Consider the following 72,089-nt stretch of genomic DNA (forward strand, 5'->3'; position numbering starts at 1 on the left):
GGAGACCACCACAGAAAATCACAACCAATCAAAATGCAGAGTTGTGGAGGCCAGTTATATCTACAAAACACAACTAAGACTCAGGGACATTGCAGAAGTGGAGGTGAAAACATTGTAAGAGCCAGAGGATTAGGGGAGTTTGCTGTGAGGCTGTGTTTTCTAGAAACATTGGAAGGTACCCCTTTAAAGCTTTACTAAGAAAACTGCCTAAATGTGAACTGAACAAGGATGACACCAAGAGACATCCCAAAGTGGATGAGGAAATGACCATGAAGCCTCAACCTTACACAAGTAACTATAGGTAACCTAGGAAAGCTGGAGTAGAAAGTGGGTTTTTTATTTTTGTTGTTAGTTTAATTTATGTGCACCCTGTTCTTTCCCTTATCAGGGATTCTGCTGGTCTCAGCAAACACTGGCCTTCCATGGGAAGAATGGCTTATTTAGTTGAAATTTTGCATTTAGAACAGCTAAATGGTTGTTTGCTGTATAAAGAAGGCACTGTGACTAGGAGGTCTAATACCATCACAACATGAAAATATTCATTTTATAATGGGATATATCAATAAAAGTAAGGTTTATTTTAAAAATAGGATGGTGTCCTGGAAACTAGTTAGAAGGTGAAGGTCATCCCAGCAGGAAATGATGATAATGACTGGATACAGACAGTAACAGTAAAGGTAGTAAGAACCAAGTTTATCAAAAATAGATTTTGAAGAGAAACTGTAAGCTGCGTACAAAGAATATAAAAACACAAGATAAGTCCTAGGCACATTCAGGAGTTCTGGACAATGCATATAGGTGTTATACAAAGGAGTCGGTGAGAAAATGGAGAAAGCCAGTGAAGTTAATAAAAGTGGCATCTTTCAAATTAGAAGAGACAACAGGAAATACCAGTGAAAATATGCCAGAAAAATATCAAAATACAAAATAACTTATTAATACAAAATGACATGACTGCCTAGATGCAAGCTGAACAAAGATGGCACCAATGAAACTGGATGGAGAAAAGCCCAATAGCCTCAACCCTACACAAAGAACTACAGGCAACTAAGTAAAGCTGGGAGCAGGAGAGTTGGTCCTCCCCAGGAAACAGAGCATCAATTAATCATTAGGCACCGTCCAGTGCCTAATGATCAACCCTGAAAACATACCTACATGTAACATTATATGGTTTGTGAAGGTTTACATTCAGGCATATGTATATACATACACATACATATGCATGCAATAACAACTAGTGAAAAAAGAGGCCGTGAATTCAAAAAAGAGCAGTGAGCAGGTATGTAGAAAGGTCTGAAGAGAGGAAGGTACAAAAAGAAAGAAAAAGAAGAAAATAGGCTGAAACAGGAGAGTCCCAACAACCAAACAGGTTAGGTATTCTGACCTATGCAGAAGCAAAGAACAAGGTAAGGAGAAAGTGACCCTATTTCAAATAAGATGAGGACCAAAACCTGTGGTCTCCTACTGCATCTTGCAGTCATTCCATGGCATGTGTGTACTTGTACTCACATACCCCCCACAGAACCTGCTCAGAGTCCAACTGTAACAGTCGAGTAACAAACATGGACAACACACATTCCTTTGCTGTTACACAAAGAATAAATGCTTCAAATTCGATGGCCAACAGTCCTTCATAAATGTAACTGACTAGAAGGGAAAAAATAGTTGAGAAGAATATTCACACAATAGTCACATTTCCTAAAATACCAACCAAAGTCTCTAGAAATCAACACTGCTCAATTCTACTCTAAAGAGCTAGTAGTATGGGTAGGATCAGATTGCTGGCAAACCATATATTGTTAAATCCTAGCTAGGTTGTGAAAATCCTTGAGATATCTATGTGAATGTTTACAAACCAAAGAAGATAAAGGAAGACATATGAGAGTAGCTTGTCTCTATGTGGGTAGAGACAAGCTGTGGATGTCAGACAGTCATCTTCAGAACTCTCTCCTGTATATGTGGAGGTATAATGGCAGGAAAAATTCTAAATCTGATGAAATTATAAACTTAGAAATCCATGTAAGAAATTCAAGAAACCAAACCTCAAGAAACATTAAAAAATAATGCTGAATATTAAACATATGTGACAAAGGATATAAAAGTTAAAATCAGACAGAGGTATAAAAAGACTCTATATAGAGAAGCAAAAAGGTGAAGATGACAATGTTTTTCTCAGAAGCAATACACAAAAAGGATCACAGTGTAGTAAAACCTTTAGTGTGAAAAAACAACACTTTAATGTGCCAACTAAAAATATCTCTCCAAATTAAAAATGGAAGACTTAAGCCATGAAAAATGGAAACACCTACCATTAGAAAATTAATATTATAAGCAATGCTAAAGTACTTGAAGTGAAAGGAAAATAGTACCCGAAGAAAATCTGAATATAACCACAAATATAAAACATAAATAATGCTAGTCACATTAAGGTGATATATGCACACATGTGTGAACATATACATAAAATCTACAGTTACAGCAATTATCATTAAAATTGTTTAAATCTCCTTAAAATATGGTAGAACATTTAGAAATAATTAAAACAAAATATGCTTATAAGGCAGGACAAAATGCAAGCTGGAAGGAGAAATGGAAGTTATATTATACATGAAGTGAAATATATTTCAGGTAGATTCTAACTAATTATTGCTAATCAGCCAAGAAAGTAGCTAAAACATTATCGAAAAAATGCTTCATTAATCTAAATGAATGCAAACGAAAACCGAAACAAATGGAAAACAAAAGGATCAATTTAATGGGAAATATACTGCTTACTTTCAGAATCGGCCACTTGCTTATTGATGTTAATCACACCAAGTAAGAATAGTCTAAATGTCTAATAGTCTAAGCCAAGTAAAAGGGAGTGTGTCAAGGTTGGATAAAGAAAAGACATAATCTGCTACTACTTACAAAATGTTCACCTCACATATAAGCAATAATAAATAACTTAATCTTTAAAATGATGAAAATAGGAACACGTTAATATCATTAAGCCAATAAAAACTGAAGTGCTTAATAGCTTACAAGCAATGTTTAAAATTGGATCAGAAGTGCTGCCATCACAATAGTCACTTAGTATGTCAATAATCAAGGGGACAGTTTTGAAAGTAGGCAGTTGTCAAGGCTGACCAAGTTCTAACAACTTACTGAAAGCAAATTAAATTTTAAAAGGTATCAATATATTCTTGCATGTGTTCTCTGTATGGCCAATTACAAGTTACTTAAATTCAAGCAGGTCACAAATTTTCTGATAATTTAATCAGCAGGATCTTCCCGGCCAGCTCTGCCTCCCACTGATGCCATGTGGTCACATTATTCATTATATTTCAGCTAAGTGGCTCTTTGCATGCAAACAGACTTAAGGCAGCAAAACAGCAGTGTAGAATTTAAATACCAAAAAATTAAATGCCAGAGGATCCAGGGGAGAGAGAAAGCAGTATTTTCTAATTTTGAAATAAAATTTCTAGCAGCATTCTATAATTGCCTTTGATTTACTAAATAATGCAGCCTTTTGGCATTAATATAATAAATATTTGTATTTGCTGTCTGAATAATTGAAATGTGATAGGACATTAACATTTAATCATGGAAACAAAGTATGCTTATAGAAGTGTATTGGTCTTTTGAGATGTTCAAAGTAATTCTTTGTTGAATGTTTGAAGGAAAAGTTAGTGTTCAACTGTCATGGATTTTATCAACTTCCAGGTCATATCAATTCGTCTCAGTCTTTTGTAACAGGCTGGAACTAATGTGTAACACTGATGGAGGGCAAATTAAGGTTTCCCATGATGTGTCTTAAAGGAAATCTTGATGGTTGTTAACTCAATTATTTATCATTACATTTTAATTTTGAGTATGCAGGGCAGGGTCAAAGATGTAGGTGGATTTTTATGCTGGTGAAACTATTCATTTCATGTGTGAGATAAAGTTGTGACCCCTGAAGATAATGTATTTCTAGAACCATATCTTAAAAATCAAGATCATTTCTCATAAATAAAACTTTTAAGTGTCCGCACACAATCTTTCTATGGGCAGTTACTTTATCTGCCCCTTTGCCATAATGCTTGCCTTCATTTTAAGACTAAATGTACCATCCTGCTTCAGTCCATTCTTCTAATTATCTTATTTTTAGCATCAAGATGTGTGTGTGTGCGTGTGCGTGTGCCCGAATACGCAGAGGTGACAACTTGAGCAGTTCTCTCCTTCCCTTGTGTGGGTTTCTTCAGGAATCAAATACAGGACATCACACTTGCTCTGTAAGTGCTCTTTACCTGCTGAGCCACTTCATTGTCCACTCCTGCTTATTAATACCCAAACTTGGACTCCTTTAAATGATTGTTAAAACAAGGACACACAGACACACACACACACACATACACAGACACACACACACATGCACAATTATATCGTATTAGGAAGTTTAATAATCAAAGTAAGTCTTGCTCTGAGATGTGATTTCTTTTTTTGGTGTTAGGAAATTAGGAAATGAATAGCAGTTTGAACGCAAGTCCCTAAGCACAAAGTTTAAGAAATAAACCCCCACTCATTTCTTTGTTCAGGATCCCCTTGCTTCTGATACACACAAGGTACAGTGCACAGGGAAATCTTAACTGATCACATGAACTCCATGTCTTTTAAAAAGCAATCCTACTGTTTAATGGCTCATGTTCAATCAAGCACTTTGTTTACAGTGTGGGACACAAAGAGCTCAGATAATGGAGGAGACAGGAACAAAGAAGACAGAATGTGAAATGGTAGCAAAAGCCTAGGATCCAAGATAAGCTCGTATCTTCAAATCACTGCTCAGCTATGCCACTATTTTCTGGTAACTTCAAGTATGTCATTTTCTCTATAACTTTCATTTGTACTGTATAAACAATGAAGATGTTATATAAATGGCAGCTAAAGACCTTTCTCTTTCTAGCCCAAGGATTCAATAATTCTAGGAATGCCTTGATTTCTGACACTGACTCTTTATCTCTACAGAAGAATAAGACTTCATAACCTCTTTTAGTAATAGGGTTTAGTTCACACTTCAAAGTGTACACTCAGATTTTATATTATTTGATTCTAAAAAATATTATTCAGAGATAGCAGAGTGAGTATCTTTGTTCTGAGTGAACAGGTGAAAAAAATTGAGGTTCAGAGACTGACACTGATTAATTAATGCTTTGATGTCTCAATGCTCACTGAAAATAAGTCCTTAGTGTTCCCTTTAGAACTTTTATATTGGGTAACATAATAATTTACAATTTACAGTAATGATGCTGAGGCAGAAAAATTTACTTACTTGCCTGTTTTCTTAATTAGGATTTCTATTACTGTGATGAAACATCCTGACAAAAAGTAAATTAGGGAAGAAAGGGCTTATTTGGCTTACACTTCTGTATCACTGTTCATCAATGAATGAAGTCAGTGCAGTAACTCAAATAAGCAGGAACCTGGGAGCAGGAGCTGATCCAGAGGCCATGGAGGAGTGCTGCTTATTGGCTTGCTCCTCATGGGTTGCTCAGCCTGCTTTCTTATGGGACCATAATGGGTTGGGCCCTCCTCCATCAATCGGTAATTAAGAAAATAAGTTACAGGTTTGCCTACAACATGATTTTATGGAGGCATTTTTAAATTGAGGTTACCTCATCTCAGATGACTTAAGCTTTTGTCAAGTTGACTTAAAACCATTCAGGACACTTGTTATAATGAAAATGACAATATGCACAAGTTTTTTTTCCTTTTTTAATTAGATATTTTATTTACACTTTAGATGCTATCCCCTTTCCCCATTCCCCCCCTCTTAGAAAATCCCTATCCCATGCCCCCTTTTCCTTTTTGCATTTATACACTTTTTAAAAAATGTTAATCATAGGCTTTATAAGTTTGGTATTGCTCAATCAGAGGTGTAACCCACTACCCAACCTAGATATATCAACTATCTTTGACTGGTGGAGATACATGAACATCTGCCTCCCTGTCTCCCCCCTCTTTCTCTCTTTCATCACCTAGCTTCTCCTCTCCTTCTTCTCCTCTTCTTACTCCTTCTCTTCCTCTCAGTACTCCTCCCACCTTAGCTCCTCCTACATATCACCCTTCCTGTTAAAATGAAACTTTTCTCTCAAAATACAATTAGAGCATAATTATGCCGATTTGTACCAGTGAGGTACAAGATAGTCCTAATACCCAGTCCATCATTTTGTTGACTAACCAGCACCTCTGTCGTTTATCCTAAAACATTTAGTTCTGAACCAGGCTTTAGGATGAATGTCAGTTGACGACCATCCACTCAAATCTTTTCCCTCAAGGTAAACAGGATTGGCTATGAGGCTATAAGTTTTCAACCCTGTCAGAGATCCAGAATGACTGAGTTAACTATAATTGTGGGAAGCACAAAGCATAGCTTCTAAAACTTAGCCGATTTATAGAGACCTCTGAACACCTGGACAGTCCCTCTACTTCAAAATATTAGAGCATCTGTTATTCTGCCTTCTGGCCCAGGATCATCTGACAGACCTTAGTGCTGCAGAATTATTAAGGGCTGATTACTCTGTCTAGGCAGATATAATCAGTCGACTATTCTGCAAGTGTGTCCTTTTCTGGACAGTAATTTGTCTGTAGAAGGAAAGAGGCAATTCTTGCCTAGTGGCTGTCTCACCACAACTGGAGTAACTCCAAAGATGCTCAACTTCTTCTTAGAATTCAATATAGGAAGCTGTCAGGAGCAGACAGGTCTCTAATCAAAATGAACATTAATACAGAAATGTTTGTCATGTCAATTCTGTGGATTTCTGATGTTTTGAAAACAAACTATCCATGTAAAGTAATCTGGACTGTTGCCTGTTAACTCCACTCAGCTATTTCTAAATAAAACATAGAAAACACCCTAACAATAAACTCCAAGCCATGAATTTGCTATAGTCCCTTAACTCACAGGCTGACCATCTCAAATCAGTTTAAAAAGTTAAAGAAGGACTGGGTTTAAGCCTTGTATTCCTAAATGTGTTATACAGGCACAATGCCTATGAGAGTAACAATATTCATCTCATTCTTATATCAATAAGAAGCTCATACCAATGAAAACCTTAAAATTTGTAATCAAAGTAAATTGGTGCCGTTTAAGAATTTATATCTTCATCTTGATACTAATTATACAGATTTCTACTGATAGGTTATGGCTATGCAATAAACCCTAGCTAATCCTCTCTATTCCCACAAAACCACTACTTTTCCCTAGAAAGACAGCCCAACATTTACCACCTTAGTCCCTAAGCCTAGGGAATAGGGGCGCTGACTCTTCATTAGCTTTTTCAAGCTGATTATGGGCGTTGAGATATTAGAAGAGGAGTTTGGGGAAGAGAAAATTGATAAGCCTCTGATGCCGTGTCTTCACTGCCTCCAGATGGAATTCCCGGACCTCAGAGGTTTGAGCAGGTCTGCCCAGCTTGCTTGTTGAGTAGATACACCAAGGCTGATCATTCTGCAATATACAATTCTCAAAACAAATTTTAGTATCAAGACAGTTTTTTTTTTTTAAAGAGGGCTGACATTTTATTAAGGATGTTGGTTCTAACCGCTTTTCTTTTTTTCCCTCTTTTATTGGATATAATATTTACATTTCAAATTTTATCCCCTTACCACATTCCCCCCACCACCCAGGAACCCCGTATCCCATCCCCCCTCCTCCTGCTTTTATGTGGGTGTTTACCCACCTACCCCCACATCCCCCTCCCCACCCTCAGATTCCACCCCCCACTCAGTGCTCAGCCTTCAAGGTACCAATGACCTCGTCTCCTACCTATGCCCAACAAGGCCATCCTCCCCTACATATACAGCTGGAGTCATGTGTCTCTCCATGTGATGCACAAGGTTTTAAAGTACTGCATATAAAAATATGTTATATATTACAAAGTTTAATGCAGTACTGCCTTTGGGAATAGAAAGTAAGGATACAAAAATCATATTAAGCTAAAAAACATATACATACTTGGGCAGGCAGTTACCTGGTAATATTGTAAACATAAATTATAAACTTCATTGTCTTCTGATATCTCCATCTCTACTAGTTTCCTAAAACCAATGAAGCTGGACTCATTGCTGTTGAGAGCCTAGAAAGCGGCTATCAGCTTTGTAGCCATCTCCAGCCATATACCCTGACATGAGACTTGTTTTTCAACAGCCTATGACAGCTGAAGCACACTCTGATATCCCACATATCTTGTTTTGCTCTTTAGTGCCCCCAGCTGCAAGGTGCAGGTGGTATCCACGCCTGCAAGGCACGTGGTTTCCATGCACCTACAAGGTACGTGGCAAAAGTTTATAAATACCCCAGATTTCCCTTCAATAAAGGAGACTTGATCAGAACCACTGTCTTGTCTCCATTCTTTGCATCTTTTCCCCTTTATCCCCTCTATCTTTCTCTTTCTCTCTCTCTCTCTCTCTCTCTCTCTCTCTCTCTCTCTCTCTCTCTCTCTCTCTCTCTCTCTCTCTCTCTCTCTCCCCTGACCCGCAGACTGAAGCTGCAGAGTGGTCCGGGACATTTTGGCCCCCAAAGCGTGGAGCCGCCAAGCGTGGAGGGGAAAGGGCCTCAACATTTTGGCCGTCCAAAGTGGGGCAGCTCAAGCCACAACACATTGCCATAGGCTCTACTCTCTGAAATGGAAGAGGTAGAAAAGTAGTTTCCAGAGCTGAGGTTTCTAATCCCGAACAGGTTAAGGGTAAACATTTAATAGGTGTTATCCTAGAGAATTCTATTTAATTGGTGTTTTTTTATTCAGGATTTTGTTTTAAATTATAAGTTATAAATAGCATCATTTCTTCTTCCTCCAAACACTCACATATACCTACCCCTCCTTGCTCTCTTTCAAATTCATGGCTTCTTTTTCCACTAATTGTTGTTAGCCTACACAAAGAACCATAGGCAACTAAGGAATGCTGAGAACAGAAAAATAGGCTTCCTTAGGTAAGAGTAACAACAAGTGGTCAGTCCTGAAAAGATTCACACAAGTATGTACACACACACACACACACACACACACACACACACACACACACACACACGACAGGGATTTTAATCTTCCCAAATGAAATATGTAGCCAAGGTTCAGAACAAATGTTCTCAGTCCTGACTGGCCCTGAAATCACTGGTGGGCTTCTAAGAGATTAGGAACGTGTCCAACTTCCAGAAAATTTAATAGGAATTGGTGTTGTGTAGAACCTAGACTTTTGTGACATAAATACATTTAAATTTAAAACTAATTATTCTTTTGTTTGTTTGAGATGAAGTCTTGCTATGTAGCCTTAGTTACATAGCAAGAACTATGTAACTCACTATCTAGACTACACTAGCCTTGAACTCATAGAGATACATCTGCCTCTGCCTCTGCCTCTGCAATGCTGGGATTAATGGCCTCAAGTAATGTTATTGTTCATTCATGATGGAAAATTATGAATATGCTTAGTCAAGATGTCCTTTGCACTTTACCACATATTCTAAGTAACAGTGGGAATTTATAAAATCCTATAGTTCCTTCCTATTAAAAAGGAAAATAGAGCTAGGGATGTATGTAGCTCAGTGGTAGGGAACTTGTCTAGCAGATCTAGGACATTGAATTCAACTCTCACCACTGTAAAGGCATTCAGTAAACTAAGTCTTACTAAGTAAGGCATTGATTCTCAAAGCTTAGAATGTACTAATGTAGCAAAATATTCTATAGGATTTTTTAAAAGACTGTCTCTCTCCACTCCTACACTAGGTCTTTAATGAAGTTGTTTATTTTTTCTTTTCTCTGTCTAGTAAAGGTAGGCCAATGCCTATAGGCAGAAAATACACTGCCACAACTATAAGGTGTCCTCTCTCTCCTCCTTTCCCCTCCCCTCCCCTCCCCTCCTCTCTCCTCTCCTCTCCCCTTCCCCTCCTCTCCCCTCCCCCCTCTCGCTCCTCCCCCTCCCCTTCCCCCTCTCTTCCCCCTCCCCCTCTCTCCCCCCTCCCCCCTCCTCTCCCGTCTTCTCCCCCTCCCTCCCCTCCCCTCCCCTCTCATCTTTTCCTCTTTTCTTCAGCTTCCTGAGCAATGGGATTACAAGTATTTATAACTACTACACTTGGCTTAATAATAATATGCTTTCATGACAAGTTGCTTGTGTAAAACTGATATTGCCATTTGGAGCAGTATACTCGTAGAGATACTACAATACATTAGCTTTATGTTTCAGGTTCCCCTTTGAAACCTATCAAAAGCTGATCTAAATGTGATTTAGTTACACAGTACAGCCAACTTCAAATAATCATTCTAGAACTGTTTATTGAACACTGAAATATCCATCATTCACATTCTCTCCAGTTTGGCAAAGATGCTACTGACATGTCAAATTCAGGTGTACACTAAGTCCTGTCAAATACATTAAGACAGTTGAGATCTAATTCTCTCCCAATAAAACCATAGACATTAAGTTATTTTCTAGTGTGAGTGATAAAGATATAACAAATAAACTAAGGGTAGGTAGATTGCACTTAACCTTAACAGATGTTGAAGTAATCACATCTATGAGAGCTAAGACAGACTCTATGTACCATAGAGACTGACAAAATTTATCGGTAGCAGATTCTTCCCATGTCTTTCCAAACAAAGTCCACACAATGTACTCCCTTTATAATACTTAGCCTTAGTCTTCCAATTCCACCCCAATTCTATTTCTGGGAGGTTGACTTTATCCATGTTAATCTCTACTCCAGTCAAAATTTACATGGGCTTGTTTTATTTCAGATATTTTGCTAGAACGAGGCATTTGAGTTACTGAATTTAGATAAGGTCATACTGAAGGAATTGGTGATACTATTAATAGTGTAAGTATTTCAAGGAATTTTTATGAAAAGTACCTCTAAGGAAGGAACACTGAATAGTGGGAAATCAGAAATACAGCCAATTGTTGAGGAGTGGTCTGTTGCTATGTATTGTAATGCTAAATTCTGTATCCCAAGGTCAAGTAAATCCTCACATATAAGGTTGTGCAAACCTTGCTCCTTAATTTAAAACTATTGGTTGAATAAAGATGTCTACAGCCTATAGCTGGGCAAAAGAGTGGTAGGCGGGGCTTCAGTTTCCAAGCTGGTGGTCTGAGGCAGAGACCACAAGGCAGAGAGGAGGAGGAAGAAGGCACCATGGGGTAGATAGATCATGAATGCATAGCCATGAAGATCCACCTGTTGGAGTACGAGTGGCCTAGGCAGAACATGGCAAGTGGTATTTCAGGATTATTGACAGGAAAGTAGACAAAATAGTACAGACGGTTGATATCTGCCCAGCTCTAGTGCTACAAAGCTTATTATAAAGGTTTTGAATCTTTTATTTGGGAACTAAATGATCTAAGGTGGAGTAGAAACCCCCAAATATTTTCCAAAACAGTAGATGACAAATAATTTTGTTTTGAATGCACATGACAATGCAGTTAACCATTCCTCATCTGCTCTCCTTTTTTGGAACCAGGTAAGATAAGCTAGTTTGTAGGTGGCATGTGAGCAATGAATGCCATAAGCAACAGAAAAAGTAGTGAAACTCCTGGAGTTCAGCTCCACAGGTGAGCTGGGCCTGATCTTGTAGAGATCATTTAGTATCTTCAATTGCAGTTATCTAGAAAATGAGAATATCTTGCTCTGCCTCTCTTCAGTCTCAAAAAACCAAACTGTCATAGCATATAGCAAGTACACTCTCAATTAGTATTAGAAGAATGAGTTTTGAATAACCAAATAATAATTATTATTATGAAAAACTAGACTGCAAAATCCTGTCAAAAATAGTATGAGTTAATATAACTTCAAAAATATTTATTCATGCATGTCCGAATGCACATGTTCATGCACCATATGTGCAAAGAAACCCATAGACATTAAAACAAGGAGGTTGGATGCCCTGGGACTAGAGTTACAGACAGTTGTGAGCCTCCATGTGGGCGTTGGGAACTGAACCCAGGTCCTTTGCAAGAGAAGCCAGTACTCTTAACTCTGAGCCATCTCTCTAGGTCCTATTAGACATTTTAAATGGGACTCTTTTTCAGTTTCTCTTGAAATCATTAGCAACAAATATTATTAATCCATAGGAAGCTGGTGAGCTTGCTTCTCTTAGTCTATCATTTCATTTTGCCTTCTCCCAATAATACAGATGCTCCTTCCTGAAAATTTCCTAAAACCCACATCTTTTCTTAAGAGTTAACTTTTCCATCTCTCATTCCTTCTTCTCCATGTGGCATTTGTGAATAATCAATTAACCAGGTAAAATAACATAGTCCATAATGTTACCTAAAATGGTTCACAGGCAACCAGATGGCTTTAAGCATTAAGACACATGAAGAAATGGAGAATTATCATCAGCCTTTTATCCAAGAGGGGAAAGTGCAACAAGATGTTTTAAGCATCTGTGTATATATGTTCAACCAAATGATACCATCACATGCTTAGGTTACTGGTTTAGGAATAAAGTCTAAGAGGTACATTTTCATTACAATGATAAAAGGATGAGCAAATGAAAGGTAAAATAAACTGCTCATCAATGTAGTTTTTAATTTTAAAAAGTGTGTGCTTGCAATGGAATGTGAAGGTCAGAGGACAAGTTGCAGGAGCTGGATCTCTACATCCACCCTGGGTCATAGGAACTGAACTCAGGTTGCCAGGCTTGGTGGCAAGTGCCTATACCTACTCAACTATCTTACTTGCCTCATCAATGTTTTAAAAATATTTTTTGAGATGTGGACTCATGCATCTTGGGCTGGCCTGGAACTCATAGCCTCTGTCTCCCGAATGCTGGGAATAAAGGTATGTGTGACCATGTCCAATATATTTTTATTTTAAAATTATGTGTGTGTGTGTGTGCATCTACACATGAGTCCAGGTACCCTGTGGTGACCAGGGAAGGTCACTGAATCCCCTGGAGGCAGATTTTCAGGACCTTGTGAGGTGACTGATGTGCTGCTGGGACATGGATGTAACATAAAAGGATGAACAGTAGTTAGCTGTGGAGCTAAGTGGTAGTAACAAGTCTAACAATTTTTATTCAGGTTAAAGGAACAGAAAATATTTAATTCACACCAACAGAGAACACATTCTTTATGCCATAAATACTTTAGTACATCAAATTTCTTCTATGGGGACCTAGGGTGTCCCAATATAAACTTTGGATTAACTTTGCAGAATTTTTTTTACTTATGTAATAAACTGTCCATTAAGACGTCTTAAAAAATCAATGAATAGTCATCATTAAATTACTAGCTAAAACTGTAATAATTTAAACTTAACAGTTGATGAAAACGGAGTAAATATTTACTGTGCTTACATAATGTGGTAGCTTAAATGAAAAATGCCTCCCATAGGCTCACAGATTTGAAACTTTGGTCACTAGTTGGGAAGGTTATGATACAGGTCATTGTACAACTCTGCTGGAGGAATTATTTTGCCAGCAACAGGCACTGAAAGTGTATTTATTGTCTTGCCACACTTGAAGTTGGCTCTCTCTGCTTTATATTACCATGGACAGCATGATCTCTTGGCTTCTTGCCCCTGCTATCATGCCTCCCTGCCATGGTGGATTCTTTCTTATCCCCCTGGAACTGTAGGCCAAAATAAACTCTTTCATTTATAAATTGCTTCTGGTCATGGTGCTTAATCAGAGCAACAGAAAAGTAACTAATATAGATGCTGGTACTAGAGAATGAGCTGTTGTATCAGGTAGCAAAGCTGGAGGGGTTAAGCCATCCAGGCCCTTTGACAGTAGTCCCAGACATCCGAAACAGAGCTACAGGATTTGCTTATTTTTATGCCCTGTGAGCTTTCAGTCTTTCTGTAGTACAGTGCTTCCTCACTCTATCCCCATTCTTCTCTTTTAAAATGATAATGTATAATCTGTGCTATTGTTGGTTGGAAGTATATTGTTTACTTTTAGATATTATCAGTGGCTACAGTTAAGAGATTGCCTTGAGCCTCACAAGAGATGCTGGACTTTTGAAATTTCAAACAGTATTGAGACTGAGAAAGATGATGGGCATCATCTTTAAAATAATGGGCATCATCACTTTTTAAAGTTAGACTAGATACATTTTGCACTATGATATAGCTGTGAGTCTATGGAAGTCAGGGAGAGGAATGTGGTTGTCTGAACCAGAAATATTTTCCATATGCTCAAGCATTTGAATAACTGTTTCCCAGTTGGTGGTGCCTTTTGGAGAAGGTATATGCAACTTTACTAAACAAAGTATGTGACTGGGGTGGGCTTTGAGAGCTTTTAGGCCTGTCACACTTTCAGCCTGTTCTTTTTGCTTTGTGTATGCCATTGAACATGTAACAGCTCAGCTTCCTGCTCTTGCTGCCACGCCTTCCCACCATGATGGATCACTAATCCCCCTGAAACCATAACCCAAAATACCTTCTTTCTTCCATAAGCCACTTTTGGACATAGTGTTTAGCATAAACAGAAAAAATAACTAATGTGCATAACAACACACCCCTCTAAAATCATAGAAAATGAGCAAGGTGTTATGGTATATACCTAGAGACCAAGGCTGAAGGCTCACTGAGTTTCAGGCTATTCTGGGCTATATATTTATGCCCTATCTCTAAAATAAACAAGCAAAAAACAACAAAACAAAACAGAGGCTAGACACATGGCTCAGGAGTTAAGAGCACTGACTGGTCTTTTAGAAGAGATGGGTTTGAATCCCAGCATCCACATTTTGGCTCACAACTCTGTGACTCTAGTTCCAGGAGAATCAAACATCCACTTCTGGCCTCTGTGGGCACCAGACACTCAAGTAAGTACACAGTCAAACATGCAGGCAAAACAACCATACATACAAAATAAAAATTATTTTCAAAACTCCCATAGAAATTGATACAGTCTATTTTTTGATACTTAAAATAAGATGTCCTGGATTATGTTCTGGTAAACATATTAAATGAACATGCTTTCCCTGTTTTTATTTTTACAAAATCAAATTTCATCACAGACAATAATTGAAAGTTACTTTCAATAAGTAAAAACAAAGCCTTTATTCTATACATTATTCTGACAAAATTACTTTACTTAGCAGTACTTTGGTGATAGATGTTTGCTCTAATATTTGAGGAAGATGTATAATATACAGAAAACTAATGCTAGCTTTGCCACAGACTTCTACAAAAATATGTCCCTCACACTTTTACACATAATATATAGAACTATAAAATCTGCCAATATGGAAATTCCTTGGAATTTCTCAATGCACTGTGAAATACACAAGGCAAAAGAAAGCATCACATATGTTGTCTGAACATTTTGTCATGTATGATGTTTTTGTAACTAGAATACAACTTATCTATATATACACACAAAAATGATGTTTCAGAAATACGTGGAGGAAGCAGAAGCACCAGTTATTTAAGTTACACTTGATCACGAAGACGAGCAAGCCTCTGTGACAGTTCATCCTAGAGGAAGACAAATTTACAAATTATCAAAGGCTGTAACAAATATTTTAAGCATAAAATTTTAATCCTCTTCTATTTTAATACAATTTAAAGTCTCATAAAATTTATATAAATGTTAGGCATTTAGTTTTTTAAATATCTCAAAAGAAGTGGAACTTAGAGAGTATGAAGGTTAGCAAAACAATATAAAAAATTTAATGTGCATGAAAACTGAAAATGCCCACCATTACATAGCTAACAGCTTCTCATATTTTCTTCATTTATAATGATGTGTCATAGTAGAAAAATACTGTTCATAAAAAAGGTGAATGTTTTCTTGTATGCAAATATATATGTTGCATATAAATATACATTTCCTAAATTTTAATTTAAATATAAAGCAAGTATATGAATTAAAATAAAATTTGACCTCTACCTGTTCTGTAGAAGCAACGCTTGCACCAACAGACCCTGTTTGACCCTGTGGTAGCTCCATATTGAGATCAAGGCTAAATAAAGATAAAATTAAAAATAATCAGAGTAAATAAATGTTAACATAGATATTTTATAATAATCATATAGGCACTGCAGACTTGAACACTATAAACTTTTATTACTTTAAGTAAAAATAAAACCATGTTTACATGTAAATAGAACTTGAATGTCTTCAAAATGATTTTGGATACATGACTGATGACCTTTAAGTATTTTCCTTGAGTCTACATTTTCCTTGAGCCAGATAAAAGTAACTTTAGGATCTAAATCTAGTTTAGTGTTCAGTTCCTGAATTCTCTTAATAGAACCAAGAATTTCCCTTTTTTGATTAAAATTGTTTTAGATTTTTCATTTTATTTATTTTTTATTTAGTTTCATTATTTTTAAATCCAAAGTATAATTTTTCATTTACTGGAAATAGAATCTTCTTTCATAAACTATGTCTTGATTATAGTTTTCCCTCCCTCTACTCTGCCTAGTTCTTCCCTACCTCTTCTCCCTTCTGTATCCACTCCCTTTTTCTTTCTCATTAGAAAATAATAGGCTTCTAAGACATAACAAGTAAATATAACAAAATAAAGCATACTAAAATGAAGCATGAATCATCACATGGAGGCTGGACAAGGCAACCCAACAGAAGGAAAAGAGGCACAAGGATCAGAGACTCATTTGTTTATACACTCAAAGGTCCCATATAATACTAAGCTGTATAACATACATGCTGAGGACCTGGTGCAAACTGTGTAGGCCCTATGCTTGCTGTTTCAGTTTTTGTGAGCTCACATGAGTCTGGCTCAGTTGATTCAGAGGGCCTTGAAGAACCAAGAAATTCATCCAACTATACAATGTTTTTTTTTTTTTTAAAACTTAATGCAATCGTCTCAAGTTCATATCACTCTAGTGAACGAGATAGTATATGCTTAGATCTAGGGCTGTTGTTCATTGACCTCTAAGGACCATGACCTTAATCCCTGTTGCACTATTCTTTTAGGATATAAACTAGTTTTTCTGTTTGTCTCTAAAATAGTGTATTTTAGCATGAACATTCTATAAGTAAAACAGTAATTTTAAATGGCATTAAGGGATGCTATTGGCAGATTGTTTTTTAGAAAGACAAACATACAGTATACTAAAATTTCATTATGAAAATTGTTAACTCAAACAACTGGATAACTAAAAGTCCTTAATGCTGGAAATTAATGTTTCTGTATCAGTGGTTCTATCTGCTTCTCTTGCTCCAGTTACTGAATTAATTTCTCAATACTGGTTTCATTTTCCCAAGAAATAGCTAGCAATATATAGAGACATATAGTTGACATAACTGAGAGAAATGGTGCTGCATCCTTACCCTGGACCATCTCCAAGTATTCCTTAATATCACACTCTGAATGAATCTATCTCCAGAGACTTGATGGAGATGGTGCCATTATGGTTTGAAAATTCACATTTGTGTGTGTGTGTTTGTGTGTGTGTGTGTGTATGAGAGAGAGAGAGAGAGACTAGAAAATGGGTAACTGTTAAAAGACCTTGAAACAGTATCTCCACAAAAAGTCAAAACTCCAAATTGAACTAATGGGTTTAAAGACAAAGTTTTGAATCCATAGCAAATTTTTAGAAGTGCTTATGCTTCTTCAGTCCAGGGCTTCACATATACTATGCAGAACTTCTGTGCACTGCCCTAACCTCATTTCATCAACATTTAGGACCTCTAAATTTCAAATAGAGATTATTTAGAAGGACTTGAATAGCAACACCTTACCCAGCTTCATCTGCCATTTCCTGAAGCAGCATATCCACTTGGTTCTAAAATAAGAAAACATGAATTTATAGTTTTGTAGTATTGGATTCTGGATGGTTTTTGGTTTTGGTTTGGCTTGGGAAAGTGAACTTCAATTTTAGGGGACAGAGAGATGGCTCAGCCTTTCAGTTCCTAGTAACCACATCCAGAGGCTCATAACTGCCTTTAACTCTAAAACCTGGAGGATATAATTCCTCTGTCCTTCACAGGAATATGTTGTCACTAGTACACAGTTCTCTCACCCCCACATAATCAAAAGTAAAATAATAAATCTTTTGTAAAATAAAACAAACAACACACACACACACACACACACACACACACACACTCTTCTTGCCCTGAAAAACTTAAAACAAACCTTTAAAAATATTTTTGCCACAAGAGGGCGCTATACCATTTCAGAGCACAACTTACTGAATGTTAAGTTTTATTTTATTTTATTTTTATGGGAAATAAATATTTACTCAGAAAAATATTAGCAACTGATTTTACATTATAAGCCACAGGAACTAGAAAAACTACAAAGAGAAGATAAAAAAATGAAGAAAAGCAGTTTATTGTCTTTCACTTTAACTTGGTAACACTTAATTGACCCAGGCCCTGTCTTGGCCTGTTTTCCCAAGAACCTTTTCTAGTTTAGAGTTCACTCACAATTCTGGGTTAAAACCACTTTTTTCCTGAGGGTCAGAGGTACAAGGTTGAGGATGAGCTTCTCTATGGTTCCTAGTGGCTGAAGCAGAGGTACAAATGCAAACTTCTGGTAAGTTTCTTTACTGAGGGGAACCATTTCTCAATGGTGACAGTGGAAGGGGCCAGCCCTAGAACATTTAAAATGTGGTACTCCAATGGCTGAGGCAGGCAGCCTAGAGTGTGCTCCTCAGTCCCTTTCTTCCCTAGCTCCCAAGTACTATGAAGTGGTAGGACAAGCTGTTTCTGCTTTTTCAGGAACATTAAGATTTAAAACCTAATACTGAAGTTGTCTGAACAATGCTGGCAGTCAGAATCACATCTCTTGAGTAAAGATAGCAAGGGAGTCATCTAACTTATAAAGTTCCATCATAATCCAGCTTAGTTGTATGTGATAGATTTAAATTAGCTTAGATTTATTATTCTATAAAATAACTCAAATCTGACATGATATTGACTTTTGAAAAAATATTAACAGACAAAATGTACTTACATTATGTATCTATGGCACAGAACTCTATACAGGTTTGACTATAGGCTTAGATAATTGCAAACCATAAGTATTCAGAGAAGAAATTGTGCCCATAATTTACAGACTTTACTTTGCTAACATTTCTACAATTCAGAAAGTGAACTACAACACTTACATTGTGCTAGGCATTACTTGTAATTAAGAGACAATTAATATTGTATGAGATGTATATGTGTTATATGCAAACACTAGAACTATAAATAGGGAAATAGAGCATCATTGGGTATTGATGCTTATTAGGGATCTTGGAACCAATCTCATATGGATTTTTGGCTGCTTTATTATTATTGCTTTCTTGGCACAGGGCTTCACTATGTAACTTAGTGTGGTCTGGAATTCCTGAAACTTGAGGTTCACTGGTTTCAAGCTTCCAAGTCCTAGGTTTACAGGTGTGTGGAGTGGTGGGATGTGAGAAGCAGCTGGGTGCTTTGTCGAGCACAAGCTTGGATCCCCAGAATCTTATTGGATGGCAGGAGTTCAGCTCTGCTCCCAGGCCCTGGTTCTTTTCATTTAGCTTCAGCCCTCCAACAACCACTCCCACAGAGAGGTCTATGGCCAACAGTCATGAGGAACAGGCCTCAGGCCCTAGAGAGATTTACATACTAATGAGGTACCTGAAGGCCAGAGGGTGGAGCCAATTCAGCATTCTTCCCCAGCCCCCCCCCTCCCTATTTAACTCAGGTCTGCCCTGGGTTTGGGGGGGGGGGGGCGTGTGCATCCAGATCCATCCACCATCCACCATGACATTAAAGCTTGTTAAAACCCATGGACTTTCTCGTGTCATTGGGACTGTGCAGTGAAGAACCATGGAGCCACAGTAGCCATGCCTAACTTCCCCTTGGAGGAACCCTTAGCAATTCCCAGTCAATTACTTACAGCCAGGTGTGAGGAACATTCAGAGTTCCCAGCAACAATTACCCACAGCTGGCACGACCAATGTGTGACAGGACTCGATCACCCATGCAACCAAACAAGTACAGTAACCTTTCTCCTGTGGGGTGCTGCCAGGGCCTCTTTATTCTCCCCTTCCCCTCATTTCTCTTGGCTGTGGGCTAGCCAGTCATGCTCCCACATGCCCCCCCCCCCCCCCCCCCCCCCCCCCCCGCCTCCGTCCTTCCGAAGCCTCTTGGCAGTCTAAAAGCCTGAGGGCTTGAGACCAGTCGGTACCTGGCCACCTCCAGGGCCCAGGGATCCCCAATCCAAGAACTCTGCACCCCTGTGGAACCAGACTGAGACTTCCCCACACTGGGCCAGGCCCTGCTGCACTGAGAGGTGTGAACTCAGTCAAAACTCCCGGACTCCAGTCTCTTTGGAGCTGTGGGAATCACAACGGCCCAACAATATTCAAGAAGCCATGCCTATGCCCACATGCTAGCTAATCATCCTCACTGAGTCAACCAAGCTAGCTGACCCTGCCAAGTGACGGTCACCCTGTGGGGTGCCGCCAGAGCTTTCCCTCTCACCCCTCTTGGCTGCAGGCAGGTCCAGCCTGCATGCCCCCAGTCTTAACTCTTCTGCTTTCAGTGGTGCCTGGGAGCCCAAGAGTCTGAGACCAGTTGATCCCCGAAAGCCTTCTTGCCTGGGAGTCCCCATCCAAGAGTTCTGCACCCCATGGAACTTCAGACTGAATGAGAACATCCCCTGCATGGGGTCTGTAGCGCCCGCTGGTATAGATCGGATCCACCTCAGTCAAAGATCCCACACTTCTGTTTCTGCCATGCTGAGCCACAATTCCAGTTGACTGAGTTGTGGCAGACTTGCAAACCCACAACACAACAGAGACTCATGCCTGCCCACACTGGAGCCTACATCCTTCCCTACAGGTGGTAGAGGACACAGGCAGAGCCAGCTCCAATAGTGCCCCCCTGATGGTACCCACAAAAAAGCCTCTCCATGAAACTCCAGGATAGTGAGTAACCCCCAGCCTAGTTCACAAGACTAGGCAGGCTTCTTTTTGTCTCCCCTCTCTCTACATGTTCCTTGCTAGCTTCTTTTCTCTTAACTCTTAGCTATCACTAGCTCCGGCCTAGTTCAAAAGACTAGGTTCCTCTCTCTCTCTCTATGTGTGTGTTCCCGGTCAGCTTCTCTGCTTTAATTCCTCTCTCTTCCTCTTTCTCCCTGTCTCTCCCTCTCCTCCACGTGCTCTCCAGGTCAAGGACAAGATGGCAGCGACTCCCTAGCCTCCACTTTGCCCATCCCCCAGCTCCACAGAGAGGGATCCTTCACAGCTAACAACTGTCTTTCAGGCCACAGCACCTGCTGCGACCCTCCTTCTAAGACTTTCCCTTAGGTGAGAGATTTCCCTTTTGTTATGAGCTCTCAGGAGTTGACTTCAGTCTTTGTGCACTCCCTGCTAGTGTAGGTTTCTTTCTCTCTTTCACTCTCCCCAGGTGTTCTCCAACTCAACAAGATGATTTCCTAATCTCCACTCTCTGCCCCTCCCCCATGGGTTAGTCACTGCTAACTTCTCAAGATTGATGCCTCCAAACTCTAGTCCTCAGCACCCTGCCAGGCAGCTTCTTCCCCTGCTCCCCCTGTCATATGCAGCAGGCTACAGCTATTTGGCTTAGCCAGCTTGCCTGAAGCAACAGGGGCAAAACCCTGCTTGTACCCAGCCCTGTGTTCCTTAGACAGTTTCTTTTGCTTGGTTAAAAACTCCCGGTTGAGCCTAGAGAAACTGCTAGTTTCTCCCAAGAGCTGCAAGGCTCAAACCCAGCTCCCACTTGTCTCCTTTGACTCAGTCTTTTACACAGAATCTCACTGCTTCTGACTCTCCTAACAAGCCCCTATGTTTCTTGCTTTGAGCTTTTTCCAAGTTTGGCCTTTCTTTTCCTTCTCTACATTTAGGATTTACTGGCTAAGAAAAACAAATGGGGAATATAGGGGGCCTCTTTGCTAGAACACCCAGCCACCACATGATGGGATAGCTACCACATGGCAGGGCAGGCCCTTCCCCCACTGCTTCTAAACCCTCCATTAGTGCTACTTTTCTCCAACAGGAAGACCTACAACAATGTTCCCGTTTTTCAACCAAAAAGTTTAAATGTTTCCTTTTCTCCCTAACAGGAACATCTAAAGCGACAATGTTCATGCTTCTCAACTAAAAATTTTCTTGTTTTTTTTTTTTTGTTTAAATGTCTCTTTTTCTCTCTAACACTTGTGATATATGTCCAACATTTTTTCCAACTTTTAAGATTTAAGGTTCAAAAGCCATCTAATCTACTTCCACAGGTTAAATCAACATGCTGATCATCATTTTTCAGCTCTTAATTAACAACTAGTTTCCTTTACAGACAAAATGTTGCTGCCTGCCCCAGATACATAATTAACATGATATTTTTCTTACTCAGCCATCAAAAACAGACTCAAAGGTACCTTTCAGGACTAAAACTTCCTCAAATACCTTTGCTTTTCTAGGATCTCAATGACAGACCATGATGTGCTTCCTCCCAAGTAGCCTAATGCTTGCTACACACCCTTTGCAGACATTCCCCTGCTGGGGTGCTGCTTCCCTGTTGTCATTATCCTATAGGTGCTCCCACAAGTACAGCAGAGACAACACCATCTCCTGGAACCTGCCTGGGACATCAAGCTGCCTTCTTCCAGCCACCTCATCTGACTGAAGTCCCCAGAGATGCACGCTGAGACCCGGACACACAAGCTGAGATCCAGAGATACATTCTGATGACCCCAGAGACACATGCTGAAACCCAGAGGCACATGCTGAGTCCTACAGAAGACAGATCCAGCCCTTCCAGCTACAGATGAACTCTTTTGCCAAAGTCAAATAGCTAAAAGTTACATGTTAGTAAGGAAAACATAATGTCTGTCTAGATTAATCAGATGTTATTACCCTCAAACTGTACCACTGGTGTTTAATTGTTTCAATGATCCCTTGCCTTCCTAACCCCCACTCCCAGCTCCCCTTACCCTGTGGCTTAATTGTGCCACACCCTATGGCCTTCACAGTGTTTTCTTTTGACTTCCTCATCCAAAATTTTCACTACAAATTACAGTGACCCCCCCCCCCCTTCTTTTTTAAAAAAGGAAAAAGGAGGAGTTGTGGGGCAGTGGGCTGTGAGAAGCAGCTGGGTGCTTCGTCGAGCACAAGCATGGAACCCCAGAACCTTATTGGATGGCAGGAGTTCAGCTCTGTTCCCAGGCCCTGGTTCTTTTCATTTAGCTTCAGCCCTCCAACAACCACTCCCACAGGGAGGTCTATGGCCAACAGTCACAAGAAACAGGCCTCAGGCCCTAGAGAGATTACATACTAATGAGGTACCTGAAGGCCAGAGGGTGGAGCCAATTAAGCATTCTTCCCCAGCCCCTCTCTCCTCTCTCCCTCCCTATTTAATTCAGGTCTGCCCTGGGTTTAGGGGTGTGCATCCAGATGCATCCACCATCTACCATGACATTAAAACCTGTAAAAACTCATGAACTTTCTCATGTAATTGGGTCTGCATCGTGAGGAACTGTGGAGAGGCCTTTAGTGAGCCAAGGCCATGCATAACTTCCCACCTGGAGGAACTCTCTGTGTTTCCAGACACACTACTTACACAGGTGCACACACAAGTAGTCCATATTGACACATTTACTATATTATAAGAGTTCTTAAGAAATACATTCTGTTTAATCAAAAATCTCTTCTCATTTTTAAGCAGTTATTAAAAATGTCTGAGAACACAAGAAGAAATTCTAAAGTATGGTCAGTTCTACCAGTAATAAGTTGCATGATTTAAAAAAAAAAAACTACTGATTTTATTGTTGGGACCTTACTTTCTTTTGTTCTTTGAACTCATTCAAAAATGTTTTCAAAATGTAGAAAATATTCACAATATAATAACATATAAACAAGCTTTGTTTATGTGCATAGCTAAAGTAACACTGTGTCCTGAAATTTGAGTATTATTTTAAAACTTACATTTCTTAATCTTCTAAATTTTATTGGTATCTAGAGATGTAGTTCATTCAATATACCTCTTTGATAGACACTTGAAATATATAAATATAGTAAATTTAGCATATATACTCAATTTCTGGACATTTACTTTTTTCTAATTTCTATCATAGACAATGGTTAAATGAATATTCTTGTGTGTGTGTGTGTGTGTGTGTGTGTGTGTGTGTATGCATATGTTTGTTCACACACAAGGAACCACTTGGTGCACGGTGCATGAGCTTGGAAGTGTAATTCCTGGGTTATAGGATATGTATATTTTCATTTAGCTAACTCTGTCCAATAATATTACAAAATGTCAAAACCTGCTTATATTATTTTGCATTCGATTGAATTGTTGATGAGAAGAAGGTTAGTTCTAGGAGAGGGAAGGCAGGAAGGAGATAAAAGAAGGAAACTACTTGTGTTTTACCTATGCAAATGTGTGCATATGCATGATATGAAAATGGGGGAGAGAGATGTACCACATTTTCTATATCCATTCCTCTGTTGAAGGACATCTGGGTTCTTTCCAGCTTCTGACTATTATAAATAAGGCTGCTATGAACATAGTGGAGGATGTGTCCTTGTTATATGTTGGAGCATCTTCTGGGTATATGCCCAGGAGTGGTATAGCTGGGTCCTCAGGTAATGGTATGTCCAATTTTCTGAGGAACTGCCAGACTGATTTCCAGAGTGGTTGTACCAGATTACAATCCCACCAACAATGGAGGAGTGTTCCTCTTTCTCCACATCCTCACCAATATCTGCTGATACCCTGTTCTGGAAGATATCTGTACTCCCCCTGAACACCTATGCTCCTGTGTCATCCCCTAACCCACATCCTGCCTTTTTGTGTTTATAACCCCTGTGTGAAAAAATAAAAATTATGATTTGATAAAAAATATATTGTATGAAAAAATCTATTTCCAATTAAAATAATAGAAAGAAAAATAAGAAAATGGGGGAGGCACACATGCACTTGCATAGAAGTATGACAGCACAGGAGGACACCATATGCTCTATTGTATCACTCTCCACCTTATTCACATGACCCAGGGTTTCTCATTGAACCTGGAGTTGGACTGATGGTCACTAAACCTCAGAGATCTTTCTTGTCTCTGTCTACTGCAACACTGGGGTTATAGGTATGCTCTGTGCCATGCCTAACTGTTTATACTTATTTAGGAGATTTGAACACTAGTCCTCATGCTTGTATGTAAAGTGCTCTTACTCAATGGGCTATCACCCTAGGCCAAGGAAAAAATTAAACACTGAGGTATGATTTAATTGCAATGCTATAATTGTTCTAATATATACATCATTAAAAAGTAAAGATGGGATGGGATTTTACATAGAGGGGGAGGAACCATCATTGTGTAGAAATTATCATCAAAATTATAGTGGCTGTATAGTGGTATTCATAGAACTAGGCAAAAGATCCTAAAATCCATATCAATATGCAAAACAATGCATGTAGTCAAAGATGTAAGGTATAAAATGGTCAAAGCTAGAAGGAAAACAGCATCTGACTAAGACATACTACAGAAACCTAGTAACCAAAGCAGTGTCAGACACTGACCAAAAGAAAGACAGACCAGTGGAACAGAGTCAGCATATAGAAATAAACCCATGCCAATACTACAGATAAAAGAATTTTTGGACATAAGTGCTGGAAAAATGCCAGCCATTTAAATATATGGTGCTACAAAAGCTGCATTCAAAATACTGAAATGCAATCTCCTCTCATGTCATATGAAGGTCAACTCAAGGTGGAACAAAAACATAAATATAAGACATGAAGCCCTGAGAATACTTGAAAATGCCTCTGTGTCTTTCTGTGTGTATGTGCTTCTCATGCCCTCTCCTCTCCTCTGTTACGTTATGTTTTGTTCTGTTCTGCTTTGTTTTCTTATTTATTTGCCTGTCTGCTTTCTAAAGACAGAGAAAGAGGCATGGACTTGGATATGAGTTTGGAGGTGGGAACGAAATGGGAGGAGAAATTGTGATAAGAACATATTTTATGAAAAAATGTCTATTTTCAGTTATAAAAGACAGAAAAAAAAACAAACAATAAATGCTAACCAGAATGTGAGATAAAGGTTATTTACCATTGATAAGAATATAAATTAGTTTTTAGCCCTTATAGAATCCATTATGGAGGGTCCTTAAAAAAAACCTAAATACAATTACCATATAATCCAGTCATACCACTCCTGGGTATATACCTCAAGGAATTTAAGACAGCATACAACATAAATATTAGCTTATCCATTTCAGCATTATCCAATATAGCTGTGTAATAGAATTAGCCTCTCTTTCCACAAACAGATAGATGGACAAAGAAAATATAGTAAATATACACAATAGAGAATTATTAAACACAAAGAAGAAAATTATGTTAATTTTTAGGAAATTTAATGGAAATGAAGATCACAGTATTGGATGGAAGACTAAGAAATATATATCCAATAGAGTCCTAATATCCAAAATATATAAGGACCTCAAGAAGCTAGCCACCAATAAACCAAGCAACCCAAGCAAAAAATGGGGTCTAGAATTAATTTTTTGCTGTGAAAAGAGTAACTATGGTAACAATAATGTATATTTCTAAACACTATGGGAAAGGATTTTCCATTTTTAAAACATTTAAAATATTAAATATTTGAGCAGATATATGGGCACTGATTTAAACATTAAACAAAGTATGTATCAAAATATCATGTTATCCAAATACTATGTGCCTATTAAATTTTATTAATAAGATAAGAGCATTAGCCAGCATGTAGAAACAGGCTCTAGATTCTATATATGTGCTCTAATAAAAGCACCAGAATTACAAACCATGCTAGGTGCTAGGTAACATTATCCTCTAAAACATTCTTAACAATCTGAGGGCTGAGCAGTAGCAAGCTTCCCACCTGCACTTCGGATACATTTTACTTGTATAAGGTAAGGAGATGATTTATATTCATAAAACCATTATATTTTAAAAGTGTGTGATTTGTGTTTTAAGAGTGGTTTATACTATGTAACCCAGGCTGGCCTGGAATTTACTCCATGGCACAGGCTGGTCTCAACCTCCTAGAAATCTTGCCTCAGCTCCTAAGTACTATGATAGCAAGCATGTGTCACTATGGCCAGATCAATTCAGCTTTAAGAAACCACTGAAAGTAAAGATATTTCTCTTACCTGTGGTGTGGTGAGGGTAGTAGTGCTACTCATTGTATCTTCCATCTGCTGTGTCTGAACGTCCAATGTTTCAAATTGATGTTCAAATTTGTCCATTAAGGCAGAAATCTATAATGATATGGTCATAAGAAAAATGTATCCTGAAAAGATGCTAGCTAAACATCAAGTGAGAATGGTACTTCTTTATAGTTTACCTTCTCAAGGTTCATACTCCTCAGTGTAGCATCCATCGATTTAACTACACCTGCCATGGATTTTGTCACCTATGTGGAATACAAAACCGATTCAGCAACATGTAAACTTGGTAACTTTTAAACATACTGTTAATATATCAACTTAGGAAATTTGTCTCTAACTTCTTTCATAACAAAACCACATCTATGCATCTTGGTATAGGTAATAATTTATATTATCGACGTTTCCTTAGTAAACAGCTAATAAAATGGTTGAAAAGTCCACTGCCAAAATAATTTTTTTCACTAATAAGTCCATTTTTCCAAGAAGTTCTTTATTTACACCCTATAATACCTTGCAATAGATACAGACTTGTGGTTTGTGTAAGTCTTCTTATTCTCCTTGAACTCAGTCAATGTCACTTTGGTTAACAGATGTTTAGTATTACCTTGCCCATTGTTACTGCAGTTTGAACTCTGGCTGCCACAGCATCAACCCTAGCACTCATTCTCAAGAAATTGATTGCTTGGTTTTTCTGACGGATTGCATTTTCAGCATGTATTCTCGCAACTTCTGTATTGCCCTTCTGAATGGCCTGTTTTAAACAGAAGTAAAATAGTGTTGGAGAAAAATAACAAACTAAGACACCAGTGAAGACAAAGAGCAAAAGTACAGATATTTTAAAAATATAAATGACACCATATTAACTCTATAAGAGCTTTAAATTAGCTTTTGATAGCTAATTATAATTAAAATGGTAAAGGAATAATGTACAGTCCTATTTTCTTTTACTCTCATGATTAGAAAATACATGTGTATTGACAGTTTAAGATATTAGAATATGCTGTACATAGCACATACTTTTAATTCCACAGTCAGGAGGCATAGGCAAGCTGACTCTGAATTTGAGGACTGCCTTATCTATATATCAAGTTCCCCTGCTACACAGTGAGACCTTGATTATTATATAATATATATATATATATACAATATATATTATATTATAATTATATATTAAATATATTATAATTATAATATATAATTATATACATTATATTAATATTTAATATATATTATATAATAGAAATATATTATATAATAGAAATATAGAATATATGTAATATATATTATATAATAGAAACTAAAAGTTAAAAATTGATCCTAGCCATATCTCCATGCTAATTTCACTGTAATTTAGTATATACTATCCCAGTATATAAACACATGTATATATATAAACTACATAGTTTATAGTTTATATAAAAGTAGGTGCATAGAATACACTGTTTTCTTTCTTGTTTTCTCTTGTGTAAAAAATAATCACTTGAAATTAAAATAAAGCTACATCATCATTTCTAAGGGCTGCATTATACAGATTTTTTTGTGTAGTAAAAAACTACGAATTTTACATAAAGTGGTTCTAGATGTTACATAGACATTAAGCAGTTTCTGTATGTTTTCACTGAATGTGCATATGAAAATTCTGTAATAGGAATTTAGCCTTTTCCATTTGATCAGGGATAACACTAAAGGAAGAACAAATTTATCTAAAGGAAAAACATCAAATAAAATAAACACTTCAGACAGTCTTCTAACAAAACAAAGTAGAATTAGGTAGTAAGAGAAATTCAAGAATGAGATCTCAATTTTTCAATAAAATAAATAGCAATTTTATAACTCTACTAGTATATGTAGCTTTACATACTTTACAAATGTTTTCATTAAGACAAATATTTGGATATTGAATTGCTGGATACAGATGTATATTCAAATTTAACTATACTCCCAATGATGCTTATAACAGTTTTCATCTAGAAAAATGCTCTTGTTTTAGTCACAGGCAAAGTAATCAAAATAAGATGATATTATTATTATAATAATCTATCATGATCTAAGAAGCAAAATATAGTACTTTTCCATGGATAGAACCTATAGCTAACACTGGGTGGCGATGAACCTGAGACTAGATAGGCTAGAGGCCTAAGGGAAAATGAAATACTACTGTTTTACTAAAGCAGTAATTTTCAACCTCCCTAATACTGCAACCCTTTAATACAGTTTCTCATGGTATGGTATTTCCAACGATAAAATTACCTTATTGTGTCTTCATAATTGTTATTTTCCTAACATAATGAGTCAGAATGTATATATCTGATATACTGGATATCTGATATGCAACCCCTGAAGGGATCTCAATTCACAAGTTGAGAACCACTGTACTAAAGGAATGTCTCCAAGGAATTTTGGGACAATAAAATATCTCAAAATGACATATTTTTTTAACCCCTCAGAGGTTCTTTGCATATATATTATGGCTTCCAGTTTTGTTTTTATGAATCTCTGTGTGTGAGTGTATGCGTTGTTGTGCTTCTTTTTATTGTTTTGGTTTTTTCCTGCTTGTTTCTGGTGTTCTATTCCAAATTGGCTGTTTTTTGTTTTATCTTATTTTATTAGCGTTCCTTAGATGCCTGTTTGCTTTCTAATGAGACAGAAAGGGAGTAGATATGGATGGAAAAAGTGGGTGGGGGTGGGGACTGCGATGGGTTGGGGGAAGGGAGTCCATAATCAGGATATATATATTATATAAAAATATTTTCAATAAGAGAAAAAAGTAGTACTTCATTAAAATTTCTTTGACTAAAAGGGAGACTGAATATGCTGGTGCATATATGGGAAAAGAAAACTCTTATATATTATTGGAGGGACTATAAAGTACCCCAGCCTTTTAGGAATTAATATAAAGGTTCCTGAAAAGTTAAAAATAGAACTAGCATATGATCTCATTTTGCTTCTCCTGAGTATATATTCAAAGCCAGCATGCAATACTGTTTATGATGGCACCATTTAAATTAGCCAAGTTATGGAATCACTTTAGATGCCCAACAATAGATATACAGACAAAGAAAATGTGGTATTTCACACACACTGGAGAACAGTTCAGTCATAAAGGAGAAAACTGTAACATTTTCACAATAGTGGACAGAAGTGTGCATCATCATGGCAATTTGAATAAGCCAGACTCAGAAAGACAACTTATATTTTCCTTCAAAAGTAGAATCTAGATTTATGTTTAAAGACATGGAAGCAGAAAGAGGGAGCTTTGGTAGAGGGGGCAGCAGGAGGAGAGGGAAAGACAGGCAAGGGTAACAGGAAGTGAATATAATTGAAGTATATTATATGCATGCATGAAAATGCTTTTGTAGATTTCTTTTGTCTCTTTTTTTAAGACAGAGAGAGGGAAGGAGAGGGAGAGAGAACATAATGTTGGGCAGGTAGTTAGGTGGGAAGGATCTAGGAGGAGTTGGGGAAGAGGAAAAATATGATCAAAATATATAACAGAAAAAAATTAATTAAAAAAGGAAAAATCAAAATTAACACTATTAGTTTTTACATTACATAAATTAGTTTTATAGTTTTTCTGAATATTTTACATATATTCCACCATGTTGGACTTTTTCTTATTAAATGGCTTTGTGTATTTATTACATGTAATATAACTTTTTCTATATTGCTGATTAGTATTTTGTTTTATATGTGATTACAGCTTTTAAATAGATGTCTATTTATTTTACTGTTCTTTAAATATCACTATCTCATGCCAATTTTTTATGATTCTTAATGGTTTCATTTCTGGTATTTCAGTATCTATTAAATTTGTGGCTTCCGTGTTCATATTATTCATCTGTAATCCTGTTCATTTAAATTTGTTTTTATTTTGACATAGGTTTTCTTAAAAGTTACTCAAGGTGGCCTTGAACTCTCAATTTTTCTGCCTGTGCCTCCTGAATAGCTGAGTAACTGGGATTGCAGGCATAGACTACAGGTTTACCACTCACTCACGCATACATCTACCGCCTTCCAACAATAATTGCCTCCTTGATTGAAACATTTTCCCTGTAATATATTCAAGGGATTTTGTTAGTTCGATGTTCATTTTGTTCATTTTATCTAGTTAAAAACTCCTACAAAAGAAACACCTCCATGTGAATTCAGAATTAAAGTGGAAAATAATACCTCATATTAAAAAGGTTTTCTTTCAACTCAGTCACTCAGTCTCTGAGAGCCTAGCATCTAGCAAAGGAAGGCAGCATTTTAGGCACTGGGGATTTAGTAGTGAACTCAAAGAAATCCCTGGGTTTTTATTGAACATACAATCCAAGCACAGTCCATAAAAAGCAAGACGATAAAAAAATGTAAAGATGGCGGGTATATAAAGAAGTGGCATATGACTTTATTCTAGCACTTGGGAGGCAGAGGCAGGCAGGCAGGTAGGGCAATCTCTAAGTTCAAGTCCTACCAATGCTACATAGTGAGACCCTGCCTCAGACAGAGACAGTGACAGACAGACAGGCAGACAGACAGGCAAACAGACAGACACACAGACACATATAGACACACACAGAGGGGGGCAGGAGGGGGACAGAAATAGATTTCAAGGAGAGAAACAATAATTACATGACAGTTAAAAAAAGGAGGTATAAATTGGGAAGGGAAGAATAAAGCAATTATAATCTTAAAAATTAAAACAAAATATTTAAAATAATAAAAAAGAAAAGTTATGATTTTGATTCTTTAATTTTCAGAGCCTGGAAAAGGACCTTTAATGTAGTGAGATGTGAAGAAACATGAAATATGGAAAAGCTTCTCTATCTTAGTGAGAGAAAGGAAGCAAGCCAGTCAAGTCATGGATATTTAGCACAGCAAGCAGAAAAATGCCAGTGAGAAGAAGCAGGGCTAGTGGCGGGGTGGGGGTCAACACAACTGAAGAAAGTCTACAGAATGGGAAATCAGAAATGAAATTCATAATAAATCAGATATGGCTTTGGAGCCATTTTAAACCACTGAAATTTTATTTGGAGAAAAGAGATTAAAACATAGTTCTGAACAGAACACTGACAAGTTATGAATTCTGTCTTTAAAATACTTCCTCTGGCTGCTGTGTTAGGACTACTTTTATGGGACTGAGGGATATAGCTCAGTTCAGTGGTAGAGTACTTGTCTAACAGGACAATGGTGTTGGGCTTGATTCCTAGCACTGAGGGGGAAAAAACAAAACTGAACTAAAACAAAATCATTATGGTAACAGAGTCAAAACAAGGAGGCCAATTTAAAGATTATTTGCAGTAAGTATTGTAAGGTAAAGATGCCCTGGGTGGAAATAAGTGCACTGAACTTGGTAAGAAATGATCAGATTCTAAGTATCTTTTAAAGACTTGAAGTGTCAGATGTGTGTGAAACAATGTTAAGCATAATGCCATTTTAAGGCAGTTTGTTTTATCTGAATGACAAAAAATGCCTTACAGGCACACAGGAACACTGTACTGGAGGAGGATGGCCTATAATGAGCTGTTTTAAGTTCGAATTTTTTCCCCTTGGTCATCCAAGTAGAAGCAATAAACAGTTGGAAACAGTAGTCTTCAGTTTAGGTACACTGGCTAGGCTAGATTTATCCATCATTATGCAAACAAAGCTGGAAGACTAGATGAACTCACTTCTAGAGTAAATGTAGGCTGGAAATACAGAAGAAAACAGCAGCTTGAACAGAGGTGAATGTGATTTCCTAAAAGCCAAATTGAAAAAAGTGCTTGAAAGAAGGGGTAATGAACCCTAACAAATGCTATTGGCGGTTTTAATAAACTATGAATTAAGAATGGATGAATGAAATGAGCAGTGCAAACACTCTTGGTTTCCATTTGTGGAAAGATGTAAGTATAAACAAACAACAAAACAAAAAAAAACCCAACACAAATTGAAGAAAGTGGAATTAGAGTTAATAAAAATAACGGGCTTTTCAAAGGGTTTTGAAAATAATGAAAAAATTGGGCAGGGTCAGGAAAGGTACTGGGCACAGAACCTAATGGTCAATTGTTTCCCTAGTACCAAAACCAAATAAACAAACAACACCCCCCCCCCAAAAAAAAACCCTCAGATAACAACAAAAACGATGAGAATATCAAGAGGCAAAAGAGGCTCTCGCATAAGAGCTTTTAAAAACTTAAGGATGAATATGTGGTAACACAATATATTCAGCACACAGGAGAAAACTGATAATGTTAAACAGATTATTGCATGAGTATTGGATGACTGGATGAACAGGCTTCAAAACAGAAGAGGAGTAGACTGTTTGATTCTTTGAACCATGGCCAGTTCATCTATTTGTAGAGGAAGGAAGGACAGTCTATGGCAACTGAGGCAGCTGTCTACTGGGATCACATATTTCTCAACAAAGTAGAAAGTGAAAGCATCAGTCAAATTTAAGTAAATGAGATCTTGAAGTTTACAAACAAGCCATGATGTGGTCGCTAAAGTGAATGTAAGAATACCTGGATTAAGGAAATACATTATAAACCATCACCATATCATGTTGATTCTCTTAAGTCTTTTTATATCTAATAACTTAAAAAAAGCGTATAAAAGAACACTGAACATACTCTTATGCAGCCATTTTTATTGCTAAAATCAACCCTAAAGACACAATCACAAAACTCTAAAAAGATTTATATTCAAGAATAAGGTACTTCAAATATCAAAAGAGTTTAGAACTGGAGACACAGTTCAGTTGCTGAGTACCTGCCTAGCATGTGCAAGGCCCTATGTTCAATCTCCAGTACTGTTAACAAACAAAGTAAACACCAAGACAGCCAGTACTTAGACATCCAAAGACAGAGGAATAATTGAGAAATTATAATATATTCACACGATAAAATGGAGTTATAGAAAAGAGCTATAGATATTGCAGATAATAAGCTAATAGGATGGGAGGGAAACCTCACGATTTAATAACAATACACAAGCCATTTTTCATGTCCTCCAAGTACTAACAGCTAAATACTTATTGTGCATCAGATACTAATACTTAAATATTTAGCAAGAGATGTTCCCTATAGGTAGAAGAAAACAAAAGAGTAAGTAAAGCATATACCATATACAATAATACTTATTACATAAATGTAATAAGTACTTCAGTGAAAATAAAATGAGTGATATAATAGGGTACTTTAAGCCAGGTAGTTAGGGGAAATCACTTGAAAATAAATGACATTTAAAGTGAGTGACTATGAGAAACCACTCCTACAAATAAATACATGGAAGAAAAAGAAGTTTGTCCAAGAAAAGGACATAGGTAAAGAAAACCTAAAAATAAGGCTGAGCTGTATGTGCTGAGAAATCCATTGTGTTCTGGAGCACAGTAAAGAGAGGAGGTTTTGGAAACGTAGGTATTGTGGATTAGATACAGCCTTCAAGGACTCTAGGCTTTACATTAGATGTGCTGTAAGACCACCTGGAATCCTTAAACTAGTAGTTCTCAACCTGTGGGCTGCAACCCCTTTGAGAGTCAAATGACCATTACACAGGGATTGTATATCATATACCCTGCATATCAGATATTTACTTTATGATACACAACAGTGGCAAAATTATAATTATGAAGCAGCAATGAAACTAATTTTATGATTGGGGGTCACCCCAGTATGAGGGACTGTATTAAAAAGTCACAGTGGTAGGGAGGATGAGAACCACTGCTTTAAACAAAAGACTAACACAACCATAATACACTGTTTAAAATGACTATTACAGCTATCTAGGGCAGAAACAGCTGGAGGACAATGGTAGATCCAGATAAAACAATTGAGAGGTAGGGTGAGAGGGCAGCAGCTGAGAGGACAGACAAGAAATGATGAAGTCTGGTTTAGAGTATGAGAGGTAGACATGTTAAGACATAAGGTCTATTTTGAATATAGACCTATTGTGGACAACAAATGTGCTAAAACATAAAATAACAAAGACTCAGCTTCTGGCTTGCACAAGAGCATGAGTTCTTTACTAAAACAAAAAAATAATGGATCAGAACCAGGTACAATTTTTTTATATATAGACAGAAAGCTGAACTCACGAATTTAATTGGGGAGAATAGTAGATTTAAGAAGTGGATTAAGTAGAAATGATACAATCATGGGCCAATACTCAAATCTAGAGCAGAAGGCAGAATTTTAAGAAAGGAAAACACAAACCTTCAAATTCTTACCAACTCATTAATAGCTGAATTTGGTGTAACCAGGATTTACCTCTACTTCACTAAAATTGTTCTTTATTGAAGTCATTTCTGTCTTTTTTGCTGGTCATATCCAACAGGTAATTTTGAATTATCTTATAAAATATTTTGCCTGTCAACTCTTCTTGCCATGAATTGCTTCTGTCTCTTTCAGGCCTGGATCTTCCCCAATTGTTCCTTTCTGATCTTTGCTGCTTTTTCATTGTTTATCTCTTTCCCCCTATCCTATTGCATTTTCCAGACTGGCTTAATTAGCTTGGTGTTGTCCTTGCTGCTTACTCTCTCCTACAATTGCCCATAGTTCTAGCACTAAATCTTATCATATCCATTATCTCCTGATGAAATCTACCTCTTAGATTCCTGAGAAAATTCATTTATGAGGCTACTACATCAGGTAGCATATATCACTTAGCATATAAAAAACTCAACATTCTCTCTCAAACAATCTGATAAATTGCTGGTATTTTTACACTGAAACAAAAGCCATCCTCTCCATCTAACTATTTGCCCAAACTGGAACTCAAAGAGTCAGTCTTGATAATATCCTCTTTTCTCCACCCTTATCAGTCAGCAAATTCAGATTCTACCATAACAATAGCTTTTAGTTTTATAAAACTTTAATTTTTATAAGTGCTTTGTCTGGCTGGGCAGTGGTGGCGCACACCTTTAATCCCAGCACTTGGGAGGCAGAGACAGGTAGATTTCTGAGTTGGAGGCCAGCCTGGTCTACAGGGTGAGTTCCAGGACAGCCAGGGCTACACAGAGAAACCCTGTTTTGAAAAAACAATAACAACAACAACAAAAAAACCAAAAAAACCCCAAAAAACAATTAGTGCTTTGTCTGAATGCATGTCTATGGATCCCTTCTATGCCTGGTACCTACAGGGGCCAGAAGAAATCAGATCTCCAGGAACTGGAGTCAAAAAGCTGTGAGTCATCATGTGGGTACTGAAAATTGAACCTGGGACTTTAGAAGAGCAGTAAGTTCTCTCCTTTTTTTGTGGCTTTTCGAGACAGGGTTTCTCTGTGTAGCCCTGGCTGTCCTGGAACTCACTCTGTAGACCAGGCTGTAAAAACATATACCAAAGTGCCCTTAACTGCTGTGTGGTGGTTTGAATATGCTTGGCACAGGGAGTGGCACTTTTAGGAAGTGTGGCCTTATTGGAGGAAGTATGTCACTGTTGGGGTGGGCTTTCAGAGACCCTCCTCCTAGCTACCTGCTAGGCAGTCTTTTCCTGTTTGCCTTCTGAAAAAGATGTACAAGTCTCAGCTCCTCCAACACTTCATGCCAATGATGATAATGTATGGCACCTCAGAACCAGTAAGCCAGCCCTAACAATTACATGTTACCATTTATAAGAGTTGCCTTGGTCATGGTGTCTGTTCACAGCAGTAAACCCCTAAGTAATACAACTGCTGAAAAAAATCTCTTCAATTGCTCAAGAGCTTTTAAATTCCTCACTCTGTCCCTGTCCCCATTAACACTTTACTAGCAAAAGCAACTCATTGTTTCTTGTTTTAACAATCACCATCCATATTTTAAACAAGAAGGAAAAATGTTAATTAAAAAATTTCCTCTCTATCTGTCTGTATTGTTTCTGAAAGCTTTTTTTATAATCTATTTTAAAACTTTCATACATGAATACTGTATTCATATCCTCTCTCCCTCCACCTCCTTCTGTGCCCTCCCCATTCCCTCTCAAATCCATGCCCTCTTTTTCATGCATTATTACTGTTACATCTGTAAGTTGATAAATACAATCTGCTCAGTCCATTTAATGTTGCTTATGCATATATATGTATACATACATACATACATACATATATATATATGTGTGTGTGTGTTAGAGTTGACCATTTAATATGGAAAAACAACCAATAAGGGTACTAATCTCTCTGATTCTCTTTCTCAGCAGTATTTAATTGCCTATAGCTCTTTATCATGGGTGAGGCCTTGTGAGATTTCACTTGTCCACACTGTCCAGTAAACTGGTGTTGCCATTATCCAGGTCTTGTTCTGGTTATCAAATTGTTGAGAGTTGGAAGTTGCAGCTTTTCTATTTTTAGTTTCAAGGGTCCTATAACCTAGCAGTCTGAACACTTTTTATTTTTTTGTAATTTAACAGTAAGTGATTTAAAGTATGTGAGTCATACTGCTAGGATAGACAATGAATCAGGGAATTTGAAGAGGAAGCAGGTTCTTAAAAGACAACTTAAAATATTCAAATGCTTTAGGTTAAAACATAGTTAGAATTCTAATGTGTTAAGGCTCAGAAAGACAAAACACCTTATGTTGTCCTCTACGTGTGAGTTCCAGCTTCTAATAGCTAAATATGTATATTTAGGCTGGAGTAAGTATGGGTAGAGGCCAGAAAACCGGATAGGGGTGGGTCCATGAGGCTTTGAGGGAGGTGCAAAATAACAGAATACAGAGAATTTATCATAGAATTGGAGATGAGGGAGGAACAGGGATAAGAGAGAAACAACCAAAACTAAACATGAAAATGGCATAAGGAAACATTCTATGAAGGTTAATAACAAACAAATCAATCAATAACAAAACAAAATCCCTTTCAAAGAAGCCTCAAAACCTATTTGTCACTGTTTTGGTAAAAATGAACAAAACAAGCAGCAATGGCCACAAACTGTTCACAAAATAAAAAGACAAACATTAACAGATACTACTATTTCACTGTGAAGCTACCAAAAGCTAAAAGGAAAACTTACAGTATGAAATCTGGTTAGTTATTTGTTATCTCAAATATCTCTTCTGAGTTTTAGACAACAGAAGATAGTCATCAATTGAGTACAAAGTTAAAATTTTGGAGTGTAGTTAATTATTCCTTCCTCAGTTGGCCCTGTAGTAAACAGCTTTCATACTTAACACTGTCATCCTAGGCAGAACACAATTTTCCTGCCCATTCTAATAAAAGCATTAACAAATACTGAGTTCCCTATTCCTTTCTCAGTTAGCTTGCACAGTCTGCTCCATTTTACAAGGCATACAATCCTTTCATTGACTTTTGGTTTTATAAAAAAAAATTCTCTTAACTTTTCTTGTGGTCTCTAGTTTTTTGTGGGAAGATACTTTAGGGAAAGTGTCCCTAAACTGAGGTTGCTTTATTCAAAGACCCAGATGACTTCACAGTTCTCAGTAATATGATCTTTCCAGTATCTACTCTTAACTGAAACACACACACACAAAATTGCTACAGACTTATGCAGGAATTAAAGTTGCATGTTCTTGTTTGGTAATGTGCCTCCCCTTCTATGATACTGGACATCCTAAGAGTATAGTTTCCATAGTCTAAAGAAATGAGGCCATGCCATCTAGCCCTGCATATCTCTCTCTGAGGCAGGGAGTAAAGTTCTTCTATGGTTCTGTGGGATGAGTTTATACCTAATATATAGTCCTCCCCAGGACCTGACTTGTCCAATACACTTACCATGTAAACTATCCCAGATTAATGCTGAATCACATGGTATTTTTATAAAAGTCAGACATCCCATTTGCTGGAGGAATTCCTGAAAGCTTCTTTTATGAGTATCTTCCCACCTATCATCCTGTCTGTGAAGGCTTCCTCTCTTTTACTTTCAGCTATCCTTTTACAGGAAATTTCTCCATAGGCTTTAAAGGAAAGCTTTCTTGTCTTTAGGGCCCTGTTTTTAATGTGTAGTAGTGTTCATTTTTCATGTTCTCCTTTAAACTCTAATAACAGCTCGAAGACCCTCATCCCTAATAAGGCTAATTCCTGAAGAGCAATTACATGTCACCTCCCTTTCTCAACCAACACTTATGGTGTACCTTTCCTTTTATCTAACATTTCCTCTAAGATTTCATTTACAAAAAAGATTGCAAGATGGATCCACCCTGCAGAGCAGAGTATGCTGCTTTTTGCTATAACAGCTTCGTGCCTCAATGAATAAAGTGGAAAAGAGACCTAGGATTGTTTCTTGATTCAATTTTGTGCTTCCACATACACACATAACCACACACACACACACACACACACACACACACACACACACCCCTACACACATGCAAAAACATAATGCATACCATATACAAAAAGAAATGGAAAAAGAAAAAAGTTCCCACTTTTGAACTATATAAAATAAAACATTTTTAGCATATGGATTTATACAAACTACCTATGTTTAAGTTTCCATAGAAATTTATTTTAAGACATCTTCAATTGTCAAAAAATGTAAGCATTGGGTTAGAACAGACCCATAATATAAATAAGAAAGGACAAGAGATAGAAAACTAAGGAAGAAACAAGAAGTTACATGAAAAGAAAAGGTAAACTGTGGAGACATTTCTGAGGAACATAAGCAAAAAGGACTAAATACAAGCACAAAGAATATGACCCTGCTAGTCAATTGATGGCATGAAACATTGCTTAGGATGAAATAGTGGTGGAATATTCTACACAATCACTATGGTTGTGCTTACCTGAGACTTGATACCTTTAAGAAAATCATGGTGTATTATTAAAACCCTCAGTATATAAAAGCACTCAATCAAAAAATCTATTGGGGATTTCTCTTTTCTTGTTAGAGTCAAACATATATTTTTGCATAAAGTTTGACATAAAACACCATTGTGTGCACAAAGTTCAGAGACAGTAATTGGCATACATTCATTATATATAATGATGGGTTGAAAGATATTTTCTAGGAAGTCTATCATACATTTTGACAATATCAATGACTTACCTTCCCCTTCATCCTCACTCATTACTTTAAATGCAACTCCACATAGGTGCCTCCGTCTCTTTATCTAAGTGTTTTCTATTATAATTCTCTCAAATAAGAAAGGACAAAATGCTCAGAAATAACTCAATTTAAGAACAGACATGTGAGCCAGGCGGTGGTGGCGCACGCCTTTAATCCCAGCACTTGGGAGGCAGAGGCAGGTGGATTTCTGAGTTCGAGGCCAGCCTGGTCTACAGAGTGAGTTCCAGGACAGCCAGGACTACACAGAGAAACCCTGTCCTCGGAAAACAAACAAACAAACAAACAAACAAAAAAAAAAAAAACAGACATGTGCAATTATGAAGAAGTACCTGAATACCAAAAGGAACACTGTAACCTCAGCCCTGATGTCTGAAGAACTCCTATAGTCCCACAGTGACATACTTCCTCAGGTAGCAACCTCAACCCCTGCTGTGACCTCAGCATGCTAACTTGAATTTGTGAGAGAAAAATAAGAATACATGTGAACATACAGGACTATTTGAATATTCTTATAATGTAAGAATCATATTGGCCATTATGATTATTAGAAATTATAAATAGCCTAGATGTACATCAACAAATAAAAATGGGGTATATTTACATAATGGAATATTTTTGTTGTTGTTGTTGCTTTGGTTTTTGTCTTTTCTTAATTTTTATTTTATTTTGTTTTTTTGAGACAAGGTTTCTCTTGTGTCTAATAGCGCTTATTGTGCTGGATGGAACTTGCTTTGTAAACCTGGCTGGCCTGGAACTCATAGAGATCCACCTACTTGGTTTAAAGGCCCATGCCACCACACCAGGCTTACGGGGTGGGGGGGGGGCAGGCATCTGTGTGAGGGGGTACTGGGAAGATTGAGGGCTGAAATTGGGATGTAAAGTAAATAAATAAATAAATAAATAAAATAATAAAAGTACTCTCTCCTTCAACCAAGGAAGACATACCCAAGGAAAAGAAGGCCAAGAGGAAAAAAGTTTTCTGTCCCCTAAGCCTCATGAAAAAGCTGGAGGCCAAAGAGGTGATGAATCTCCTGAGAAAAGGCCTAAGAACTTCAGCATTGGGACACCTCCTCCAGCCCAAGAAATCTCACTCGCTTCCTCAAATGGCCCTATTACATTAGGCAGCAGAAGGCAAAGGGCCATCCGCTATAAGCAGCTCAAAGTACCTCCTGCCATTAACCAGTTCACTCAGGCCGTGGACCAACAAACAGATTCCCAGCTGCTTAAGCTTGCCTACAAGTACAGGCCACTGACAAAGTAGGAAAAGCAAAGGTTGCTTGCCCATGATAAGAAGAAATCTGCTGGCAAAGGGGATATCCCAACAAAGAGACAGCTTGTCCTGTGAGCAGAGGTCAATATAGTTACCAATTGGTGGAGAACAATTAGTCTCAGCTGGTGGTGACTGCCCATGATATAGACCACATTGAATGGGCAAGTCTTCCTGCTTGCCCTGTGTCACAAGACAGGGGTCACATACTGCATGATTAAGGGGAAGATCAGGCTGGTGAGGCTGGTCCACAGGAAGACAGGCACCATTGTTTTTTCACAGGTTAACTTGGAAGATAAAGGTGCTCTGGCTAACTGGTAGAAACTGTTAGGTCCAATGACAATGACAAATACATGAGATCCGATGCCACTGGGGAGGCAACATCCTGGGTCCTAAGTCTAGGTATTAATCAGCATTTCCTACTACAAGCTGGAAAAAGAAAAGGTCAACAAACTAGCCTCTCAACTGGGTTAAATGTAACCTGCTAAGTTTTCTGTACATAAAAATAATTTTTAAATTATCCTGCAAAAAACAAGAAAGAAGTCATGAAATTCACAGGTAGAACTATCAAAAAATCCTGAATGAGGTAACTTAGAACTAATAGGACAAATACTGTATGTATATTCTCTCTCTCTCTCTCTCTCTCTCTCTCTCTCTCTCTCTCTCTCTCTCTTTCTCAGACACAGACACACAGACACATACATACACACAAACATATAGACATTAGATGTTAGATCTTCCATAGGCAAGCTACAGTCCCCATAATTACAGATGTTAAGTATAAAAGCGACTAGTGGAGACAAAAGGATCTCTGTGGGAAGGAGAAATAGAATAGAACATTATGGATGAGTAGTGTATATTGGGGAAAGTGGGGGAATGGAACAGTTTGATCAAATGAGGTTGGGCAGTGGAGGGGGTAAGAGAAGGAATGTAAGGGACAGCGAAAACTGAAAGCCATTTGAGGGGTCCCTTGGAAATCTGGTACAGCAGAAGCTCCCTAAAATATATACATATTCAAAAGAAATTTAAATGGAATAAATGAATAAAGGGAGGCAAACCCCAAGTAGACAACCCTCAAATTCCAAAAATGTGTTACATATAATTGAGTTGTTGGCTAAAAAGACCACATGAAAACCTCCAAACATTCCAGGCTATTGCCAAGGATGGTGAAGACAATACCTCAATAACTCATGGAACAAGGAGCAGTCAAGCTGGTCCCTACCAAGACCCTTCACCCCTAGTGAGTAGTGTTCATGGTACTGAGAGGTACACTGCATAATATAATAGGAGGAACAAGGTAAACTCCAACTTAGTTACAAACTCTTTTATCTTACATGTAAGATACTCATGCAAGAGTGGTGCACATGTTGTAGAAATAACCAACCATTAGCATATTAGATTTAAGGCCAAGTCTGTGAGATGGAATACATATCCAACACTGCCTAGGGGACCAAGAACTAGAGACTTCTTAGGTCAGGGACATAGTGGAATTCCAAATACTACTATTCCACTAAAAGAACATACCAATAAAATGACTTGTAATGACATTCTGCTATACTAATAGATTAGTGCCTCATTCATCCATCATCAGAGAAGCTTCTTCCTGAAGTAGATGAGAACAAATACAGAGACCCACAACTGAAGACTGTTCTAAGAACGAGAGACCATAGTATACTCAGCCCTAAATGGGAGGGCTCCATTAAACCCCTCCACACGGCCCAGGGAACCCAGTCAAAGAGGAAGCTGAAAGAGCCAGAGGGGATGAAATACACCAAGGAAACATGGCCTTTAAGACACAACAGAACTGATATAGCACACAGGAGGTAACAAAGACTGTGACAGCATGCACAAAACTGTGCAGGTCTAAGCCAGATGGGGTCCCAGCACTGAGAGGCTGAAGTAGACATGATCTCTCATCCCTAACCAAGATATTTTTAAGTGACAACAGCTTGCAAAAGGAAAAACCTGCCCTAATGGAGTCTCACTGGGTATATAAAACACACTTAAGTGTAGGTCCTATGCCCTAGGAGTAGATAGTCAACAGAAAACAAACTCATTATTATTTTTGTAGATGTTTTTTGTCACATATTGCTTTCTTTGGGCATTTCCCTTACTTGTACATTATAGTTTCTGATTTTTTAAAAATTGGTTGTATGTGTGTATGTTTCTTATGCTACTCTTTTTAATTATGTTTGTTTAATTTGTCTGTTTTCTAAAGACTGAAAATGAAGGCATGGAAATGGATCAATGGGAAAAATCTAGAAGAAATTGATAGAAGGAAAACCATGATTAGAATATATTAGATAAAAATTAATTTCAATACAAATAAAATAAGTAAGAAATGGGGAAAAGAATTTTATATATTCTCCCACCCCAAAGAAATAAAAATGGCAAAGAAACATTTTTTTAAATGTTCAGTGGTTAGGCTATCAGGGAAATGCAAATTAAAACTACTTTGAGATTTCCTCTTACCCCAGTCAAATAATAAAAAAACAAATAAACAAAAAAGCCCAATAACAACAATCACAAGAACAAAAACCACATAACAACAAATGATGCTTTTAACTATTGGTAACAGTGCAAACTAGCTTAGCCACTATGTAAATCAGATTGGAGGTTCTTTAAAAAGCTAATAATACATATGATTCAGCTATTCTACTCTTGGGCATACTCCCAAAGGTAGTCCTGGGTTCAACAAGAAAGCAGGGCTAAGCAAGCCATGGGGATAAGCCAGTAAACAACACCCCTCCATGCTTGTGCATTGGCTCTAGCCTCCAGGTTCCTGCCCTTTCTTGAGATTCTATCCTAGCTCTCTTCAGGGAAGGACTAAAATAAGGAAATGTAAGCCAAATCAACATTTTCCTCCCAACTTGCTTTTTGGTCATTGTGTTTCACTGTAGCAATAGAATCCCTAACATACTTGGAAAAAATATGGAAACCTACTACTGTAGAGGCATCCTAAACTATATGCATATATAAAAAAGTTTAACTCTAGTAACCTATAATGGGGACGAGGAGGGACTGACAATGCCTCTCTCAAACACCATAGGCTACAAAACAAAATATCCAGTAACAGATAAGTTACCCGTTTCTGATTTGTTTGCCATTACAGTCTAATAGATACATTCCTATCCCCCCAAATTCCAAGCTATTGTCACTGCTTTGGTTACCCCTTCCAGATCTTGAAGGTAAGACCTTACTGCTGAAGATAGCACACACTCAAGTCATAGGATATGGAGGAAATCAAGCTAGATTTGAGCTTGAAGCTTCATCCCTACTGGCTAGCTTTCATGGCAGGAAGATACTATGCATGCTATGAAGGGAATGGAATAATTAATAGTTTTACCCAGCTGTGAGCCCTTCAAGCAACAGTACTGAGTGGCCTGTTTAAAATATGGCCACTAGTGCATGGGAATAGCCAATAACTTTTTTTTTTAATTAGATTTAAGATTGTTTGACAAGACGGAACTTATGTCAGGTAACTTTAAGGGGGCCAAGAGTCTAGAGCTGGGCAAATCTACTACTATTATTTTGCTAAATGGACACAGTATTAAACTTCTTAAATACTTTCCTTTATAATCATAGATTAGTGCAGTTCTCGACTTTCATCAGAGACGCTTCCTTTTCTGGAAGATAGTGATTAATACAATGTAAATAGAAGAGACCATGGAGTGCTCACCTCTGAATGACACATCTATATCACTCACCCCCCACTTCAAGGCTCAAGGATCATTGTCAAAGAGTGAGCAGAAGGAGTATGAACCCGAGGTGGTAGATGAATACTGTGAAACAGAATTGTCTAGATATGACGGGCCCATGTGATCTCCCAGCAGCTACTGAAGGCGTGCACAGGACCTGTACAAAATCAATCCAGAAAAAAAAATCCCAGCCAGGATAGGGGAGCAGATCACAGAGTCCCACCATTAGTTGAGAAGCTAAACATAACTCATGGCTGCTGGTAAAAAAAAAAAAAAAGAGTCAGTTTTCTTCAGGAATGTGGCCCAAGAGGCTACCCATGTGCCAGTATCAGTCCTATACCTATGTACTTACTAGTCTCACTAAGCAGACTTGGTGAGTTTAAAGTAAAAGCACAAGAAATTGGGAGGGAATACTGAAGGGCTAAGGGAGGGACTGCTGGGGAAGGGGTGGGAGTGAATTTAATGGAAACACATCAGATGTATTCTTGGAATTCTCTAACAATAAAAGGAAAGTACGAGAGAAAACCATGGAAAGTCACATGTACACAACATAATTAACATAGCATGCTTGAATATGTTATCCTTCAAAAGTTTTACTTCTAAGTCTGCACTTGCCTTAGTAACCTAGATTTTGGGATAACATCTAAAATTGCTAAAAATGGCTTATAAATCTAAGCAGTAAGTGGCATAATAAAATCAACAAATAGGTTTCAAAGATAATTTTTTTAAAAAAGGCAGATAATTAAGAAAAATGTTTAACATCCTTAGCCACTATGGAAATTAAAATTAAAATTAAATGAAGATTTCACCTTAGCTTATCAGAATTGCTATTATTATCTAAACAACATTAAATGCTAATGAGGATATGGAGAAAATGCAACCTTTATATACTGCTAGTAGGAATGTAAATTAGTTGAGTCACTATGAAAACGAACATGGAAGTCTCTCACAAAACTAAAACTAGATTATTCATAGGACCCAGCCATGACATCCCTGGGGATATATTTCAAGGACTCTAAATCAACATGTAGCATAGCCATATTTATTTTTATTGTAGCAGTATTCACAATAACCACGTTACTGAACCAGGTTGGGTATCCACCAACAGCTGAAAGAAGAAAATTGTCATTTACATACATGTCCACACCCAATGGAGTTTCGATAGCCACCAGAGGGAGAATGAGATTTTGTTTGCTGAAAAATGGATTATGTAAAACAAGTCAGACTCAGTGAAAGCCTATTTTATCTTATTTGTAGATCCTAGCTCTTATACAGATATATGAACACAAATATGCCTATAGGGCATGAAAGCCAGAAGTAAGACTGTATGAGGTAAAATGAACATGGGTTGGAGGGGAAATAAAGAGAAGGGTGTGGCATGAATATTGTCACAATATGTGATACACCTGTTAGAAAATGTCTGCAAGAGTAGTCGACTGATTATATCTGCCTAGACAGAGTAATCAGCCCTTAATAATTCTGCAGCACTAAGGTCTGTCAGATGATCCTGGGCCAGAAGGCAGAAGAACTGATGCTCCAACGTCTTGTAGTAGAGGGAGTGTCCAGGTGTTCAGAGGTCTCTATAAATTGGCTAAGGTTTAGAAGCTATGCTTTGCGCTTCCCACAATTATAGTTAACTCAGTCATTCTGGATTTCTGACTTATAGTCTCATATAGTCTATATGAAAACTTATAGTCTCATAGCCAATCCTGGCTATTTACCTTGAGAGAAAAGATTTGAGTGGATGGTTGTCAACTGACATTCATTCTAAAGCCAAGGAAAAAGCCAGGTTCAGAACTAAGTGTTTTAGTTAGGATAGATGACAGAGGTTCTGGTTAGTCAACAAAATGATAGACTGGGTATTAGGACTATCTTGTACCTCACTGGTACAAATAGGCATAATTATGCTCTAATTGTATTTTGAGAGAAAAGTTTTATTTTAACAGGAAGGGTGCTATGTAGGAGGAGCTAAGGTGGGAGGAGTACTGAGAGGAAGAGAAGGAGTAAGGAGAGGAGGAGAAGAAGGAGAGGAGAAGCTAGGTGATGAGAGAGAGAGAAGGTGGGGGACAGGGAGGCAGATGTTCACGTATCTCCACCAGTCAAAGATAGTTGATATATCTAGGTTGGGTAGTGGGTTACACCTCTGATTGAGCATTACCAAACTTATAAAGCCTTTGATTAACATTTTTAAAAAAGGGTATAAATGCAAAAAGGAAAAGGGGGCATGGGATAGGGGTTTTCTAAGGGGAGGGAATGGGGAAAGGGGATGGCATCTGAAGTGTAAATAAAATATCCAATAAAAATGAAAAAAAATAAGAAAATGTCTGCAAAACCCATTATTATGTACAATGAATATACAGATAAAAATGTTTCACTATGGCTGAATTGTTTGTGCAAACAGTAGTATTTTGTGTCGAACAACTAATTTCATTCCAGAGATCTGGAATTCTAACATGTTCTAGGTAAAAAAGTACAAACATAGATGATTACCAATGAAACCTTCATAATATTATGTCCAGAGCTTCTCTGATAGGCAATGTTTTACATTGTTATGATTTGCTGGAGAACTTAAGCTTGTCCCAATGTGACTGCATTGAAAAAGTATTCTTAGAAGTGTGAACCTAAATCTCACAGACTGCCCCATGCAGGGGTTTTCTTTGCTGAGTCTGTGTTGAAACATTTCACTATATTCCTGAGGAAAACTACTTCCTGTGTCCTGTGACTCTTGCTAGTAAATAACCAAAGCACAATACATCAGTTATCTGCAATGATTAGATATAAAACCTTAGAATGTATGGGAGTTAGAATCAGCAGAAATGGGCTTCTCGAGAAGAATGAAATTAGCTAAGGACAGATTTTATTTGCAGTAACTCAAAAGTACACAAATTTTAAGCTATGCTTACACATATAAATAGCAATGAAGTTCAAGCATGGTAAATAAGGCATTATCGACTACATGGCTCAATGATTTACCTACAGAGACACCATATAATTAACTTACCCTTCTATATCTAGTTGTACTTCTTTTGTGAATTAGAAAAGTAAAAATATTAAAAGTGGTCTACCTTTTTTATCTTGGCCTTTTCAGCTTTTTCTTCTTTATCACACTTCTTGGCATTCCTATTAAGTTCTTTTGCAGCAAACTTCAAGTTAAATAAGTGTTCTGAAAATATAGGTTAAGGTTTTCTAGTCAAAAAGTCATTTGTCCAGCACAAAGACCTGACAAATTGATGTTAAAATAATTTAAAATGTTCAGATAATATTATAATTTAAAGCAACTAATCACAAAATTTCTGAGAAATGTTCTGAGAAAAAAATATTTCTTTAAAACTTTCTTTCACCCAAAATCAAGTTAGTAGAAGATACACTATTAATTATAAAAGAAAAATAACTACTCTGAAGAAACTAGGTTTTAGCCAAGGTCAATGTCATCAGTAATAAGGTATGCTAATATTATTTACTTTCTGAAGTGATGTCATGAAATAACATATCATCATTAGTATCATAGTACTGTTGCTAAGATCAATCTCATTTGTTATAAATGAGTAGTACAGATTTTTAAGTGTCAAATTCACCAAGAAGAAGGAACAACTGAATAACTGAAGCAAATAAGAGATAGCAGAGACAATGTGACTACGTAAAACATTACTGGAAGGCTCCCAGAAACCACAAATAGCCCTTACTGAGGGAAACTAAAGCAAGGCAAAACTGAAGCAGAGATCATGCAGGACCACTGTTTACTAACTTGCTCCCCATGGCTTGCTCAGCTTGCTTTCTTGTAACATGTAGGACCACCTGCCCAGGGGTAGCAATACAAACAGTGGGCTGGGCCCTCCCACATCAATCATGAATAAAATGCCTCAGAGACTTGCCTATAGATGTTTTTCCTTCTCAGATGACTAGCTTGTGGCAAGTCAACATACATACATACATACATACATACATACATACATGAGTTCCAGAGCCTACCTAAAAAAAGCTGCATGTGGTGGTATGCATCTATAATCCCAGAACACTCGTTGAAAGGTGGGAAGGAGAAGACTAGAGAATTGCACAGAAGTTCTTGGACCAGCTATTATGGAATACACAATACAACACAAACAGTAAGAATGACCTCGCTTCTACAAAGACCTTGGCTCAAAGTAAGAACTGACCCCCAAACACTGACATCTGACCTCTACATGTGTACTGTAGTGCACACAAAAATAAATGAACATAAAATAAAGGTCAACAAAAAGAAACATTTCAAAATTATTTGTGCACACACACATAATAAATGAAAAAGGTAAGGTCAACAAATAGGAGTCGAGTGATGGCTCAGTGGTTAAGAGCAATGGCTGTTCTTGGTTTGATTCCCATCTCCCACAGAGTACCTCATAGCTACCTGTAACTCCTATTCTAGAGGATCTGATAACCTCTTCTGACCTCAATAGGTATCAGGCAACAGGCACCCACACAACAAACAGATGTTCATATATGCAAGGAAAGCATTCATACCATAAAAGGAAATTAAAATATAATTTTAAAAATATCATCATGGATTAAAAATAATAAATTACAGACAAATTAATAAAATTGGAACTGAAAAGGGAGAGACATATAACAACAGAAAATGAGGAAATACTAAAATTTAGATTCTACTACAAAAGCCTATATTCAACAAAACTAGAAAATCTGGATGTAATGGACAATTTCCTAGACAGATATCAGACACTAAAGTTAAATTATGACCCCATAAACCATCTAAACAGTCCCATAACCCCTAAAAAAAATAGCAGCAGTCATTAAAAGTCTCCCTACCAAAAATAAAAAAAAGCCCAGGACCAGATGGTTTTAGTGCAGAATTCTATCAGGCCTTCCAAGAAAACCTAATACCAATTATCTTTATAAACTTTTCCACAAAATAGAAACAGAAGGAACACTACCCAATTCATTTTATGAAGCCACAATTATGCTTATACCTAAACCTCACAAACACCCAACAAAGAAAGAGAACTTCAGACCAATCTCCCTTATGAATATTGATGCAAAAACACTCAATAAAATTCTCACAAACCAAATTCAAGAACACATCAAAACAATCATCCACCATGATCAAGTAGGCTTTATCCCAGGAATGTAGAGATAGTTCAATATATGGAAACATAATCCACTATATAAACAAACTCAAAGAAAAAAAAAGACATGATCATCTCACTAGATGCTGAGAAAACATTTGACAAAATTCAACACCCCTTTATGGTAAAGGTCTTGGAAAGATCAGGAATTCAAGGCCCATACCTAAACATAGTAAAAGCAATATACAGCAAACCAGTAGCCAACATCAAACTAAATGGAGAGAAACTTGAAGCAATCCCACTAAAATCAGGAACTAGACAAGGCTGCCCACTCTTTCCCTACCTATTCAATATAGTACTGGAAGTCCTAGCCAGAGCAATTAGACAACAAAGGGAGATCAAAGGAATAAAAATTGGAAAGGAAGAAGTCAAAATTTCACTATTTGCAAATGATGTGATAGTATACTTAAGTGACCCCAAAACTTCCACCAGAGAACTCCTAAACCTGATAAACAACTTCAGTAAAGTGGTTAGATATAAAATTAACTCAAACAAATCAGTAGCCTTCCTCTACTTAAAAGATAAGCAGGCTCAAAAAGAAATTAGGGAAATGACACCCTTCACAATAGTCACAAATAATATAAAATACCTGTGTGAATCTAACCAAGCAAGCAACAGATCTGTATGACAAAAACTTCAAGTCCCTGAGGAAAGAAATCGAAGAACAACTCAGAAGATGGAAAGATCTCCCATGCTCATGGATTGGCAGGATTAATATAATAAAAATGGCCATCTGGCCAAGAGCAATCTACAGATTTAATGCAATCTCCATCAAAATTCCAAATCAATTCTTCACAGAGCTAGAAAGAACAATTCTCAAATTCATTTGGAATAACGAAAAACCCAGGATAGGGAAAACTATTCTCAACAATAAAAGAACTCCTGGGGAATCACCATCCCTGACCTCAAGCTGTACTACAGAGCAGTAGCAATAAAACCTGCATGGTATTGGTACAGAGACAGACAGGAAGATCAATGGAATAGAACTGAAGATCCAGAAATGAACCCACACACCTATGGTCACTTGATCTTTTACAAAGGAGCTAAAACCATCCAGTGGAAAAAAAGACAGCATTTTCAACAAATGGTGCTGGCTCAACTGGAGGTCAGCATGTAGAAAAATGCAAATCAATCCATTCTTATCTCCTTGTACAAAGCTCAAGTCCAAGTGGATCAAGGACCTCCATATAAAAGCAGACACACTGAAACTAACAGAAGAGATAGTGGGGAAGAGCATGGAACACATGGGCACAGGGGAAAAGTTCCTAAATAGGCAGGACTTTAAAGTACAAAGATATAGTGATGAGATGTCAAAATACACAAAATATTATCAAGCACTATTCTAAAAAAAGGAGCCATGAGTTTAGTAGTATCAACTAAAACAATATCAAGTCAGTATAGTATAAGAAATTAAGAAAGGGATCATCATAAAAATTCATAAGATAACCTAATATTCAAAGAATTCCATATCGTTCTAGCATGTGTGTGTGTGTGTGTGTGTGTGTGCATGCTCAGTAAAAAGTTTACTTAAGGGGCTACAGAGATGGTTCAGGTTAACAGCACTCTGCTCTTCCAGGGAATCTGGGTTCAATTCCCAGCAACCACATGGCAGCTCAAAATCATTTGTAACATCAGTTCCAGAGGATCTGATGTCCCATTCTTGCCTCTGCAGGCACTGAGTATATTTGATGCATGGACATAATCCAGGCCAAATGTGCATATGCATAAAATAAAGTGAAAACTCAATTAATTGTTTGTTAAATAAACCAGATTAAGATGAATATGACATATTTTTGTCCTATGTGGACTCTAGATATATGTGTGAAATATATATATATATATATATATATATATATATATATACAAATACACATATATACATATTACATAAAAGGTAGGAACGAACTATTTATGGGGAGAAAGGGAACTAAAAAGGAGAATTTGAAAAGTAAATATTGTATATACGTAATCTGGCTTTAACCTTCTAAAACCAATACATGAAAACAGAAGCGGAGGAAGGAAGCCAGCAGGAGGAGGAAGGAGACAAGAGAGGCTAATGGAAAGCAATGTACATGATAGTACATGATATACACATATATGTATGTGTATATATATATGTATATATATATAATAAAAGGAAATATATAATAAAAACAAATGAATTATTTTGTACACTAATCAAACTTTTAAAACAATGACTTTTAGAAAATGTCATGGAAAACTGAACTAATCTTGTTCCAGTAGTTTGAGGCTATACATCTTCAAGAATATTAATTAGACATAAGAAAACTTATTAGGCCATAAACTGAAAAAAAATTGTAAGATGAACACAACTCAGTAGTTAATATATTTGCTTTCTTCATGCTTTTCTGAAAGCAATTAAAGGTAAGATAAAAATTTAAGAATTGGTGTTTGAAATCTTAAAAAATTACCTATGTATAATTAAACATAAAATGAGGGAAACTGTCTTCTCTGTTTAGCAGTGAGTGCTAATGAAGTAACTGACAGGGAAATTGTGGAATAGAGCTAATCGGGACATTCCAGCCTCCCAGCCTCACATTATAAGGAAAGACTGAAAATGATGTAAACATTTACCATATAAAATCAGGAAAAAGATATAATAAGCTTGTAACGGCCATAAATAGGGCAAAAAAAAAAAAAAAATCGGAAGAGAAAATAGTAACAGAAAACAAAAATAAATAGGGTAAAAAGAAAAATAGAACTATGGATGAAGATACTTTAAAACAATAAATCAGGGGATTAAGCCTCATGTAAAATGGATAATACTAGATTTATGATAGAAATTAACTTTAAAAGCACAAATAATTCAGAATTTCTGACGCAAAACATTAAAATATTTAACATTTAATAAATAAAGTCACAAGAACAGACTTGATGGTATTAGTGAATTTTGTCAAGAATTTAAGAAATGGCAGTTTTACCACACACAAACTTTCTGAAGGATTAGAAAAAAGAAAGAATATTTTTTTAACTTAGAAACAAAACTTTAATTAAAGACCAAATTTACTCATTAGCAAAAATGCAAAAATATTAAACACAAAAATGAGAATCATTTGAGATGGGCAAAATATTATAGATGCTTCATAATCATAGTAAGTTTACCTTTAGAATCCAAAGATGGCTTAACATTTTAAAACACAAAATCTCTCCATGCATTTCATTCACATTCGGGTATTAAGAGTAAAAATCTGCATATGCAAAGGTCTATGAAGACCCAACATTCAACTGCCAATCAAATCAACACTGAGATGAACTACAACCTGATGAAATTCTAAAGATGGAGTGCATCTAACCAAAAATTCATTAGACGTATCAGACTTATCATGAATAGTTAGAAATCCTCTTAAAATCAGGGATAAAAAATGACCTTGTTCTATTTGATCTTCAATTATAACACTATTCTGGAGTATTTGCATGCACAGAACAAGAAAGAAATGAAAAGTACTGGTTACAAAAGAAAGAACCAAACCAACATGATTTTCAGATAATACAAATATATCCAAAGAAAATTTAAATGCATATATTTCTCAATATGACAAACCTATTCCTAGTCATATATCGCACAATTTTTGCCAATATACACGGACTAGATGTTTAAAACCTGATTGTAGTTCTATTTGTTATAATGATATGAAAGCTAATCTTAATGCCATCACTAAAAGAATGAAAAAAATAAATTATGGTATAATGATATAGTAGATAGCTATATAGGAATGAAGATTTTTTAAACAATGAATCATAATTAATTTTTAAAAACTTTAAAAATAAAAAATTTTAAAAACTTTGAAAAATAAAAATATATATTTAAAACATGAAATATATCAATATGCTTTAAGAGTATATGTGTCTGGTGTAATATATAAAAAATGCACTGAAGTCACAACCGTCAACTTTTAGATAGTAGCACCTATAGTAAAGGAAAAGAAGAATTTAACTGATAATGTTTTACAGTATTTCTTAAGCCAAATAGAAGGATGTCAGGAATGTTCTACTAAACTCTTTTTCTAAACTTTCTTAAGAGGGAACGACTTTCAAAAGAACATTATAGGACTTTAAAAAGAATGCAGAATTAAAAGTTAGTAGTTTTGGGCATAGAATATGTATTTAATAAATTATCATGTACTAAGTCACTTATTTTAATTGAGAAATCTATAACAAAAACATTTGTCTTGAAAGCATTACATAAAACTCTTATGTTATTACACTGTTTCTGTTTTATAGTTTTTCAAAAATCACTAAGGTTGAAAAAATTTACTGTATATAAAGAAGCCATAGTTTAAAATAGAATTCATCGACTTACTATGAAAATTTTGAGACAGTTCACTATTTAAACTGATAGTAAGTTTTCTAAACATAGTAGTTTAGAAGTTATTCTACTACCAATGCCACCAGCCAGATTATATAATTCTCCTGATGAACAAAAGTAGAGCTTGAAAACATACAAGTAGAAAAAGGAAGAAAATAAGAGTTCAGGGAGAGGGGCTGGGCACTCTTTAGAGGTGGCTCAAAGGTTATTAGCATTTGCCTCTCTGCAGAGGACCAGACTTCAGTTCACAGCACCTCTGCTAGCTAGCTCACAACCATCTCATAACTCCAGTTCTAGGGGATCTGACATTCCTTTGGCTTCTGTGAGTACCTGCACTCATGTGAACACACACACACACACACACACACACACACACACACACACACACTCAAATCATTACAAATAAATCTTTTAAGAAAGTGCTCCATTAATAGGTGCCCTAGCATAAAACAGTACCAGAGACTGTCTATGTATTTGATAAGTAAATAACATTATGCTGCCAATTTTTTGGCTTTTTAAGTTTCCAGTATTTTAATTATTGTGTGTGTTTTAGGGAGGTAAATTTGGGAGCAAAAGAATCAGAATCAAGATCATCTGAGCTAAAAGCAACTTTAGAGATAAGTTTACTAATCTGAAAACATAAACCTATTGATCAGTGTTTTTCAACCTTCCTAATGCTGTGACCCTTTAACATAGTTCATGTTGTGGTGACCCCCCAACCATAAAATTATTTTTGTTGCTAATTCAGAATTGTCTGTACTGACATGCAGGATATCTGATATGTGACCCCTGTTAACGGGTCCTTCAACACCCTTAAAAGGGTTCACGACCCACAGGTTGAGAACCATGGCTATAGCCAGACACATAGGTAGTAACTAAGGAATACAGAAACAAAGAGGTACTCAAATGCAGCTTATCTCTTAGGTCATACTAACTGTTACAGAGAATCTCAGAATTCGTCTTCATATGGTATAGAAAGGATGACCTCAAAATAACATTTCATAATTCTTGTTAAAGACAGCATTCTGTTGATTCTACAAGCCATAAATTACATATGCACTGGCAGGGAACTGATGTAATGGGCAAATGTGAAACACTGCAAACACTGAGAACTAATTCTGGTAAAGAGGCTACACCTTCCACTGAACTTCAGCAAGGCTGACTTAACTGATTAGAATTTCCATGACTGGAGAGTTTGGAATTTTGCAGGTCCAGGGCCTAATTACAATTTGTTTTGGGCTATCTTTAGTCCCCTTAACAGCCCTTCCTTGTCCACCTCTGTCTGGCCTAACATCCTGTGACTAAGAGATAAAACCTTTTGAAATTTATTAACAGACCAGGCGCTTCACCAACCAGAAAGCTAAGTGTTCTTAAGTCCTAGAGCTGAGATTTGTCTACTGTGCTGTACCCACCCACCTGATGTTTTCAACGACACACTGCAAAAAAGCCTTGATTTATAACTTGCTTCTTTTGCTATAAAAACTCCACTAAACTATTAGCAATTTGGGGTAAACTGAATCTATGTTCCTAAGGCATGGTTAATCATACTTGGCTTCAGAATTCAACTCTGTCATCTCCTTTGAAGCAAGGATAGTTGCTTATGTTGATAGTGCCTTGATAAAAACACAACATAATGTATCAATGCTGGGAAGTCTGATCCAGGTATGTGACTTGTTTTGTTTTAGGATTTAAAGTGATTCATAAGATCTGCAATGACTAACAGCTATTTTTATTTTTAAGGAGCTAGCTATCCCTGTGTGCAATACAGCCCCAGGTGATAGCAGTCCTTCATTACCTTTTTGAACTTAAGAGTATGTCCAGTACTTATTATCTCCTTCATTGGTCTGTAACCTCCCTCAAGTCAGAATGCCTAAAACTATTATAGCTACAGATAATGTCTCCAGAAAAATACACATAGTAATATTCAAAACTGTGCATATAATCTTAAAACATTTACTAAGTCCACACATCAGCAGTCATCTGAATTTGGAGTTACTTTGCACTGGTATTTAGGTTCACGTATGTGTGACCTCTGCCCCAGATCAAAAGCTGCTAAAAGAGAAAAGTAGCATGTTTAATTTCACGTATCCACTACATGATTTGGTCTATAATAAAGACCCCAATTCAAATATATTAATAATTAACTATGAATAGAAAGTCATTTGTTCATTTTTGTCTACTATGTATGCAAATGAGCATTTGAATGGTCCCATTCCCCAGGAATTCATAGTCAGAGGAAAGAGTTAAGTAAACATCCTTCCAAGGGTAGAGATGCTTAAATAAAGGGTAAAAGGATGCAGAATGGGACAGGAGTAACTGATAGAAAACACTAATCCTAAGATTCTTATACTTCAGAAGGACTTCAGTTTAGACTAGGAAAACAGAAAGTTCCTATAAATGAGTCACACTTGAATTCCAATAGTAAAATGACTTATACACAGAGTAATAAGGGAGGAAAAGAAGCATGGACCACAGGAGTAGCCCTTAATTATTTATCTACTAATTTTTCACTCCTGTAATTAACCTAGCACTAATACCTATACATACACATCACAGTAATTAAATATGGCTTCAATTAAAATTTTAAACTGAGCTTCACCATTGTACAAAGAGTAGGTTAACATACTTAATCAAAGATGGAGAAGTTACATAGGCAACTAAATTATTTAATCACAGCCAATCTTCCTACAGTATAATGAGATTTTTACATTTTATAAAAGGGTTTCAAGGTGTTCTTCAAATTTTACTTCATGTTATTTATGCAAGATAGGTCTGAGTCCATAGTATTTCCTACCTCTATATTTTGTATGTGTGTGGGGGGGGGAGGTCTGGTTTACACATAAATGAAGCAAGTAATCATATGGTTTGCATCAAGTTAAACCTTACTACTTTATATAACAGTGAAGAGCAGGTCATTGTTATTAGGTACAGCAGTTATTTATATTGATGTTTTTTGAGCAGTATTATACAATACAGTTTTCTGGACCTGACTTGGCTGTTGTACATACACAAAAACACCCAGAAAGTTGTGGTTACTTGTACAATATCTACACAAGTTCAAGCTCATTAAAATCCAAGCACTGATAGGAGAGGTGCTGCTGAGGCCCCACCTCTAGCTGAGGAGGTACTGGCAGTTGATGCTATTGGGGTTGAGTGAAATCACTTTTCTTCAAATGGTTGCTACTGCTAGGTTGCCCATGCCTTAGTGGATGAGCCCATAGCCATGTAAATAGGAGCAGCACTAATTGGCCTCTGGGAGTTAAAAATGAACACATTAATACTTTTCATTGAAAAAAATAGTTACTACCTATTTTGTTATTGGGAATACAAGGCAGGCTAGACAAAATAAAAATAACATGCCTCTATATTTTCAGAACAAGAAATAAAAACTTTCAGAGCTATTGCCCCTAATCCTTTCAAAATTTCTAAGAAAAAAAAAAGGTATTTTTTTAAGCTACTCAAATCTCCCATACTTCAGAATATGCCCCAAAATACAATTTGGTAGGCACTACCATTTCCTTTTACTTTAAAAATACCTTTCTAGAGTTGAAAGGTGACATAATATGCTTCCCAAGTGAGTCAAGTGGGTGACAGAGGAGGAAAGCCATGCCTTAATTCAGAAGATTGTTATTTTAAGGAACTTGGGAAATAAAACTGATCTTTTGACTCAGAATTCCCTGCTCTTCACTTTATGCTACTACTGAAACTATACTACAGTCACTACTTTTTTTTTACATGCAGTAGAAACTGGACCTATCTTGGTCATCATCTTTTCATGATCTGCATCATTCCTCCAGCCTAGCATTTTAATCTTCAGCATAGCCTGGCTAGTGCTGCACAGTTATGTTAGCAAGATTTATGGATGACATAAAATTTAACCCATCAAAATATTTACCTGTATTTCGGGCTTATAACTAATAGTGTCAAAGGAGCTTCTAACATGAACAAATAGCATTATCCATTGTTTTTTTTTTTTTTTTTTTTTTTTTTTTTTTTTTTTTTTTTTTTTTTTTGCTACCTTGGAGTGGAAGAAAAAGCAATTTATTTTATTTCTCTAAAGCCAACCTCTGGAAAAAGTAAAAATTATGACAAAATGTGGTGCTATTGTGACGAAATTTTAGCAGTGAAAAAAAAATGTGTTCATGACATCACCAGGTGGCTTTATTTTTAGCCGATACAAATTGCCCAAGTGGCCATACAGGCTTGGCTGATGGACTTCATGGCTTCATGAATAACCCGAGTTTCTTCAAGTGTTAAATTAGCATGCAGCGGGAACAGAAAGCAAGCACAGTTAGTTCGGAGGTTCCTAGCAATCGCTCAACCTCATCAGCAGTCACCTGCAGTCATTAAAGGGCAATTCGCCAAACGCCGTTTGTCCACGTACGCGTTCAGAACCTACATCTCCGCCCTGAGCCATAGGCAAACTCCAGTCGCCTCCCCTCGGTTCTGGCACCATTCCCTGTCAATTTCAAAGAGGCCAAAATTCACTGATAAGGCAGGTGACAGAAATCTTCAACAAGAGGCGGTACGGGTTCAATTATCTGTCCACAGGCTCCTCTGACCCTCCCCACATTCGAGGATGGCGGCAGTGGCAGCGGCGGCGGAGGCAACCAGCGGGGGGGGGGGGGGGGGGGGGGAGCCAACCCCAGGCCGCAGGAGCCTGCCTACCCATCCGTGCCACAGCGCCCTCGCCCCACGTGCGGGCCCAAAAGGTCAAGCCCCTGGGCGTGTCCCCGGCCCCCAGCCTTCTCCCTCCCCCGGCCCCCAAGGCCCTGGTAGCACCTTGACCGACGGAAAGGATACTCTCCATGTTCGACATGACCTCTGGAGTTCACGGGGCGGGAGGAGGGGAGGGGCAGATAACACGCGGGACAAGGGCTGGGTACCCGCGAGTCGCGGGTCGCGGGCCGTTAGGGCGTGCGGAGGGTGCCGGTTGTCGCCGGTTTCGAGGGATCCTAGCCCACTTCCTGTTTCGGTTTAGAACCCGTGGTGGGTGGAGTCCCACGAGCCAGAGAGGCGGGACTGGGACGACGCCAACAAGGCTGAGTAGCTTCGGTTAGGAAGGTTCCGGTCGCTTGGGGGCGGTGGAGTCCGAGAGCTAAAGCTTAGGTCCCTCCCCCTTAGATGCTTCACGTGCGCTCAGGATAACTGCGCTCAACCTGGTCCGGCATCCCACCAGACTTCTAGTTCTTTCTTTTGTCAACCCGGACGCCGCTTAGCCTTCCGCCCCACCTCGTCCCTCAGATTTGACACTGTCCTGGGAGTCCCTCATCCCTTTCTCTTAGAACTTAAGTCTTAAAGGATGAAGACAAAGGTATAGGACTTTTAAAGTACTTTTAAAAAATTCTGACAGTGTAAAAGAACGGCTAGAGGGGTTAGTGTGGTTGATAACGTTGAGGTTTTCAAAAGGCTCTTGTGCCGTAGAGTTCTATGGTTGACAGGGGAAGGGGGGGGAAGTCAAGCTCTACTTGAGAGGTAAGGTTGCTTCGAAATTCTTTCTTATATTAGTTGGATTAATTTTATTTTTCTTAAGCGAAGCTGATATACAGTCTAAATGTAAAATCTCTATAATGGGTGGGAGCGGATAGTGGGGGTGGCGGTAGATAGAACTTACCGTTTTTTACGTTCCTTCGGAAATGTCCAGAGGTGGATTTATTAGATGCACTCTCTAGACTTAGGAAAAGAGGGAATGTTAAGCAGATTTGTGGCATTTCAATTTCAGTGTCATAGAAATTACATGTGTTACTCTGAAAGTTAGTATAATTATCATAATTGTTAAATCTCAGAACTTTGTCGTTTACCTCATTTTAAAATTCAACCTGTGGAATATATGTACAATGCTGTACACTTTTTATCCTTAGGATTTTTTCCTTTTTAACGAAACTGGCTTTAAAAGTGAATGTTTTATTATTTTGTGTTACTGATAGTTGATCATAAGCTTCAGACTGTTTTCTAACTGTCCGTGCTTCTTTAAAAGAAAAAAGAGAATCCTTTCTTAATACAAACTTCTGGGAAAGTACAGTCTAGAAATCATTTCAATAGTCAGAACCGTGTAAAGGTTATTTTTAGGTTCGAATCTTACTTTATAGTTGGAGAACAAGACTTATGAAACTGAAAGCTTTGGAAATGTCATCAGTTCTCTGTGTGCCTTAAACAGTTGTATTTCACTGCTGGAAAACTAACTTTGGGGGTTAAAGGTAAAGATATATGTTTTGAAAGGCTTTCCCTTAGCACTTACTATTTTTAACATCGTTTCTCAGTAAAATCATAAATACTAGAACAATCTACCAAAACTTAAACATATGTAAGTTTTCAAAAGCTATTGTTAGTTATATGTATACAATATAAAAATAAACCTTAAATTTAAAAATGCTTTTTTCAAGCTATAGAATTTTTCAAGAAGCATCTTCATGGTATAAGATCACTTTTGTAAAAAAAAAAAAAATATTTGCCTATAGAGAGTATTTGCTGTTGCTGTCTTTCTTAAGTTTTAAAAAAAAACCTGTTAAAATCTGTACTTAGAAGGTGTTTACTTTTATGAGGTCTTTGATGTTTTAAATCCCAAAGTTACCTTCATATTTTCTTGAATATCTGATTTTAAAGTGAGCGTTAGAAAGAAAATTAACTTAATCTCAGAAGTTAAATGGTTTAAAGTGTATGAGTGTTTAGTTAGAACAGCTGCTGTGGAAAGAAATGGTTGTCAGGCCCATAAAGCTTATAAGAAAAATAGAGAAAATAGACTGTAGCTTGAAATATATTATTGATTGTTTGGTACATATTGAATGGTATTTGTAAAATGATGCACCACCATTTTCTGTGTATGACATATAAAAGAATTCATTTGTTACATGTCACCCAATTCCAGGAACAAAACAGTATTTTCTATAAGTTCACCACTGTGCACTGAGTACACTTTCATAAGTACAATCCTCTTTTCAGAAGCATCCTCTTGCTTGGGTTCATGTATAATTTCCCTGATTTTTTTTTAATTTTTAATTTTTCTCCAATTATTTTTTATTTACATCCTGATCATGAGGGAGCTTCCCTCTGTCCTCTCCTTCTAGTCCCTTGCTATAGGGATTTTTATCCTTTGCATTCCCAATCAATATAGTACTTAGGGTAGCCTGTTTTTGAAATTTCTTATATAAATTAAATTATACTGCCTTGTGCTCCTGACTTATTTTGTAACCCATCATAAAGTTCCTCAACTGTTTTATAATATGTAGCAGTGATGAATTTATTTTGCTGCTCTAAAGTATTTTACTTTATGTATTTACACGAATTTATCTATCTTCTTGATGATGGCTATTGAAGTTGTTTCTATGTTGATGTCATCTCATGATGGTTCGTTTAACATATATTTTTATAAAAGGTACCTTTCAAAATGCCCAGTGGTGTCTGTAAGAAATAACTTTGTAAACTTAGGAAAATGTATTTACTCATTTTATTGTATGCATATTACCTGTTGTTTTGAATGATCTTGTTTTTTATTGCTTTGCTTGTTTTTGCTTATGTTTCTGTATTGCTACTGGGTGTAGCAAAACCTACTACCCTGTCTCATCAAGTAGGATGTTCCTTTTACTATGGTTACCCATAGCTTGTATGGGGGGTAAGCTAACTATGAAATACAGCATCATAAGTCACATGTAGATAATAAATATGCTTAATTTCATTTGCTTGCACTTAAAAGGAGGCACTGCAATTTCTATGACATTTTGCTGGAATAATGGAGATATAAAGAATGTGTTAATTTTATGTCTTAAGATAATTCAGTAGGTATTACATGTGGTTAAACTTGACATAAACAAAGCTAATGTGGGATATTATAATAATAATAATTCCTATGGAAGTAGAGTTGTTTTCTAGATTAATCATGGTCAGTTTTTAATTGAGGCAGTTACATGAATAAGTATTTTAAATGAATATTTTTATAAAATAATCTTTGTATTCTAAACACTAAAATTTTAATATTTAATTTGAGTGCTTTGTGGCAATGTTTTTGTGATGTTTTAGCAAAATTTACTGAAGTGACTAGAAAATGTAATGGTTCATTGCAACTGCAACTAAGCCCCATCACAAGAAAGAATAAGAATGCACCAGGAATGGGAATACTGTATCTTTTTATAATTTTTCTCAGATTTTCCTATTGTTGTTATACTATCAGGTGGATAATCTGAACTTCTATAAATTGTGATAGAATAACTTTAGAGATGATCTGAAAATTTAATACTTTACCTCTATTTACATAGTGGAAATGAATATTCAAATATATAATTGTAAATTCTTTATTGAATTAATACCTTAGTTTAGATGGAATTTAACAGTTTATAGAGGATCTCATAATTACTTCATTTGATAGTTCATATTCTGTAGTAACCTGCGCAGATATGGTCAACATCTTTGCCAATAAGAAAATAATGACAAGAATAATAAGAACAACAACCAAAGCTTTTAAAAGATGATTTGCTGAAGCAAGCTTTGAACAAATAGCCTTGTTACAACCTGGTCTCCTAGGTTTCTAATACACTTCTTTTGAATATGTACAACAGGTTAGGTGTACAGGAGTTCAGGAGTGATCGCAAGTGAGATCTCTTCTGTTGCTTTCTTTTTCTATGTTAGGTACCCATTGTATAAGAGAAACAAATTGTCTAAACTGATGTGCAGTCTTTGCTGTGTTTTCTATGGAGAAATAGGTTCTGTTCTAAAATTGCTAGAGAAATATAAAGTGAGAAGCTTTCCAGTTCAGAATAGAAAAACTTTTTGTTCTGCCATTTCAGATTTTATTTGCAAATTGTACTAGCAAAGAACTATTCAAGTAACTGATGAAAGAGATTAGAGCTACTGAAGAGATAAAGCTCTGTTTGCTAAGGCAAATAGAGGACCAGATGAAAAATAGTTTAAACACAAGCAATATGGTCAGGTGTGGTGTCAGAGGCAAGAAAAGTGCTAGTATTGAGGTCACCCTGGTGTACATATGAAGGTCTAGGTTGTTCAGAGGAACATAGCATGATGATTTAAAAAATATTCCCTTGAAAGCAATAAAATTAACAAAAGTAATACAAACAGAAGGTATAGGTCTGATTGGTAGACATAGGTGACCTAAAAATCATTCAGTTTATGTTTAGAAATGAGAAATGTTTCTAGGAGACAAGATGAAAGTTCATTGCAAGATTCACATGACTATAAAGAGAAAAATAAACATTGGATAATTAATAATATGTGGATATTTATTCCTTGTGTTACGATTTTATTCTTATTTAAACAATAAAGGTGATAGTTAATGGTTATAATATCTATATTATCAGAAGAATATTTTTGGCAACCTCTGATTCTCATAGAGCAATCAAGACTTAAAAATTTCCCTCTGTCAGAAAACCTTCTGAATACTTGAATAATCAAAATAAAATTACACTTTACCACTAAAAGATTTGATTGATTCTTAAGAGATGATATGATAAGGAAGAATAAAGCATTTTCTGTTATTAGAGGTACTTTATACTTTAGAATGATTCCACATTAATTTTGGAAATTGCATGATTGAGAAATTCTTCAATATGGGCATAAATGTGCAGAGAAACCCATTATTAAATAAACTCTTTTCTGTATTATTTTATCATGCAGGCACTGTTTGAAGAAAATTGTTAAGTGGAGAAGTAAAAGGAGATTTTTTTTGTGAAGTGTGGATGAAGACAAAGTAAGGAAAAGATAGCTCTTTTAAAGATCTGTCTTGAATTCTTATATTCCATTTTAGTAGCCACTGAACCTATACATTTACCTATAGTTAATTAATTTCTTTACTACTTAGTTATGATTATACAACTCTTTACCCTAGACTAATTCTCCAGTCAGAATTCTGTCAAAGTCATTCACATGGCTCTTATCATTTTATCTGGTAAATTGATTACAGTAATATCTAAAAGTCTTTATAAATATTTGAGTACTCTGCATTTTACTACATTTAGTTATATATAATATATACACACATATATACACATATATACATATATAATATAGATATACATATATATTATATATATATATGTATATGTAATTCAGTGATTTGTGGATAGTATTATTCTGAAGACCAGATCAAAAATATTTTAAATATAAGCAATATGGTCAGGTGTGCTGTCACAGGCCTAGAAACTTAGCACTCAGGAGGCAGAGGCAAAAGAAGTGATGTGTAGTTCTTATAGATCAATACATTTTATCTCTGGGTAAAGTTTTCTCAGATGTTGCTATAGGCATTTGAGGCTGGACTTCTTTTAGAGATGGGGTTATCTTGTGGTAGATAGGATGCTTACTATCATTTCTGGCCTCAATCTGCACCCTTCTCTCCAAGTTATGATAGCAAAAATATGTTTCTAGACATCACCAAATACTCTCTCAGGGACAAAATTACTCTCAGTTATAGAGTTACTTAGTCAAACTTTACAGTTGTATAACATTAAGCCATCAAGATTGACAACAGTAATAGCAAGAGAAACAGATGTCATCCTGCTTAAGAACAAAGCAATAACACTATGTCTAGCTTTTAAAATTATATATTTGGTAGAATTTGAATCCGTGTGTGTGTGTGTGTGTGTATTTGTATGTATGTTTCAATGGGCGTACATGCACCTGTATGTGAATGTGTACTGTGGAGGGCCAAAGTTGGTCTTAATGTGTCTTCACTCTATATTTTCCGAGACAGAATTTAATCCTAAACCACCAGTGCTCACTAATTCCTGTTAGTCTACCTAGGGAGATTTCCCCAGAGAGCTTCTGTTTTTTGCTTTGTCTGTGCTAGGATTACTGGTGGCTACCATGTCTGTCTAGCTTGTATTTGGATTCTGTGGATCCAGACTCTAATTCCCAGGCTTGCAGAGCAAGCATATTATCTATTGAGCCATCTCTCCTACCTAGGAAAGGGATTTTGAAGTTATTCTAACTTCTGTTCACTTTGAAGGCTGTTGAAGAAACAGGGCATTTGGAATCATTCATTCGGGGATAAGCTTCATTGGCTACATAGTTAATAATCTTCAACAGTTTATTTAGCTTACATTGATTTTGATTTTGTCTGCTACAGTATGGAAATTTTTGATAGTTTTATTTTTAGGATTAGATGTGATAATATTAGAATTCATAAATTAGAAAATTTGAGAAGTCATATTAATCTTTGAAACTTCAAATTAATAGTTATCCATCATTAGGAATGATACATGTAAAGAAAAGTTAAAAAAAATTATGACATAAATACATGCTTCATTAGAAAAATTAAGGCATTTCTGTTAAACATATTTCAACAAAAATAATGTCTAAAGAGGGCTAGAGAAAGTCTATTTTAAAAGTACTCTAAAGGCTTTAACAAGAAAGACTAGGCAATAAATTATATATATGTATATATATATATATATATATATATACATATACAAAAATGGGCATACATTTATTGAATTAAAGTGAAAAAATTAGTAACACTGTGTGGATCATATTTGAATTCATATATAGTCTCCACAAATAAGTATATATAGTCCATTTTGTAGCATATTATTTCACTATTATATGATTGTCTTTCAGATTTATGAAACTTTTCCTTACGAGTCCCTGAGCTCCATGTAATATTTGGATGTTTGTCTCTGCATCCCTTTCCATTGGATGCTGGGACATTTATGTTAGTTAGGTTCTTGTCTACAAGCGTAATAGAGTATCATTAACAGAGTCAGGGGTTGGTTCTTGCCCATAGGATGGGTATCAATTTGGTGCAGTCATTGGTGGGCCATTCCCTCAGTCTCTGCTCTACCTTTGTCCCTACACATCCTGTAGGTAGGACACATTTTGGTTTGGAGGTTTTGTGTGTAGTCTGCTGTTCTTATCCCTCCACTAGAAGTCCTGCCTGGCTGTAGGGAGTGACCACTTCAATATCCATATGCCCCACTGCTAGGAGTCTCAGTTGGAGTTGCCCCCATAGACATTGTAGGGCTTCTCCCTATCCCAGGTCTCTGGCAAGTCCTAAGTACTGCCCTCCCCCCTCCACTGCTGATCTCCCTTTTCTCTCCCCTGCTCTCCTTATATATGATCTCCCCCTTACCTCTCCATCCCCTCTTCCACCTAGTTCCATCCTTCAGTTAACCTCAGATGTCTGTTTTGTTTCCCCTTTTGAGAAAGATTTAACCATTCTTTCTTGGGCCCTCCTTGTTATTTGGCTTCTTTGGGTATATTGATTATAGCATGGCTATCACTTTATGGCTAACATCCACAGATCAGTGAGTATGTACCATGCATGTCCTTTTGGGTCTGAGTTACCTCACTCAGGATATTTTCTAGTTCCATGTGTTTGCCTGCAAAATTCATGATGTCCTTGTTTTTAATCAGCCATGCAAATTTTTAAAATTTAAAAATATAATTATTTATAAGCCATTTCATTCTTTCCAAAAAATACTGAAGTTCTTTACTTTAAAAATAAATGAAGCACCATTATACAGTTAAAGTCTTGCTTGTAATAACTAATTTAATAACATGTTATATATTATTTTCTGTATATAAGTGTTGATTCTAAAACAATATATACTTTTTGATTTAAAACATTTATGGATATTTTACTTAGGTGTCTAGTTATCATACCTATTTTCAACATTATTTTGAAATCTACCTATATAATTTATCAACATTTTATATAATTTACCCTAAAATAATGAATTTATACTTATTCATTCAACCTTTATGAACATTTAATTTGCTTTCCTTTTGTCAATTATAAGTAGCACTGCAGTTACCCATTGTGGCATGTGTCTCACTATATATCTCTAAGACTTCTATGAGTATACTATAATATTGGGACACAAAGTAAATAACAATTCTAAGGAAAGTAAAACAAATATTTAATATAGTAAAATGGTTTCTTGTCTAGAAATTAAGATTCAGGAAATAGTTACATTCCCATTAATTCTATGGAAAGTCTGGCTTTAATTTCAAAATGTGATATCAGAAGTTAGACATACATTCTTATTTCATAGACACTAAAATAAAATATTTTCTAACTGTATGTTTATCACTGAATAACTAAGAAACAGAGTGTGTTGTACACATAAACTATGGGTCTCATCTAGAATTGCTTTTATTCTGATCTCATTCATTTAGAATGAAAGATTATCTCTAGGAAACAATTAGTGTATTGGACAAGGGTTTATACTGTGTTAGCCTATAAGATTGTCTATTTCATTCAAATAGGCTTGAAACAAAGAATATGTCATAGTTTTTCATCCTTTAAGACTATTGTTAAGAGGTTACCATTGATTTACTGAAAGTTTTTCATGTACAAATAGATATTAGAGTAAGACATTAAAGTTATTAAGACCATTGCCATATTATTAAAATAAAAAAATTAACTGTCTATTTCTAAGGCAAGTCCTAGATTAAAACTTAATAAGAATTAGGCAATGATTCATATTCTATGGAAAATAAAAACTTTAGATCTTACAGATAACTCAGTGGTATAATGCTTGTGTAGCCTGGAATTCATGAACTTGTGGATTCCATCCCCAGCACCAGAGAGGAGGATATGGGGAGATGGAAAGAATGAAAGAATGCTGAGAAGGAAGACATGGATGTGGGAGAGAAAGGGAGGAAGGGATGGGGAAAGGATGCAGGAAGATAATAATCACCATGTATTTTATCCCATTTTCAGACTTCTCAGTAAAAGTAAATGAAATTATCCACTACTTCAAGTCTATTTCACTGAAGTTTCATTAACTGGAGGTAAGATATAAAGTTTACCAACACATAAATTTATAGAATGCAGGGAAATGAAAGGTTATTTAACTTACAAAAGAACATATGTAACGCTGATATAAATTAATCCTTTAATTTTTAAAATTTTAGCCTTCTGATAAAGACATGCTTATGAACAGTATAAAAAGACTCATCTTAAGAAATCTCTGAGAGTTGCACTAATGAGTATTCAACTTTGGGCAATAGGAGAAAAAATTATGAGCATGTATTTAGAAAGCATGTTCTTTATTATTTTGTTCCTGTTTTCTGTCTTCCCTCCCTCCATCCCTCCCTCCCCCCTCTCTCATTTAAACCAGTGACATTTCTCTAATATTTGTCCTAATTTGCTTTCTGTTGCTGTGATAAAACACTGACCAAAACTTACTTGGATAGGCAAAGGTTTATTCCATCATACACTTCCAGGTCATAGTCCAGAACTGAAGGAAGTCTGGGTAAGAACCAAAGCAGAAACCACAAAGAAAGAATTTTCGTGACTTGCTTCCTATTGCTTGTTCAGCTTGCTTTCTTAAACTACCCAGAACCATCTTCTATTGGGCCAGTCAGCCCACAATGACCTGGAATGTTCTACATCAATCATTAAGAAAAATATCCCCACAGACTAATCCACAGGCTAAATTGAGGGAGGCAATTCCTCAACTGAGGTTCCTTCTTTCCAAGTGCACCTAGTTTGTTTCAAGTTGAGAAAAACTAACCAGAAGACTATTCTTTTCTCTTTATGAGTCTAAATTGACCCATCACCACCACCACTGCTGCTGCTGCTGCCGCCGCCACCGCCACCACCACCACCACCACCACCACCACCACCACCACCACCACCACTACCACCACTGCCGCTGCCACCACCATCCCCCTTTCATATGAATACAACATTTAGATACTTGAAAAGCCAACTAGACAAACAACAGCTCAAGTTGAACGTATATTCCATACTTTATATACAAATTAGGGTTTGTTGGAATTTATAAAATGCTGTGCAATCAGGATGAGGATTTAGGCAGTATTGTTATATTATAAAAAGAACATTCAAATCAAGTACATGGTACATTGAGGTTCAGATATTCCACCATTCTTTTTCATTTTTGATTTGTAATTTGTTTCATTTAAATTCACTTCATTGTAATGAACATAAAAGCCAAAGCATCAAGAAACTCAATTAAAGTAGCCACTCAAACACTTGCCTAGACCCAAACTCTCTATATTTCTGAATTTCAAAATATTTCTATATTCTATGAACATGTTGTCTGTAGATATGGAATTTTGCTTAGTGATTTTGGACTTTAATTATTACTTACATTTTATGCTCATATTCACTACACAAAAAGAAAAAATCATGACAGATTTATAACTAGGAAACTAATTAACTTTACATTCTTTTACTATCCATGAGTCTTTTGCTTATATTTTGTCTTTCCTCTCCTCTTAATATTAAATAGCATTCCTTGGTCTCCTCTCTAGGTAGTATACTATACCCACACTTATGATCGTTAACATAAATACATATGTATCCAATATGTGTTAAGTCCTTTATATGAGGGAGAATGCATGTTTTTTTTAATTATTTTTTTTTGAGATTGGTTCATCTCACTTAATATTATACATTTTAAACCCATCCATTTTCTACATATTTTCTGTTACATATTGACATCTTTAAATACTTTTGACAATGTGTTATCTAGAAATTTGAAATAAAATATCCAGAATGGGGAAATTAATGTGATATCTTCTGAAAAGCAGCATTAGTTATTATGTATATTATATTTACTCTTTTATGTGTACCTTATCTTGTCAGTTGGTTTATGTGCTTCTTAAGGACGAAGTCATTTTGTTTCTCATGTAGCTTTGAAAAGTCAAACCAACATAATTATTGATTGTCAAAATTTACTAGGTTTTAATTATGACATTAACATGCTTTAATTAGAGGTATCATAAATTAAAGCTACGTCTTCAGAGAGCTGTCTTCACATCTCATTTTATTTTCATAGCTGGAAAAGGGTGTGTAAATACTCAAGAAGTAAAAGATAAATGTCTTGCATGTTTTAAATTCAATTTATTTTCAATGGATAATAAGGTCCCCTTAAATCATTCCACCGAAGTGAATGCATCCAGTTGAGCAATACTAATTTGAGGTAGATAGCAAGTTATTTTTAAAATGTAATTTACATTTAATTTTGTGTGTGTGTGTGTATGTGTGTGTGTTTGTGTGGGTGCAAGTACACCATACATGTGCAAGGAGGTGTACTTGTAAATGTCAAAGAACAAGTTGTAGGCATCAATTCTCTGTCTTGTTGGTAGAATTTAGGTCATAGGACATGGCAGAAAGTTTCTTTACCCAATGGAGCCATCTCATTGTCCCAGATAGCAGATTCTTTATATATTTAAAATACATCAGATACTTTTAATAACTGTCGGGACGCATAAATCTGCCTCCAACAAAATTAACAATATAAAATACTCTCATGAATTTCAGGTGTCTTTTCAAATAATAATAAAAATTTATAAATTTGAGGCTAGAAAAATTATAATTTTATGATACCAATATGACTAAGAGTGAGACAATAATGTGTTACTTAACTAATGTTACTTAACCTATAATTTCTCAGTTATTATGTTTCTCCTAGAGGTCCTTTCTTTTTTTTATTATATATATTTTTTTATTAGATTTTCATTTACACTTCAGATGCCATCCCCTTTCCCCAATCCCCCCCCTTAGAAAACCCCTATCCCATGCCCCCTTTTCCTTTTTGCATTTATACATTTTTTTAAAAAATGTTAATCATAGGCTTTATAAGTTTGGTATTGTTCAATCAGAGGTGTAACCCACTACCCAACCTAGCTATATCTACTATCTTTGACTGGTGGAGATTCATGAACATCTGCTTCCCTGTCTCCCCCCTCTATCTCTCTTTCATCACCTAGCTTCTCCTCTCCTTCTTCTTCTCCTCTTCTTACTCCTTTTCTTCCTCTCAGTACTCCTCCCACCTTAGCTCCTCCTACACATCACCCTTCCTGTTAAAAGGAAACTTTTCTCTTAAAATACAATTAGAGCATAATTATGCCAATTTGTACCAGTGAGGTACAAGATAGTCCTAATACCCAGTCCATCCTTTTGTTGACCTACCAGCACCTCTGTCATCTCTCCTAACTAAAACATTTAGTTCTGAACCTGGCTTTAGGATGAATGTCAGCTGACGACCATACACTCAGATCTTTTCTCTCAAGGTAAATAGCTATAAGTTTTCAACTTCGTCAGAAATCCAGAATGACTGAGTTGACTATAATTGTGGGAAGCACAAAGCATAGCTTCTAAAACTTAGCCAATTTATAGAGACCCTAGAGGTCCTTTCTGATTAGTTTGTTTTTTTAAAGGCAGCTTACTAAACATAGAACAGCCTTTATATTATGAATAGCCCCAAATTCTTCACTGTATCATATTGGTGTTACAGGAAACAAGTTCTATTTTTTGTTATTATTTTAAATGTATGAAGCATTTTTTTTCATTTTTTATTAGATATTTTATTTACACTTCAGATGCTATCCCCTTTCCCCATTCCTCCCTTAGAAAATCCCTATCCCATGCCCCCTTTTCCTTTTTGCACTTATACATTTTTTTAAAAAAATGTTAATCATAGGCTTTATAAGTTTGGTATTGTTCAATCAGAGTATGAAGCATTTTTTACCCATAGAAATAAAGGAAGGACTTCAAATATATCATTTCTAAAACAGGTAGGGAAATCTTTTGACATTTTTATTCGTAAGAAAATGAGCTCACATACATTGGGGAATGCACAGATCCATATTACACTCAGGAGTTTACCTTGCTGCCTGTATCTGACTTCCAGGTTCATTTGTTTCGGAGGCTTTCTTTGTAGAAAAGCTCTTTATGTATTT

At 36.5% G+C, this 72,089-nt stretch overlaps 1 protein-coding gene across 3 annotated transcripts; it reads right to left on the bottom strand.

The window, feature by feature from the left end:
• Nucleotides 1–10,263: 10,263 nt before the first annotated feature.
• LOC117694677 (charged multivesicular body protein 1B2) lies at nt 10,264–59,400 on the bottom strand. Of its 3 annotated transcripts, XM_076918810.1 has the most exons (9): nt 59,214–59,352; nt 58,769–58,890; nt 48,053–48,150; nt 27,678–27,824; nt 27,250–27,318; nt 27,056–27,163; nt 17,670–17,713; nt 15,852–15,924; nt 10,264–15,436 (listed from the first exon to the last, which is right to left on the bottom strand). In XM_076918810.1, the coding sequence occupies exons 2-9, from the start codon at nt 58,776–58,778 to the stop codon at nt 15,392–15,394; spliced, it is 594 nt and encodes a 197-aa protein (XP_076774925.1). In that variant the 5' UTR covers nt 58,779–58,890; nt 59,214–59,352; the 3' UTR covers nt 10,264–15,391. The 3 variants fall into 3 exon arrangements, with proteins under 3 accessions (XP_076774925.1, XP_034341544.1, XP_076774926.1); XM_034485653.2 differs by lacking the exon at nt 58,769–58,890 and having other exon boundaries at nt 59,235–59,400; XM_076918811.1 differs by lacking the exon at nt 59,214–59,352 and having other exon boundaries at nt 58,769–58,900.
• Nucleotides 59,401–72,089: the final 12,689 nt, after the last annotated feature.

The sequence above is a fragment of the Arvicanthis niloticus genome, chromosome X, assembly GCF_011762505.2.
Source record: "Arvicanthis niloticus isolate mArvNil1 chromosome X, mArvNil1.pat.X, whole genome shotgun sequence".
NCBI lineage: Eukaryota > Metazoa > Chordata > Mammalia > Rodentia > Muridae > Arvicanthis > Arvicanthis niloticus.

Coding starts and splice junctions, on each gene's coding strand:
- LOC117694677 (XM_034485653.2), bottom strand. Junction 27,164..27,249: donor GGAGTATGAACCTTGAGAAG/GTAAACTATAAA, acceptor ATATCATTATAG/ATTTCTGCCTTAATGGACAA. Junction 17,714..27,055: donor CTACCCTCACCACACCACAG/GTAAGAGAAATA, acceptor TTCTTATTTTAG/AACCAAGTGGATATGCTGCT.